This window comes from Lissotriton vulgaris, chromosome 5 (assembly GCF_964263255.1).
Source record: "Lissotriton vulgaris chromosome 5, aLisVul1.2, whole genome shotgun sequence".
NCBI lineage: Eukaryota > Metazoa > Chordata > Amphibia > Caudata > Salamandridae > Lissotriton > Lissotriton vulgaris.
The window spans coordinates 99,754,084-99,826,172 of NC_141693.1; positions in this window are offsets into that span (position 1 = coordinate 99,754,084).

Sequence of the window (72,089 nt, forward strand, 5' to 3'; positions counted from 1 at the left end):
ATGCTTTGCTCACCATACGTAATTGTTTGCCCACAAAATATACATACGATTTTGTAATGTCCAAACTTGGGTTGTATGTTTGGGACCCGATGGAGTGGGTTGCTTACTTTGGGAGGTGCTGGGTGAAGATTGGGGAGGGTTCCTGGCCATTTCTCGGACCTCTGCCCTAGCATAGTTGTTAGGGTGCCGACGTTGCATGTGGCGAATCATGGTGTTATTGCCAAAAGAGTATTTTTTGTTAGGGCTCCTCCTTGAAAGTTCAGGCGCATTTACTTTCTTCTGGTCCTTTGGGATTGAAAAAAACGCCCAGATAATGTGCTGCTTTGGCCTATATGGGGTGTTATCTTCTGGCAGCCACCTCCTGCTCTCCTCCTCCTCCTCCTCCTCCTCCTCCTCCTCCTCTTCTTCATCTACACCACTGTGGTGTTGTGGTGGTCTTCTTGGTGGTAGTGGTGGTGGTGGTGGCTGAGATGCTCCTGCTGCTGCTGCTACTGAAGCCATTTTTAAGTACAAATTAGTAGTAACAGATCTCCAAACAGGTCTTCCTCAGTCAAAGGACAAAGTGAGAATAAGGACATACTTATTTAAACAGGAACTCCTACAATCTCTCACTCTCACATATACTCACTTATATACATCAATACTCACATATACTAGAATAAAACATATTTAGTTACTGATAAAGACACTAGTGAGACAGTCATTCACTTACTAACACACACATATACACACTCATCCACCCTTACAATGCAACACATATGCTGTCTTCAAAACACATACAAACAGTGAGTCAGTCATTAATGCATCTATGTGCTAAGTAATACCCCCACCAAACCATACATACACTCATACTGATACTAAGAAAAACACCTATTAACCCATACACACACACATGTAGCTACTCACCAACCCATGCAGCCACTTATACACAAAGTGAAACACTGATACATATATTTAAATATTTAAACATTACTCGCTAATATATGTATTCACTAAGATACACTTAATAAGCCAGTTAACCAATCAATTTTTTTTTAAAACATCCATTTAGACACTTATTTAAAAATGTATTCTTCCATCGACCTTTACAAATACATATATAAAACATATTTATTTTACAGAAAGACACACATTTACTGGATGGTGTCATCAGTGATGTCATGAGTGATGTCACTGACCATGTCATGAGTGATGTAATATGTGACGTCATCAGCAGTGCATTGCAGGTGCGCAAGTTATAGTGAGTCCAACTAACTATAACGTGGGAATTTCAATGGTTTTATGTCAGTAAAATTTCCAGCTAACTATAACTGGTGTGAAACCTATGGTTTTTTCAGTGAATATATATATATATATATATATATACAAAATCCTATATGTACATACATGTAATAATAGTTAGATGGCCCGACATACATATGTATGTTGTGCATAAGCATACACACACTGTTAAATATATTTTAATATTTCTATATGTATGTGTATTTGCTTATAAATGAAAGCATAAACCCATATACATACACACATGTGTATAGACAACCTCATCAGCATAGCCACACATTTTTGTCATGTTTGAATATATATGCAATGATACATTTTTTCCCATTGTTTTTAATATCTAAATATATTGTTATACCCTTATGGAAAGGGCAAAACATATGTATAAGTACAGGTATCTACCCTAAAATCATATTTACATGCTGACAAATATGTATTATCATACAAAGAAGCATAAACCCATATACACACTCAGGTACTTATATGTTGTTTACACACTATGTATATATAATGCATAAACATACATTTATTGTCATTACATAACAGATTTTAATTACATTTTTGTGTCCTGCAATTACAATTCTTATATTCTTAACAATGCGTAATCTCAAATAAAAAGATACAACTACATGTACATTGCCATATTGACATGCCCAAATATGCCTATACATCTAGGAGATTATTTTTGAGAGCCCTGGTCGCTTTTGCACCCTGTAAAGTGGTACATGCATGACCCAGGGCTCTCAAATCGCTTTATGAAGCCACACAAGGCCATCCTGTGCGGCTTCGAGTGGCCTCATAAATCATGAGTAAGGCCATGCTGCTCCTTACTCGTTGCCTGGGAGGCATTCCATGGGTGTTGCAGTGGGTTTTTGTATGCAACACCCATGGAATTTGATACTCAGGCCTGCCAAGTATCACGCATCAGGCGTGACTCTAACGCATTTCAGTGTGGTGTTCCGCTTAACCGCACTAAAAAGCATTGTCACTCATTTTAAAATGCCACTCTCTCTCTGCTGTACCAGCGCGGAAGCAACTGGCTTGCCAGGCTGTTAGCACGCGCCGGCGCCTGTGACACCTCCGTGGCGCCCGCTCTGCTGCTCCCCGCAGACTTGCCGGCCCGGGCGCTGCCATCAGTGTGGATTCGGTTGCACCGGCCAGGCCGCACGGTGGCTCAGCTGCGTTCACTGGTTGAAGCATTTACATCGGCGGCTGCATTTACCTGAGATGGTGTCATGTGACAGAAACAATATACATTGTTTCAATTTGCCGACAGTAGAGACAGGAAGTAGTCACCCGTGAGGCGGGCCACGGCGCAAAAGAGCAGCAGTTATGTGTCTTTAGTTTGCGTGCGTGCACTGCTCACATTGCTGCCTGTGCCGCCCGTTGATTGGTGCCTCATCGTGCTGCAGCGACTGGACCGAAGAGCGGTCGCAGAGTCTTCATGACAGAGAGACTGCACAGACAATCTTCATTACAAAGAGACTGCTGGAGACCCGTCATGGCCCTGGCTCACTCAGGACTGTATTACTTTTGGAAAATATCCTTTAGATGTACAGCCTGACTGAGCCTGTACAAGCTCTGCTTACTGGCTGCTCACGTCGGGCTGGTGCCGCCCCGGGCCGAGCTCTGCCATTTAAATAGCACTGGACTTGAAAATATTATTTATTTTACAGCTTTGACTGAGCCTGTGTAGCTCGCTGTTCTCGGTCTCCTAAGGCTCGTAAGGTAATCTAAAATGTCATGATTTAAAGCTGAAAACCCAAATGTAAATTGCATTGATAATGGTTTTGCATCAGAGGGGGCACAGGGGAAGGAGTCACACTGGAGCCGACATGTTAAAGCCCTGGTATGATCATGTGAGGTGTATCCCGTGCTGCCTTGGTTCTGCCCCAGGTCTCTGTTGCTAGCACGGCTTTCTCACTTCTTCATGTAATTCATGCTCAGCTGTGTTTGGATTTGGGCCCCACGTCTTCTAGGACGTCCCATATGTCCTTAGATGCTAGTTGCTCAGCTCCTCATTCCAAGTGATGCAGTCTCTCAAAAGGTGTGTGGGCTGATTTTTTGGGCTGCCCTACCAATTTTCGTTATATTATACTGACAACCAGAATATGTGTTTTCATAATTTCATTATATTTCAGGATGCGGTGGTATTCAGTACCTGTGGCACAGTATTGATTAACAACAGATGTTTTGTCAGGCTAAGCATAGGCCCTCTGCGACCTTCCTCATGGTGTGTCTGAATTCTGAAGAATAATGGTGCTGTCAATGTGTTCTGCAGCAGACTCATCTTAGAAAGAGATTGTAGGTCAGTGGCCTTCCATTATGTAATGTCCAAACTTGGGTTGTATGTTTGGGACCCGATGGAGTGGGTTGCTTACTTTGGGAGGTGCTGGGTGAAGATTGGGGAGGGTTCCTGGCCATTTCTCGGACCTCTGCCCTAGCATAGTTGTTAGGGTGCCGACGTTGCATGTGGCGAATCATGGTGTTATTGCCAAAAGAGTATTTTTTGTTAGGGCTCCTCCTTGAAAGTTCAGGCGCATTTACTTTCTTCTGGTCCTTTGGGATTGAAAAAAACGCCCAGATAATGTGCTGCTTTGGCCTATATGGGGTGTTATCTTCTGGCAGCCACCTCCTGCTCTCCTCCTCCTCCTCCTCCTCCTCCTCCTCCTCCTCTTCTTCATCTACACCACTGTGGTGTTGTGGTGGTCTTCTTGGTGGTAGTGGTGGTGGTGGTGGCTGAGATGCTCCTGCTGCTGCTGCTACTGAAGCCATTTTTAAGTACAAATTAGTAGTAACAGATCTCCAAACAGGTCTTCCTCAGTCAAAGGACAAAGTGAGAATAAGGACATACTTATTTAAACAGGAACTCCTACAATCTCTCACTCTCACATATACTCACTTATATACATCAATACTCACATATACTAGAATAAAACATATTTAGTTACTGATAAAGACACTAGTGAGACAGTCATTCACTTACTAACACACACATATACACACTCATCCACCCTTACAATGCAACACATATGCTGTCTTCAAAACACATACAAACAGTGAGTCAGTCATTAATGCATCTATGTGCTAAGTAATACCCCCACCAAACCATACATACACTCATACTGATACTAAGAAAAACACCTATTAACCCATACACACACACATGTAGCTACTCACCAACCCATGCAGCCACTTATACACAAAGTGAAACACTGATACATATATTTAAATATTTAAACATTACTCGCTAATATATGTATTCACTAAGATACACTTAATAAGCCAGTTAACCAATCAATTTTTTTTTAAAACATCCATTTAGACACTTATTTAAAAATGTATTCTTCCATCGACCTTTACAAATACATATATAAAACATATTTATTTTACAGAAAGACACACATTTACTGGATGGTGTCATCAGTGATGTCATGAGTGATGTCACTGACCATGTCATGAGTGATGTAATATGTGACGTCATCAGCAGTGCATTGCAGGTGCGCAAGTTATAGTGAGTCCAACTAACTATAACGTGGGAATTTCAATGGTTTTATGTCAGTAAAATTTCCAGCTAACTATAACTGGTGTGAAACCTATGGTTTTTTCAGTGAATATATATATATATATATATATATACAAAATCCTATATGTACATACATGTAATAATAGTTAGATGGCCCGACATACATATGTATGTTGTGCATAAGCATACACACACTGTTAAATATATTTTAATATTTCTATATGTATGTGCATTTGCTTATAAATGAAAGCATAAACCCATATACATACACACATGTGTATAGACAACCTCATCAGCATAGCCACACATTTTTGTCATGTTTGAATATATATGCAATGATACATTTTTTCCCATTGTTTTTAATATCTAAATATATTGTTATACCCTTATGGAAAGGGCAAAACATATGTATAAGTACAGGTATCTACCCTAAAATCATATTTACATGCTGACAAATATGTATTATCATACAAAGAAGCATAAACCCATATACACACTCAGGTACTTATATGTTGTTTACACACTATGTATATATAATGCATAAACATACATTTATTGTCATTACATAACAGATTTTAATTACATTTTTGTGTCCTGCAATTACAATTCTTATATTCTTAACAATGCGTAATCTCAAATAAAAAGATACAACTACATGTACATTGCCATATTGACATGCCCAAATATGCCTATACATCTAGGAGATTATTTTTGAGAGCCCTGGTCGCTTTTGCACCCTGTAAAGTGGTACATGCATGACCCAGGGCTCTCAAATCGCTTTATGAAGCCACACAAGGCCATCCTGTGCGGCTTCGAGTGGCCTCATAAATCATGAGTAAGGCCATGCTGCTCCTTACTCGTTGCCTGGGAGGCATTCCATGGGTGTTGCAGTGGGTTTTTGTATGCAACACCCATGGAATTTGATACTCAGGCCTGCCAAGTATCACGCATCAGGCGTGACTCTAACGCATTTCAGTGTGGTGTTCCGCTTAACCGCACTAAAAAGCATTGTCACTCATTTTAAAATGCCACTCTCTCTCTGCTGTACCAGCGCGGAAGCAACTGGCTTGCCAGGCTGTTAGCACGCGCCGGCGCCTGTGACACCTCCGTGGCGCCCGCTCTGCTGCTCCCCGCAGACTTGCCGGCCCGGGCGCTGCCATCAGTGTGGATTCGGTTGCACCGGCCAGGCCGCACGGTGGCTCAGCTGCGTTCACTGGTTGAAGCATTTACATCGGCGGCTGCATTTACCTGAGATGGTGTCATGTGACAGAAACAATATACATTGTTTCAATTTGCCGACAGTAGAGACAGGAAGTAGTCACCCGTGAGGCGGGCCACGGCGCAAAAGAGCAGCAGTTATGTGTCTTTAGTTTGCGTGCGTGCACTGCTCACATTGCTGCCTGTGCCGCCCGTTGATTGGTGCCTCATCGTGCTGCAGCGACTGGACCGAAGAGCGGTCGCAGAGTCTTCATGACAGAGAGACTGCACAGACAATCTTCATTACAAAGAGACTGCTGGAGACCCGTCATGGCCCTGGCTCACTCAGGACTGTATTACTTTTGGAAAATATCCTTTAGATGTACAGCCTGACTGAGCCTGTACAAGCTCTGCTTACTGGCTGCTCACGTCGGGCTGGTGCCGCCCCGGGCCGAGCTCTGCCATTTAAATAGCACTGGACTTGAAAATATTATTTATTTTACAGCTTTGACTGAGCCTGTGTAGCTCGCTGTTCTCGGTCTCCTAAGGCTCGTAAGGTAATCTAAAATGTCATGATTTAAAGCTGAAAACCCAAATGTAAATTGCATTGATAATGGTTTTGCATCAGAGGGGGCACAGGGGAAGGAGTCACACTGGAGCCGACATGTTAAAGCCCTGGTATGATCATGTGAGGTGTATCCCGTGCTGCCTTGGTTCTGCCCCAGGTCTCTGTTGCTAGCACGGCTTTCTCACTTCTTCATGTAATTCATGCTCAGCTGTGTTTGGATTTGGGCCCCACGTCTTCTAGGACGTCCCATATGTCCTTAGATGCTAGTTGCTCAGCTCCTCATTCCAAGTGATGCAGTCTCTCAAAAGGTGTGTGGGCTGATTTTTTGGGCTGCCCTACCAATTTTCGTTATATTATACTGACAACCAGAATATGTGTTTTCATAATTTCATTATATTTCAGGATGCGGTGGTATTCAGTACCTGTGGCACAGTATTGATTAACAACAGATGTTTTGTCAGGCTAAGCATAGGCCCTCTGCGACCTTCCTCATGGTGTGTCTGAATTCTGAAGAATAATGGTGCTGTCAATGTGTTCTGCAGCAGACTCATCTTAGAAAGAGATTGTAGGTCAGTGGCCTTCCATTACAGGGGTATTGCTCTAGTTTCAAGAGATTTTAGAGCTTCCTATTGCTCAAAAGTTCGTAATTTCTGCTCTTTAGCTCCTTTCAAAACACTTCATTGCTCGGTTTTCCTCGTGAGAAAGTGTCTCTCTGAGTGCCATACAATTGGCACTTCTGACAGTTACTTATTGCTCAAATAGGTGTAATTTCTGATATTTATATGTTCTCTTTGGCTTCATTGCTTGACTTTACTTGTGAGAAAGTGTCACTCAGAGTCGTTGAATGTCACTCATAATTAGACTGAAATTATGAAAATGTCACACATAAGCAATCTGAACCCTTGGCAGCGATGGACACTGCCCCAGATTTACAAATTCATGTGAACCTAGAGAAGCATCAGATCCACAAGCCTCCCGAGGTTAGATATAACAAGGACAAATATGTTTACGTCCTCTCCTTTCAATCTGTGCTGTATTCTGCAGCACACACAGAAAGAGGGAAGCTCCTCAATGCATTGTTTTTATTCTGGAAGATGCCCCTCCTTTCACAAAATCAATCCTGCATGCAACGGAGGCCCCCGTGCACCGCGATGCAAGGGGCCTATGATGGTGCTAGGCTGACGAAAGAGCGGCAGTGCAGGAAGAAAGGACAGGAATGCACAGAATGGCTTAAATATGGTGCATTCCTGCCATTTCACTTTCATGTACGGTAGCAGAGCAAGGTGCCCTGCTGCGCTGCCCTATGCCAAAATCCCATAAATGAGTGCCCTAATGCATAAACAGGCATGCATTCTACTAATCATATATTTATTTTTTTATGTTTTACGTGTATATGTGTCATGTACATAGCAAAGTTAATGTATTGTATGTTTTTTTAAATGTATCGTGTTAATGTCTTGTTCATACTGTTGCTGTACATTGTTGTGTTGTGAGTATTGTGATGATGGAGGGAAGAACCCGCTCTTGACTAGTCTTCTGAAGCTGACCTGGTTCTCTGTGGATAACCACCATTAGTGTAACTTAGTTTTGGTAGGACAAGAGAGATTGTTGCTTGGACCTTGTGGGGGAGATCCAGGTGTGGAATGATGTGTTATTTGGACACTTGATCCACTTAGGCATTCATGGACCTTGGAGTCCATGGTAATTCGAATCATCAGGTAGTGATAAGAGTCTGCAAACAGAACTCCACCAGAATTCTACAAAGGACTGGGAGTCCACCAGTGCTACTGGTGGTGGGGAGGGGACGTCTGCAGATTTTCAGGGTTGCCCTAAGGTATTTTCTGCATACATTTTGGTAAACAGCCCGAGAAGCTTGCTGCAACTTGATCTACCTGCCTTGGCAAACTGTCCCGGCGGGGGGGGACTGCAACAATCCTTTTCCCGCACTCTGATAACCCACAAGCCAGGGGGACTACAGTTCCCAGCCTCCCTCAGCAGACGCCAACCACCACGACACAGCGGAAGCACCAGGCGACGCCATAAGAACACTCGTGGGGTCCCGCGGCGAAGCCTGGGCCAAGGGCGGGCCCGTCCTTGCCTGTCACTGCCCGGAGGTGGCTGGGCCGGGCCATTCCCTTTCGCCTCGCATCTACTGAAATAAGGTAATTACTCAAAATGCCCTCTGGAAATGTTCCTGTATGCACCCACGTGCATGTGCCATAAAACGGACTCACCCACAGCCAGACAGTCCCTCGCCTATTCTTCCCACAGCTATTGACTTAATGCTCCAGAAGGCGATTGGGGCAGTCACTTCGGAAATCGAACTGACTGAAAGACGTCTAACTATTACCCCTGATTTTCCTCCCTTGCCATCGTCAAGCCTACCGTGTAAACTCCCCGGAATCCCTAGCTCATTGAAAATGACCCCTTGCCGGATTCCCTCCTAATTTCTGTATCTAGTTCAAAAGCTAGAGTGGAGGGTTATCCTATTTTAACCAGGAAACCTAGAAAAAGAAAGCAGGGCAATTGCAGGGGTGCCAAGAGTAAAAAGGTAGAGGGGGAGAATGTGATAGGCGCGATAAAAAGATCCAGCACTGAAAATCATAAGGGCAATAATCAGCTTTCTTTACCAGCTCCTCCGTATCCATTATGGGCTCAAACCCTCCTATCAGATCTTATTGCTCAATGTAGAATTATTGTAAAGGAAGAGGTTGCTCCCATTCTCGATTACATTCAAAAGCTAGCAGCCACCGTGGGTAAAACACAGGTACTTCCCCAACAGAAGCCTAACTCTAGTATACCATCCTGCGTCCATCAAACAATGCTTGAGAATCCCCAGAATATACCTGAGATACGGTTGTCCCAGCTAAATACGGAAGCTACTCCGGCCTGAGATCAACCAAACTGTAGTGGGCAAGGAGCTATTGCCAAAACTCTAGAAAAGAATACTCCTACACTAGTTGGGCAAACCCAGTTAAGACCACAGGGGCAGATAGAACTTAATCCCCACCCAGGGAGAGAGGCACCAAAACAGAATTGGTGCACGAGGACAAATATAACTAGTAATGTTGTAATGGCTAGCATACCAACTGAAGGCAATGGCGGTGCTGATAGTTCAACAAGAGAAATCCAAACACCCCCCCTACCAAGTATCAACCTACCCCCAGCGGCAGTACCATATGTGATTATACTGGCTGGAGTCCCTGAACTCAAGTATGGTCAGAAGGAATCACAACTGGATCTCAGAAATAAGATCCTATTTTGGATGGCCACACACAAACAGTTTCCTTATAACAGGGCTGGTGAGATTCTGATAGTACGGAGGGTGGCGTGGGTGGGTCCCACAAAAAATCAATACCAGGGGACTGTGTTATTGTAAATTTTAAGAACCCAGAGGTTGTATATAGATTAGCATCAAAAAATCCTTATCCCTTGGAACAGCAAACAGCTATTAGAGTGTTAATGTTGAACTTTTTCTACCCCTCCGCCCGAAGTATGGGTGAAACTGCCTTGGATTTTGGTAGGTGGTGAATGCAATATGATAACACCCCTACTACCTATCCAGACCATGCATCCCTATTCAATATCCCAGTAGCAAATCGTTTTGGGCCGCTGGAGGATGTAAATTGACTGGGAGGGCCCGAAGCCCTGAAACATGACAAAGTTGGACCATGGGCCCCCGATGTACTACTCAATCCAAGACAGATTCGCCAACACTTTACACATGGCAACAGAATGAGCTTGGTTTCTCAGAACCGGGTCATTCTAAATTGTAATAAAATGGGGAGAGCATCGAAAACTGGTGGTCCCCTCTCAACGGTTGGCTATAGATCGACTGAGGCACACATTGAGATGAAAGCTACTAATGCATGTGGGGGAACTAGCATTGGTCTCCCTGCTTCAATTGTCCCGTTAATCCCTGGCCCTCGGAGGGGGGAGCCAACCTTGGCGAATAATCTCAAAGTCTTGTCATGGAATGTGGCAGGCCTATCAAAAAAATTAGCCTGCCCTGACTGGGGGGAATTTATAGATCAGTTTGATGTCTGTCTATTCCAGGAGACATTGGCAAGGGAAGAGATAGTAAGGCTGGGTATGCGTCCTATAATAATTTGGCGTCCATAGGAGACAGGGGTAGACCCTATGGGGGATTACTGTTATTGGTGGCCTCCCATTTTGAGCTGCATAGCGACGCAATTAAACACCCCAACTACAGACCTCCAATGTGTCACACTTAAGTTCCCGTCTAACTTAACGATTACTTTTATAAATGTTTATTCTCGGCCGATTAGGCTGGGGAGTGAATCCCCCACTCTGGCCCTGCTGGATTCTTTTATTTCTACTGTAACGGGAGAGACTAGATTGTTTATTGTGGGGAATATTAACTGCCAATATGAGCCTCTACCTGGCATTGGAAACTTACTCACCAGAGAAGTAGATGATCAATGGTCCATCCCGAGCTTCAGATTGCCCCCACCAGGGTTTGGTCTTCACTGGCTCTCCAAGTAAATTCTATAACGGTGGCCCATTCTTTGAGAGCCTGTAATGGCCGAGCACCTTCAGACCGGGACGGGAAACCCACATTCAATCCTGTTGGCCAGTCCTCCAGGATAGACTACATCATGGTAGAGTCAAGGTCATGGTCCTGGGTTATTGACTTTGAGGTTCTCTTACGCCATGATAGTGACCATAATGCCCTAGCCCTTACTCTAGGACTTCCCGTGGCAGGCATCGCCACAGAGGACAAAACGAGGAAGGAAAATGTCTTGACACTCACCAACGATAGAAGAAGGCTTAAATGGCCCATGATAAAACAATACCCAGATAAAATGTGTGTCCTATACTCAATTGTCCAAAATTATCTGGTGGAAATAAGTGTCTTTATTGAGCTTGGCCAGGAAAAGATGGTAGACATAATGTGTAGAATACATGTATAGAATACATGTGGAACTGGTGGCTGATCTAGCAGGCTTATTAAATCCAATAGTGACGAAGCACAGGATGCAACAGAAGTCCCAAACATGGTTTGACTGCAACTGTAAGAAGGCAAAGTCCTCATTAATTAAGGCAATCAAAGCGCACAACAGTACCCAAATAAAAACTAGGAGGCAGGAGTTTAAGCAAGCTATTGCAGAGGCCAAGCAAAAATGGGAAAACTGCAAATGGGATAGTATAAAAACTGCTCTGGGGAATAGGAATATGCGGGAATTTTGGGCAATAGTGAGAACTGGATGTGGACATGGCCAGGTAGCAGATGAGCCGAGTAACTGATCTAGCAGGCTTATTAAATCCAATAGTGACGAAGCAAAGGTTGCAACAGAAGTCCCAAACATGGTTTGACTGCAACTGTAAGAAGGCAAAGTCCTCATTAATTGAGGCAATCAAAGCGCACGACAGAACCCAAATAAAAACTAGGAGGCAGGAGTTTAAGCAAGCTATTGCAGAGGCCAATCAAAAATGGGAAAACTGCAAATGGTATAGTATAAAAACTGCTCTGGGAAATAGAAATATGCAGGAATTTTGGGCAATAGTGAGAAATGGATGTGGACATGGCCAGGTAGCAGATGAGCCGAGTATCGTGCCCGAGATGTGGATTGAACACTTCCGGCTGCTGTATTTGACCGGAACTGCTACTGCCATGGTACAGACTAACTCCTATGCAGAACACACCGGTCTCCTAAATCCCCCTGCGTATGCTCCCACACCGCTCAGAATGGAAACTGAGCTAGATAGAACGATAACCCTATTGGAGGTGGAGGGTGCGATCAAGAGACTCCCGGTGGGTAAGGCACCGGGCCTTGATAAAACCAGTAATATGGATTCCATACTTCTGTATGATGTTTAATGCCATACTCCAGGGCTCCCCCATACCAGAAAACGGGTTGGGGGCTGAGATTGTGCCAGTGTTTAAAAAGGGCTCTCCATTAATCCCCGCAAATTACCATCCGATTAGTTTGATTGACGTTAGTCAAAAACCTTTTGCACGGATCATCCTTGACCGACTCCAGGCATGGATGGCGGAGCATGAGATATTGAGCCCATATCAAGCCGGGTTCAGGGAAAAAACATCTACAGTAGACCAATTGCTCAGATTGCAACTTTTGTATTGGTAAAAACGGTCACAGTAGAGGGTGGCAGCCTGTACTTGATTTTCGTTGACCTGAAGACAGCATTCGATCTGGTCCCCCGGAACTCTTATGGGTGGTACTGGAGGATATGGGGATCCCTACTCACCTCCTTGATATTATCAAAAAACTGCACTTAAATAACTTTGCACAAGTCAGGAGTGGTAAAAGTAGTACCTTAACATCTAGGTTCTGGGTCAATAGAGGAGTCAGGCAAGGGTGCGTCCTGGCCCCCACCCTTTTCTGTCTTTTCATCAATGCCCTAATTGCCCATTTTAGGGGGGTAAAAGATATCGACGCCCCGAAATTAGGAGATGAACAGGTAGTGGCATTGATGTTTGCCGATGACACCCTTTTATTATCAAAATCCCCGATGGGAATTCAGGGTGCCTTAGACAGCTTTGCTAGTTTCTGTAAGAAAAGGGGGCTTGAAATTACCACAAAAAAGACAAAGTATATGGTCTGCAATCCATCTAAGACCACTCGCCCCAACCCCTGCCTAAATGGCACTATTTTGGAGAGGGTTACAATATTTGAATATTTGGGTGTCACCCTTACAGATAGTATGGACTGGGCCCCCCAGTTGCTAAGGCCAAACTTATACTGGCACAGATATCTGGGGGCGTCCTAAAATGACATAGGGACTCCACCTCCAATCCAGTTGCCTCCATCCTTGAAATGTATAACGCTCAAGCCAGAGGAGCTATAACCTATGGGGCCGAGCTGTGGGGGCATTCATCATCAGAATACATTCTCAAGGCAGAAAACTGTTTTTTAAGATCCCTACTGGCTCTGCCAGCCAGTACTCCCCTTATTCCCTTGAGAATGGATCTAGGAATTAGACCAATAGATGAAGAAATCGGTCTACGCCCATTAACACACTGGCGCAGACTGTGGGTTACCCCAGAAATGAACCATTTTAGAACAAAAGTTAAAGAACTCATGGGTTTGCCTGGCACAGAAAGACTACAGTGGTTTGCCTATATAAAAAACCAGAGCAAGAGGTTGGGCAAATTGGAGCTCTGGAGCAACCCTGAAGTAGCCTGCGCAGAGATGTTGCGTGCTGATTTGGTGGGACTCCATCGAAAACATCACATGATGAATACCCTTGGCAATTCTGTGCTGGGCTCTTTAACAATAAAGGGGGATATTATCAAGGGGGTTTATCTCCACTTTTTTGGCTTTAAAAGCCAAGAAAGCGGAGATAAAATTATCTCCCTATTACCAAGCTGTCGCTAACACCAGTTAGCGACAGCTAGTAGGAGATAGCAATCATCTTGGGGCCCGCTTTGCATGTCAGTGATATTTATCACTAATGACATGCAAAGTGGGCGTGCCAAGATGTTAGTGACTGGAAACAGTCGCTAACATCGCTATCTCCTATTACCGACTTTTGGAGATATTCGCGCTAAGCGCGAATATCTCCAAAAGCTAACACCTGCCCTGAGCAGTTCTTAGCCATGTTATCCAATGGGAGGTGGATAACATGGCTAAGAGCATTAGCTCGGTAATGCATGAATATCGCTGACTTTTCAGCGATATTCATGCATTGCGGCCGTTTTTTATCGCATTTACGATAAACCTTGGTAATACCAAGGTTTATTTGCGATAAAAATCGCCGCAGGTCAGCTGTAATGTTTTGTCTCTAACCAAGCAATAGCGATAATTATCGCTATTGCTTGTTAATATGCCCCAAAGTTCCTTAGTATTAAAGAGGAGTATAGAATGGAGCCCTTTTTGGATATGATTTTGCCCATTGCAGCGAGGAAACTCTATGTACAATTTAGGGACGGTATTTTACCACTAAGGGTTCTTGCTCATAAATGGTCCCAATCTAGGCTCCTTGAATGTCCAGCTTGTGGAGAACAGGAGGAAACGGAGCTCCATGTTTTCTTTTTCTGCCGGAATTACAAGCTCATTAGACAGCGTTGGCTTGTCCAGCTATGCAGAAACTTGGGGTTCAAACATTATCAACAGGCATTTAGAATTTTGAAATGTGAGACCTCTCCTCCTGTCGTATTTTCAGTTTCCTGTTTCCTGCTCGCCATTAGGCGCAGGCGCTGTTCAATTATTAATAATACCTCTCGATGAAATTGTTATCCTCAGCCCATTTTCAGGTGTGTTACATCTGCCATGCTTGCTTTGCACAGTCCATGTTGCTTTTCTTTTTTAATATTTTAAATATTTTTAACCTTTTGTATAATGCTTTTAACTATCGTCTAAGCTTTTATGATCTCTAGCCGAGTATTTTTTTTTTAATATTGATGCAGAATGTGCTAATGCTGTTTTTTATCGACTAAATGTTTGTCTCTTTTATGGTCTATGACCGAAATAAAATGTATTTGAACTGAACTGGTAAACAGTATTGCCCTGGCCTAGATGGAAGGTAGGAGGACTGCGTAGTCTGAGAAAGAATGTGGATAGAAATTTTTCAAATGAACCAAGAGAATTTCTGCAAAATTTTAAGAAACGTCGCAAACGTACCTCCTTACAATTTACAAATGAGCTGTGTACACTCCATGTGTTATTTATTGCCAATATATTATTGCCCGATGAAAGGACGCTTTTTAAGATGACCACTAGATGGCAATACATACCTGTTAATGCAAAGTTTTAAGCCTCCTGTCGACCTCTTATTTCGTATTTAGTATTAAATGTCACAAATGTGAAGAAAACGCCATTGTTTAATAAGGGCTGTGTTTGGACCCTGCTTCTAACTGTTCCAAAATTTTCTCTGAACTTCTCTACCAGCTTTAAAAAGAAACAACTCAATTGACCAGTTTTGACAGTACAAGTGCATGAATCACAGCTGTGAGGTCAGCCACGGGGAGTAGAGGTTTTAGTTTCCTTAAGACAGACTTAAGACAGACTTAAGACAGACTTAAGACAAACTTAAGACAGACTTAAGACAAAATCCTAACTTAAGTCTGTTTTAAGTCTGTCTTAAGTCTGTCTTAAGTTTGTCTTAAGACAAACTTAAGACAAAATCATAACTTCTGTGAATACCAAAAGTAGTACATTCATTCTGTGAATACCAAAAGTAGTAAGTGCATTCTGGGAATACCAAGTAGTAGTAAGTTTAGGATTGAGTCTTAAGTTCATTCTGTGAATCGGGCCCACTCCCCTGTGCTCTCTTCCTCCCCCAAAAAGGGTGGATAGGCCCGCATGTGACTCTCCATCCCCCAGATTTCGTATACTCCCAGGAAAGCACAAACCATGTCCTTCTGTGGCGGTGCTCGAACCCTCACTCCTACCCCCAAAGAACGCAGGGTGAGTGAGTGGCTCACTTTCGCAACTCTCCCTGCCACTGGGGAAGGAGTCAGCAAGAGGCTAACACCTGCCCCCGCCCCCTATCCCTATCCTATCCCTTACTCTGTCCTGGCCTGCTCCATTTCACGAAGCAACCCTGGGGGAGACTCTCCCTAGGTCCCCTCATTGAACAAGAATCCCCCTGGCTCTGGAATGAAGTGGGTGTCAGGGCTCAGGAGCTGGCTGTGCAACCAGGATACCCAGGTTCCAATGCTTGTTCCACATTGCCAAGTTCTGTGCTTCTGGGAAGATCGCGTTCCACAGTGCCTCAATCAATTCACTCTTCTAGACCAGCTTATTTACCAATACAAGGAAAAGAAAACTTTAGAAAAGAGAGAAAATAAACATAATAGTTGCTCTAGTAAATCTTTCATAACAAAAGTACAAACAAATCCTACCAAACTATTAAGCTTCTGTTTTATAATAAGTGTTTCTGGCGCTCCGAAGGCTTGCATCTCCAGCCAAGAATCTACCAGAGGCAAGTGTGAGATGCGGAAATCACTGACACTACATTTTAGATCCAAGAATTATCAATGTAACTCACTGATGCTGCATTTACCATCAAGCGCTATCAATGTAAATCTCTGACACTGCATTTTACATCTGAGCACTGTCAATGGAAATCACTGATGCTGCATTTTACATCTAAGCTCTATCAATGAAAATCACTGAATTTACATCCAAGCACTATCAAAGAAAATCACTGACGCTGCATTTTACATCCAAGCACTATCAAAGAAAATCACTGACGCTGCATTTTACATCCAAGGGCTATCAATGGAAATCACTGACGCTGCATTTTACATCCAAGCGCTATCAATGGAAATCACTGATGCTGCATTTTACATCCAAGCGCTATCAATGGAAATCACTGACACTGCTTTTTACATCCAAGCGCTATCAAGGGAAATCGCTGACGCTGCATTTTACATCGAAGCGCTAACAATGGAAATCACTGACGCTGCATTTTACATCCAAGCGCTATCAATGGCAAACACTGACGCTGCATTTTACATCCAAGCGCTATCAATGGAAATCACTGAAACTGCATTTTACATCAAAGTGCTCTCAATGGCAAACACTGACGCTGCATTTTACATCCAGGCGCTGTCAATGGAAATCACTGACGCTGCATTTGACATCCAAGCGCTATCAATGGAAATCACTGAAACTGCATTTTACATCCCAGCGCTATCAATGGCAAACACTGACGCTGCATTTTACATCCAAGCGCTATCAATGGAAATCACTGAAACTGCATTTTACATCCAAGCGCTATCAATGGAAATCACTGAAACTGCATTTTACATCAAAGTGCTCTCAATGGCAAACACTGACGCTGCATTTTACATCCAGGCGCTGTCAATGGAAATCACTGACGCTGCATTTGACATCCAAGCGCTATCAATGGAAATCACTGACGCTGCATTTTACATCCAAACACTATCAATGAAAATCACTGACGCTGCATTTTACATCCAAGCGCTAACAATGGCAAACACTGACGCTGCATTTTACATCCAAGCGCTATCAATGGCAAACACTGACGCTGCATTTTACATCCAGGTGCTGTCAATGGAAATCACTGACGCTGCATTTTACATCCAAGCGCTATCAATGGAAATCACTGACGCTGCATTTTACATCCAAGTGCTATCAATGGAAATCACTAACGCTGCATTTTACATCCAAGCGCTATCAATGGAAATTACTGACGCTGGCTGCATTTTACATCCAAGTGTTAACAATCCAAATCAATGATGCTGCGTTTTACATCCAAGCGCTATCAATGAAAATCACTGACGCTGCATTGTACATCCAAGCGCTATCAATGGAAATTACTAACGCTGGCTGCATTTTACATCCAAGTGCTATCAATGGAAATCACTGACGCTGCATTTTACATCCAAGCGCTATCAATAGAAATCACTGACGCTGCATTTTACATTCAAGTGCTATCAATGGAAATCACTGACGCTGCATTTTATATCCAAGCGCTATCAATGGAAATCGCTGACGCTGCATTTTACATCCAAGCACTATCAATGGAAATTACTGATGCTGCATTTTACATTCAAGCGCTATCAATGGAAATCACTGACGCTGAATTTTACATCCAAGTGCTATCAATGGAAATCACTGAAGCTGCATTTTACATCCAAGCGCTATCAATGGAAAACACTGACAGTGAATTTTACATTCAAGCGCTATCAATGGAAATCACTGACGCTGCATTTTACATCCAAGTGCTATCAATGGAAATCACTGAAGCTGCATTTTACATCCATTCCAAGCGCTATCAATGGAAATCACTGACAGTGAATTTTACATTCAAGCGCTGTCAATGGAAATCACTGACGCTGCATTTTATGTCCAAGCGCTATCAATGGAAATCACTGACGCTGCATTTTACATCCAAGCACTATCAATGGAAATCACTGACGCTGCATTTTACATTCAAACGCTATCAATGGAAATCACTGACGTTGCATTTTACATCCAAGTACTATCAATGGAAATCACTGAAGCTGCATTTTACATCCAAGCGCTATCAATGGAAATCACTGACGCTGCGTTGTACATCCAAGCGGTATCAATTGAAATCACTGACAGTAAATTTTACATCCAAGCGCTATCAATGGAAATCACTGACAGTGAATTTTACCTCCAAGCGCTGTCAATGGAAATCGCTGACGATGCATTGTACATCAATGCGCTATCAATGGAAATCGCTGACAGTGAATTTTACATCCAAGCGCTATCAATGGAAATCACTGACAGTGAATTTTACATCCAAGCGCTATCAATGGAAATCGCTGACGATGCATTTTACATCATTGCGCTATCAATGGAAATCGCTGATGCTGCATTTTACATCCAAACACTATCAATGAAAATCACTGACGCTGCATTGTACATCCAAGCAGTATCAATGGAAATCACTGACAGTGAATTTTACATCAATGCGCTATCAATGGAAATCACTGACGATGCATTTTACATCAATGCGCTATCAATGGAAATCGCTGATGCTGCATTTTACATCCAAACACTATCAATGAAAATCACTGACGCTGCATTGTACATCCAAGCAGTATCAATGGAAATCACTGACAGTGAATTTTACATCAATGCGCTATCAATGGAAATCACTGACGATGCATTTTACATCAATGCGCTATCAATGGAAATCACTGACGATGCATTTTACATCAATGCCCTATCAATGGAAATCACTAACGCTGCATTTTACATCCAAGCGCCATCAATGGAAATCACTGACGCTGCATTTTAATACCAAGCTCTATCAATGAAAATCACTGACACTGCTATTTCATCCAGGCACTATCAATGGAAATCACTGATGCTGCATTTTGCATTCATGCACTATCAATAGAAATCACTGACACTGAATTCTTCATCCAATCGCTAAAAATGGAAATCACTGATGCTGCATTTTACATCCAAAAACAACTATTGATGGGAAAAATGCAAAACAATGTCATACATTCACCCTAGTACAGAGTTCTGGGCCTAAATCCATCATTTGTTTGCTCACCATGCCATTCCAGTTTGGACCCAGTCATATGCAAATTAGTCTTGACCCTACGCCCAATGGGAACAGTCGAGCCCGAACTGCCAAGGCCATGTCGTCCCTGGACTGGAAACAAGCATCCTAGGACCAGTTTCAGGCTTTCAGCCCTCATCAGCCAATGATAGCTTGACTCCAGTGGCATACGGCTGGGTCTAAACTGGGTTGGTGAGCAAAAGAATAATAGATTTAACCCAGATCGCTTGACTGGGGTTGAATGTATGATTTATTCAGCATTCTGTCCATCATTTCTTTGCGTAGCACTTTTCACCCCAAGTGGGATCGGTATGCCCAGACGTGGGTCCCTTGCTCACTGTGCCACTGGATTCAAACTAGCATGACTGATGAAGGATAATACCCAGAAAGCAGTCTCAGGATGCTTGTTTCAGGTCCAGGGAGGACCTGGCTTGGCAGTTCGGGCTGGACTGTTTCCATGAGGCACAGGGTCAAGACTGATTTGCATATGGCTGGTTCTAAACTGGGGTGGGCAAAAGAACAATGGATTTAAAACAGAGCTCTTGACGGGGGGTGAATGTATGATTTATTCAGCATTTCGTCCATCATTTGTTTGTGTAGCATTTTACATCCAAGCGCTATAAATGTAAATCACTAATACTGCTGAAATCAAGACGCTGCATTTTACATCCAAGCGCTATCAATGAAAGTTCATGATGCAGCATTTTACATTCATGCACTAGCAATAGAAATCTATGGCGCTGCATTTTGTATCCATGCGCTATCAATGGAAATTACTCATGCTGTATTTTATATCCAAGATAAGCATTATCAAAGGAAATCACTGATGCTGCCTTTTAAATTCCTTCAATTAAACCAGTTGGACTAATGCAACTGATTCCGTAGCTAGGAATGAGGTGGTGATCTTAGCCCAGGAGTCTCAGAAGTCTTAAATTTTTTTTGAGAAGCCGCAAAATACGTGAAATTCTTTGTTATTATTATTATTATTTTTTTGCTGCACAAATGTCTTCAATTCTCCCCACAATCTTTACAAAGCACATTTCCCAGAAATTCTTAGTCCTTGAATTTGGATGAAAAGTAGTAATCATCAAAGATTAAGGGCCAGTGTAGGGTTTGATGGCCAGCCCGCCCTCATATTTGGAGATCAGAGCCAGCCTAGTGGTGTTCTCTGTCCCTTCAGAAGATCCATCATCATGACGGGTTGCAGTCACTGCGAGTTTGGTGCACGGCCATCATCTTTCAGGGGGCCACATGCCAAACTTTTTTTTTTTAATTCCAAAGCAGGTGTTAGTTATTGAAAAAACAAGAATAACCGCGACTCCACACGAGTTTCCTTTCAAGGTGTGGGGTAGACTTTCCTTTTTTTCTGTCAAGCACTGCCAGGTTTTTTGGGAAGGACATAAAAAAATCCCATAGACCAACTGCTCCCAACAGAGTGAAACTCCAAGGGGCCAAGTCCACCAATAGATGATAAATGACAGTTTCCCCCAATTTATAATAGAGTGGTCGGACTGAGGATTTGACGAACAGTGTCCCTGTCCCCCAGGAGTACCCAGTTTGTCAAACACTAAATCATCCCTAGGGCTGTAAAGGTTGATTCTCATAAAGTTTTGTGCACATACAGCCACACGCAACAAGCTAAAAAACGGTCTCAAACGGGCAGATTCTCAGAATCTGCCCCTATGCGACCGGTATTTTTGCATTTGGGATGCACCATCCCAAATGCAAAAATCGCAATATAAGGAATCTCTAAATTGAAATTCCTTAAATTGCGATTGCATTTAAGGAATCCCAAATTGAGATACCTTAAATGCAATGCATCAAAGTAAGAAAATTCATGATTTCGCTAATAGGAGTAGCAAATTACCATGACGTTGAACTTCATAGTAATTTGCAAAAACTTTGAAAAATGCACTTTTGTGCATTTTCCAAAGTTTCATTTTGCTCAAGGGCATGTGTGTGTGCGCAACATATGTGCACATATCAATTTCAGGGGTGCAACAGGGTGTCCTTTTGACACCCTGGCACTGTTGAAATTGCATTCTCAATTTGCGATTCTCTAATTGAGAATCTCAAAATGAGAATGTCTTCCCATTCATTCCTATGGGCCTCTAGGCCCATAGGAATGAATGGGGAGGTATTCCTTAATTGAGATTCACAATTTGCGGGTCGCAATTAAGGAATGTTTAGAAATCGCTATTTTTTAAGCGATTTCTACATGCATAGGCTTTTGCGATTCCTTAATTGGGATTCCTTAAAAATCCCAATTAAGGAATCGCAAAAGCCAACATTGATGCTTGTGCCTGATAGAATGTTATTCGGAGAATCAGGATTTGCATATTTTGACAGTTGCTCTTACTTTTGCCACTATCCACCAGATTGGCAGATTTTCTTTACTCATAAGGGTGTGGGTGTGCATGGAAAAAATAAAATGAGTTTGACTGCGGGAGTGTAAAGCGAGCTGATACTGCCACAAAGAACACCCATGTGGGGCCGATTCACAAAGAATTTTTGTTAGCTGTTTTCACTTTCGATAGATTAACTGGAATTTCCAGGCATAAGTCACTTCATCTCATGTGTAAAAAAAGCTTGTAAATAGCTTCCATTTGGGTCAGATTGTCCGACGGCATTTCACAAAATTTTCATATCGAAAGTGGGTTTATGGGGCTCAATAAGTGTATGAAAGTTTCCCAAACACGCCCGATATTTTAAGGAACTCAGGAAAAACGGTTTCCTCACCCAGAAAAAGGTTTTCAGGACAAAACAAGTATGCAAACAATCTGCAGCCTAAATATTTCATGGGTTTCCGTACATAGGGGGACCGATAAAACGCGTAGCATTCCTGCTGCATTATTCTTACTTTTGAGAATTAAAAAAAATTAAAAAATCAGTTGTCACACCACAAGCAAGATCGCCCTCCCTGTTTGTCCTAACTCCCCTCTTGGTGTAGCCCTCATTCGTGAAGGCTTTCATTGTTTTGATTCAGAATTCCTTGTTTGCAATTGATTGAAACAAGAACCGAAATAAACTAAACACAGCTTTCATTGAAGAGCACGAGCATGGTTATTTGTTTTGCACGTGTCAAGAGCGTCCTTTGAGAATGTGCCCTGGAAACTCGAGATTCACAGTTAAACGCACAGCAGAGATGTCACTATTTTTACACAATTCGGGAGTTTAACACTTCAGCCACTCTACACACCATGACACCATGGTATAACCAGGTAGCCCACACGCATGGCACTGCCCCCAATCGCCCATCTTTCTCACTCTTTTCACTGTGTCGCTCCGGCACGACTCTTATTTCTACACGTTCGTCATTTGTGAACACATTGTAATTGACAACTCATCCCGTGATAAGTGAGATTTGTACGATCCAATGGACACCACTGAGAGCATTGTTTTTACCAACTGACCATGTTTTCCTTCACCGTTTCTTGTTCACATAATTGTTCTTTTCACACAAATTCAGAAAAGTGTATTTGCATTCACAGCAGTTCTTCCTGTACCCATTTGAATGTTTCAATTTCAGTTTTCAGAAAAAAAAATCACCTGAAGAAGGGTTGAGCCCGAAATGCATTGGGTAGAAATGACAACAAAATCATCTAAGAAATGTATATTATGAAATCAATAGTACCAACATGAAATAAATCAAAATCATTGATACCCTCACAAACAGTCTACACGGAAATTTATGAAATGTCTTTCTGTTTTGCAACTTTTCACGAGAGATAGCGCTTGTTCTTTTGATTTGTTCACCCTCATACTCAGGAGCAGCCGCGGTCGGTAGTGGGAGTAGCTGCCTAACTTCGAGTAGCTGCCTAATTTTGTTGCATGCACTGCATCCCCAAATGCGATGCAGTGCATGTAACGAAATTTGTTTTATTTATTTATATGTTTACTTACCTGTAATCCTCCGTAATCCATAGTTTACTACCCCCCCACCCTGCCCCTCCCCCTCCTCATGTCACCGCCCTGCAGCTACTCCCACTGCCGACCGCGGCTGCTCAGGAGGTTTCACCAACTAGCACCCACAAACTTTTTTGAACCTTGGATTAACAAGTGTAAACAGGAGTGCGATTGTCCTTCCAATTGGATTTCACACCCTGGAAACGATGCCCATCAAAGACAGGCCCTAAGACTGAAGTTGTCCTACCATCTGCTGCGGTGGGGGTCAGCCCATCCCCTGTGGTGGTCTCTGGGGCAGGGGCGCTGATGGTGCGCTGGAGACGCCGGGCTCTGCATGTGTCCACCTGTGGATGCGGAGTGACTATGAGGTGAGTCTGCAAGGCAAGGACCACGAGATAACAAGAAGTTAGGCAGCTTTTTTCACTCAGTTACAAGCATCAACATTCTCTTCTTTCAAGTCATGCAGATTAAAACTCAAGATACCCTAGATGTCAGGATTCTTCGCTCTGGTCTCAGAGCACTCATCAATGACTGAGGGCCCGATTCACAGAACTAACTTAAGACAAAATCCTAAACTTACTACTTTTGGTATTCACAGAAGTTAAGATTTTGTGTTAAATTTGTCTTAAGACAGACTTAAGTTAGGATTTTGTCTTATGTCTGTCTTAAGACAAACTTAAGACAAAATCCTAACTTCTGTGAATACCAAACGTAGTAAATTTAGGTATTTGTCTAAAGTTAGTTCTGTGAATCGGGCCCTGAATGACTATTGTATCAGTTAAATAGTTGCACAAGGTGCACCATAATTACTGCAACATTATCTACTTTCTGAGCTCCTTTTTTTGTATCTCTATATGATTACATTGTCAGTGACCCAAATGTGGCATAATGATTATATGCAAAGCAATCAAAGGAATACATAAACACAAACTATCAGGGCGTGGCCTGTGGGTGTGCAGTGGAGTCCTTTTCACCACGTGCACATCACTGCTTGGTTAATGTCAGTTCACAAACCACAGGTTCGACTGGGTATTTATTTTGAACAGAAGTCTCAGCACTAACTCCAGGGTGCATTACTTGATGTTTTCAAAAATTCAACTTGTATATTCCCAAATTGGTGAAACCTGGGGGCAGATTTATCAATATTTCATGCAATGCAACACAGCTAGACAATTTGCTCCACTGTTTTGGGTGGAAGGGAGAGCAGAAACAATTCATATCTACTACGATAGGACACATTCCTGCTCCCTCACAGCACTGGCGCACTCAGTGCTGCCTAGTGCTATTGCAGGCTCCCTTGCTACACTTAGAATTGTTTTTGTGCAGGAAGGGACACCTTTCTGTACTTAAACAATCCTTAAGGGGAACTTTCTCTTTCCATGTGTGCTGCAGAATTCCGCCAACGAAAAGAGAGGAAATAGCAAGGAGCAATAAAGATATTTCTCCTTGTTTTGCCTCTATTGGGAGGGTATACCGTTTTGACACATTCCGAAGTTTAATAACGTTAGTAAATCTAAAATTGTGTCAAAATCCATGGGTGTATGCATGGGAATGCCCATGTTCCACTCATGTAACACCTTCCCAATGCAGAGTACCACAAGGCAGCGATTTGCGCTACTGTGTGCCACTCTGGATTTATCAAGCCATGCAGAGACATGCACGGTGGTTTTGCTTGGCTTAGAAAATCCCACTAAAAGGCTTGCGTTGCCTTGAGTCACCTTGCGTATCGCAAGGGTCATGCACACCCCTTTGTAATCTGCACCCTAGCAATAAAACAATGCAGCCACCATATCAACTCCCACATCCAGAAGTAAAAGAAAGACAAAAAAACACAAAAACCTTCAACAAATTTTAAGTATAGAAATGGTAACTTTGTGTCCAAAAAATAAATGAGACAAAAGAAAAAAAGACTGTCAAATAGGAAAAGTTGGGATTGCATTTGGCGGATTTCTATTGCCAAAATAACTCAACACTGAAAGTTGAATTGTTAATGGAGAGTAAAGAGAGAATAGAGCACGACAAAATATAAGAAGTAAAGCAGAATGAGGAAGATGGAAGAGTTAACAAAATAGAATGGCATCCGAAAAAAGAAGTTATTCTATTAATAAAGCACAGAGAAGCAGGCATTACAGGAGTAGGGTTGAGCAAGTGGGAAACATTATATGGAAGTGTGTAACAAATAACTGGAAAAACCAGACAAGTGAAGGTGGGTATGCAGTGTAGTGAATAGGGAGAGTATGATGGGTAGTAACATATGCAACCTCGGAAAGAGACAGCAGAGGAAACAGAGGATGGAAATGAGAGACAAAGGTGAAATAGGAAACAAAACTGGAAGACAGAATGCAAGTGAAATAGTGAAGCATCAAACAGCAGTGTGGGGACACGGGGTAAGGACAAGATAACAAAACTAAAACAAGCATTGGCATAGCCAATAGGTCTCGGCTATGGAACCTTATAAGTGTTTAACCGTAGCTATTGGCTTTGCCAATGTCTTTAAGCTATGTTGTAGAGCATTGTGGCTGCTGTGCAGCATGTTGAAAAGCTATATTAAAATGTGTTTTAAGCATTTTTGTTACCTTCTATATAACCAAGAAAACAATGGGAGAATGGAGGTTGGGAAAATAGTACCTGAATTACAAGATGAGCAGCAGGAGGACAGTAGGGGAGAATCAACAGATTCTGAGGGCAGAATAAGGTGGTGCTCAGTAATGCTGAGGTGGTGCTGATGTGGTGGTGTGTTGGTGTGGAGGTGATGCTTAGGTGATGCTGAATGATACTTAGGTGGTGCTGAATGACGCTGAGGTGGTGGCGTGCTTTTGCAGAGGAGATGCTGAGTGATACTGCTGTGATGTTGAGTGATTCTGAGGTGGTCCTGAGTGAGGATATGGTACTGAGCCATGCTGAGGTGGTGGCGCTGCACTGGTCGTCCGGTGGTGCTGTGCTGGTAATCAGGTGATACTGTGCTGATGCAGAGGTGGTGCTGCACTGATGCTGAAGTGGCTGCGTTGGTGCTAAATTGCTGCTGAGGTGGGGATGCACTGTTGCTGAAGTGGGGCTGTGCTGGTGGTGGTGCACTGATGCGGAGGTGGGGTTATGCTGTTGCTGAGGTGGGGCTGTGCTGGTGTGCTGATGCAGAGGTGGGGCTGCGTTGATCTTGAGATGGTGCTGTACTGGTTTTGAGTTGGTGGTTCTGCGCTGGTGTTGAGGTGATACTGCCCTGGTGCTGCAGTGGTGCTGCACTTGTGCTGTGATGCTGCTGCGTTGTTGCTGAGTTGGTGCTGGTGGTGGTGCACTGATGAGGAGGTGGTGCTGTGATGATGCTGAGGTGGTGCTGTGGTGGTGCTCAGGTGATGCTGAGTGATTCTGAGGTGGTGCTGAGTGATGTTGAGGTGGTGCTGAATGATGTTGAGATGGTGCTGAGTGATAGTAAGGTGGTGCTGAGTCATGCTGAGGGTGTGCTGAGTCATGCTGAGGTGGTTGTGTTGTACTGGTGCTTAGGTGGTACTGAGCTGGTGCTGTGCTGATGCTGATATGGTGCTGGGCTAATGCTGAAGTGATGCTGCATTGATGCTGAATTGCTGCTGAGGTGGGGTTGTGCTAGTGCTGAGGTAGTGCTGCTCCGATGGTGGTGCACTGATGGTGAAGTGGTGATGTGCTGATACTGAGATGGTATTGTGCTGATGTTGAGGTGGTGCTGCGTTGGTGCTGAAGTGGTGCTGCACTGGTGCTGAGGTGGTGCTGCACTGATGCTGCATTGGTTGTGCACTGATGACAAGGTGGTGGTTTGCTGATGTTGAGATGGTGCTGTGCTGATGCATAGATGGTGCTGTGGAGGTGCCTGGAGCACAGTAAAGTCTCCCAGCAGGCAGCCTATTTATTTATTTATTTTTGAAGCTTATAAAGCGCACGGCTACCTCCGGCGGAGGTGTCCCGGCGCTGAGATTACCCGAATGCCACCCAGAGAAGGTACCAGAAGTAAATCCTACAGAAAGGGAATAAAAGAAACAGACATTATTATGAACAATTAGTAAACAGCCAAGTTTTGAGTTTTCGTCGAAAGACCGTCTCAGATTCAATGAACCTGAGTTCCACGGGTAGTCTGTTCCAGAGTTTGGCAGCAGTGACGGTGAAAGTTCTGCCGCCACATCTGGAAAGTCTGAATCTTGGAACGATCAGTAAACGAAGGCTGTTAGATCTGAGGTGCCTAACAGAAGATGAAATTTTAAGGCGTTTACTCAGGTAAGACGGGCCTGTTCCATGAGTAGCACGAAATGCCAAGGTCAAGATCTTAAACTCAATACGCCGAGCTATGGGGAGCCAGTGGAGCTCATCTCTGTACGCTCTGACTGAGGTACGAGCAGGAATATTGCCAATAAGCCGAGCCGCGGCGTTTTGGACTATCTGCAGGCGATCAATCAAATACTGGGGGGCACCCGCATACAGGCTGTTAGCATAGTCCAAATGTGTGGTGATAAGTGCCTGGACCACCGTTTTGCGAGAAGATTGAGGAAGATACGGGAATATCTTCCTAATCATGCGCAATTTCGCAAAGCAAGCCCCCGCAACCTTGTTGACTTGGGATTTACCAGACAAGGTGTTATCGAATGTAAAGCCTAGGTTGCGGGCAGTCTGAGCTGGCTTAGGAGGGGGATCCAGGACAGTGGGCCACCACAAGCTAGCCGGGGGAGGAGATTTCTGACCGAAGAAAAGAACCTCAGTTTTTGCGGCGTTGAGCGCCAGGTGGTTAGCAGACATCCACGTGCAGATATTGCCAAGGCAGTTTCTAAAATCATAGAAATGGGAGTCAGAGTGGCCTCTGAATGAAAAAATGAGCTGAGTATCATCAGCATAGGAGACCACCCTGACACCCCAAGATTCAACTACCTTAGCAAGAGGAGCAACGTAGATGTTGAATAATAGAGGGCTGAGGGCAGAGCCCTGGGGCACTCCGCACAGAAGAGGTTTATCCTCTGATTCAAATGGGTGCAACGTGACCCTCTGAAACCTGTTCGACAAAAAGGAATTAATCCAGGCCAGTACTGTGCCACTGATCCCGAGCTGATGTAAACGAGTTGCTAGTATATCATGGGATACAGTGTCAAATGCAGCGGATAGGTCGAGGAGGACCAACATGGCCTCCTCGCCCCTAACACCGTGAAAGTGGTTCAGGGCTGAGCAGGTGCCCCGGCCTCTTGCTGCCTCACTCGATGCACACGGAAAGGGAAGAGGTGGGTGAGGGGGGAGGGAAACGCTGTGTTTGTTTTCAAAGGGTGGCGGAGAACGCCTAACACAAAAGAGGAGGGGGAAAAGCAATAAAAAACAAGAATGGTTGAAAGATCAAACAAGTAGATAAAGGGCGGTGCTCCTGAAATGGACTCAGGGCTGAGTGAAAATATGTTAAAGACTCTTAAAACTGAATAAAAATGAGGTGAGAAAGAGAACAGAAGAAAAGTCTGGCCACCATACTTGAAGATAAAGCACCATGTGAGGCACAAGGAAGGAGAGTGAGGAGAAGAAGAGTAGCTTGAGGCACAAATAAGGAGAGTAAGGAGAAGAACAGCATGAAGCACAAGGACAGACAGTGAGGAGAACAGCAGCATGAGGTACAAGAAAGGAGAGTGAGGAGGAGAAGAGCAACGGGAGGCACAAGGACGAAGATTGAGGAGAAGAGCAGCATGAGGCACAAGGATGGACAGTGAGGAGAAGAGCAGCATGAGGCTCAAGAAAGGATAGTGAGGAGGAGAAAAGCAATGGGAGGCACAAGGACGAAGATTGAGGAGAAGGCCAACGTGAGGCACAAGGACAGAGAGTGAGGAGGAAAAGAGCAGCGTGATGCACAAGGACAGAGAGTGAGGGAGAGAAGAGCAGCATGAGGCACAAGGAAGGAGAGTGAGGAGAAGACCAACAAAAGGCACAAAGATGGAGAATGAGGTGAAGAGCATCATGAGGCACAAGGAAAGAGAGTGAGGAGAAGGGAAGCATGAGGCATAAGACTGGAAAGTGAGGAAAAGAGTAGTGTGATGCATAAGAACAGAGAGTGAGGAGAATAGTAGAATGAGGCACAAGGAAGGAAAGTGAGGGGGAGAAGATCAGCGTGAGTCAAAATGACAGAGATTAGTGGAGGAGAAGAACAGTGTGAGTCACAATGAAGGAGAGTGGGGAGAAGAGCAGCATGAGGCACAAGGATGGAGAGTGAGGAGAAAAGCAGCATGAGACACAAGGAAGAAGGCTGACGCTGTCATCGCACCCCACCTGCGAGACATCATCAACACCTCCTTCGACACCGCCACCTTCCCTGAGAGCTGGAAGCACGCCGAACTCAGCGCTCTACTCAAGAAAACCACAGCGGACCCCACCGAACTCAAGAATTACCGCCCCATCTCGCTCCTCCCATTTCCAGCCAAAGTCATCGAGAAGACCGTCAACAAGCAGCTGGCCGCCTTCCTTGAGACGAATGGATACCTCGACCCCTCACAGTCTGGCTTCCGAGCCAACCACAGCACCGAGACCGCCCTCATCGCTGCCACCGATGACATCCGAGCCCTGATGGACAACGGAGAAACAGCGGCCCTCATCCTCCTAGACCTCTCCGCGGCATTCGACACTGTCTGCCACCACACCCTAGTACAGCGCCTCAGCAACGTCAGAATCCAGGAGAAGGCTCTGGAATGGATCATCTCCTTCCTCGACGGAAGAACACAAAGAGTCCGCCTACCACCGTACAAGTCAGAGGCCACCAAAGTCATCTGCGGTGTCCCTCAAGGATCCTCGCTGAGCCCCACCCTCTTCAACGTCTACATGAGCCCCCTCGCGGCCATCGCACGCCAACACAACCTCAACATAATCTCCTACGCCAACGACACCCAGCTGATCCTCTCCCTGACCAACGACCCCGCCGCCGCCAGAGCCAATCTGCACGAAGGGATGAAAGAGGTAGCCGAGTGGATGACGACCAGCCGCCTGAAACTGAACTCAGACAAGACGGAGGTCCTCATCCTAGGCTCCTCGCCCTCCGCCTGGGACGACTCCTGGTGGCCTCCCGCCCTGGGCACCGCACCCAAACCGACAGACCACGCACGCAACCTGGGCTTCATCCTGGACTCCTCCCTCTCCATGACCAGGCAAGTCAACACCGTCTCCTCGGCGTGCTTCAACATCCTACGCATGCTAAGGAAGATCTTCTGGTGGATCCCCACCGAGACCAGGAAGACCGTCACCCAGGCCCTCGTCACAAGTCGACAGGACTACGGCAACGCCCTCTACGCCGGCACCACCGCCAAGCTCCAGAAGAGACTCCAGCGGATCCAGAACGCCTCAGCCAGACTCATCCTCGACATCCCACGAACCAGCCACATCTCCGGACATCTCAGAGACCTGCATTGGCTCCCCGTCAACAAAAGAATCACCTTCCGCCTCCTCACCCACGCACACAAAGCCCTACACGACCAAGGCCCGAGCTACCTCAACAACCGAATCAACTTCTACGCTCCCAAACGCCACCTCCAATCAGCCAACCACGCCCTCGCCGCCGTCCCCCGCATTCGAAGAGCGACAACAGGAGGAAGGTCCTTCTCCTACCTGGCCGCCAAGACCTGGAACTCCCTCCCGACCGACCTGCGCCTGACCCAAGACCACCTCTCCTTCAGGAAGAAGCTGAAGACCTGGCTGTTCGAGCAGTAACGGCACCCCCCCTCCCCCCAGCGCCTTGAGACCCTACGGGTAAGTAGTGCGCTCTTTGATTGATTGATTGATTGAGTAAAAGCAGGCTGAGGCACAATCGAAGAAAGTGAGAAGAAAAGAGCAGTGTGAGCCACAAGGAAAGAGAGTGAGGAGAAGAGCAGCATGGGGCACAAGGATGAAGAGTGAGGAAAAGAGCTGTGTGAGGCATAAGGACCAAGAATGAGGATAAGATCAGAATGAGGCACCAGTACAGAGTGAGGAGGAGAAAAGCTGAGTGAGACACCATGGATGAAGCATGATGAGAGGAGCAGCATGAGGCACAAGGGCAGACAGTAAGGAGGAGAAGAACAGTGTGAGTCACAATGAAGGAGAGTGAGGAGGTGAAGAGCAGCGTAAGACACAAGGAAGGAAAGTGAGAAGAGCATCGTGAGGCACAACGAAGTAAAGTGAGGAGGAGGAGAGCAGCTTGAACCACAATGCAGGAGAGTCAGTAGAAGAGCAGCATGAGGCACAAGGAAGGAGAGTGAGAAGCACAGCATGAGGCACAAGGAAGGAGAGAAAGGAGGAGAGGAGCAGTGTAAGGCACAAGGGCAGAGAGTGAATAGAAGAGCAGCTTGAGGCACAAGGCAGGAGGTTGAGGAGGAGAAGAGCAGCGTGAGGAACAAGGACGGAGAGTGAGAAGTAGAGCAGCATGAGGCACAAGGACAGAGAGTGAGGAGAAGAGCATTGTGAGGCACAAGGAAGGAGAGTGAGGAGGAGTAGAGCAGCATGAGGCACAAGGACAGACAGAGAGGAGGAGAATAGCAGCATGAGGCACAAGGAAGGACAGTGAGGAGGAGAAGAGCAGTTTGGGGCACAAGGAAGGAGAGTGAGGAGGAAATCAGCATGAGGCACAAAGAAGGAGAGTGAGGAGAAAAGGAGCATGAGGCACAAGGATAGACAGTGAGGAGAAGAGCAGCAGGATCTACAAGGAAGGAGAGCGATGAGAGAAATCCGGCATTATGCACAAAGCAGATTAGTAAGAGAGCAGTATTAACTCAAGAAAACACAGTGAACAGCCAAAGATGAACAGACCACAAACTCGAGAATGGGATGAAAGGAGTAACCACTGAAGCACGGTGTGGGGGTGGTGGTAATGGTACTAGATAAGAACGAGAACAGCTCACTAATTATGCAGCAGCACACTGGACGAGTGAGCAAGGAAAGAGGACAATGGCACACAAGAAATAGGCTAGGCTGGGGCTTAGAAGGAGATGCTAACTGAGGGAAGGGATTATCAAAGAGAGAGTAGAAGTTAGAACAGAGGACTGGGGGCAATTAGGGAAAAGCACAAAGCCGGAGTGGAGCAGCCTGGCAATGGAAGATATACTGCACTAGGCATAGTTGAGTAGCAGAAGAGTGCAAGTAAAGATTGCATTATTTTCCCTGGAGCGGAAGGAACAGGGTATCGGTAATGGCGCAGCACAATAGTGAGGCTCCAAAGCTGTGCTACGTTGGAACATGAGCCCATCTCCATCAGGTTCATGTTCGTGAAACGTGAGCTCATGAGATTCCGATAAAACTTCCAGGCAGATCCCTGTGGCTCACAAGATCACGTAGCCAGCAATCTTTTGCCTGCTATATGCAATAATGAGCTCTCGCCTTGGCCAACTTATAGTAGTGGTTGTCCCCACAGGCATTCATAAGCAAAGGTGAAACCAGGCCCAGCCTCTTAGGTCACATGGATATTGGAGCATCACAAAGAAACATAAACACAACAGGCAGGCTGGGGACTCTGACTCACATCGACCAGGTGCTTTCTGTTGTTTTCAGGGCCTGTAGTTGTTGATTAGCCCAGGCCGGCAGCTAATTGTTTTTCCTCCTGCTGCACACACCAAAACAGCCCCTCAACACTCCTAGTGTTTGCTGACTGTGTGGCTGTCGACTGCACCAGTAGGTATAAGATGTTTTTACCGCTGGGGAATTGGGTGCCCCTCTAGATTACTAACACCCAGCCCACCGGACACTTTGAGAGATGCGGAGTCATTATTGACCTGATAGAGACCCAAATCTATGAGGGTAGGAGGCCCCATTTGGTTCAGCAGATGTCATGGCTACACGCTGAAAAGAGCAGGCAGGCTCATGCTCCCTGGACTCCTCTGTCCACCACCCTGTCAGAGCTGCTCCCAGGGCCGGCCTTAGGCATGTGCAAGTTGTGCACCTGCACAGGGCCACCAAACCCCAGGGGCCGCCACGCCAATATATATCCTTAATATAATAATCCTCTGGGGATGGATACATATTTGCGTGGCGGCCCCTGGCAGGGATTTGGCAGCCTCCGGCTCTGTTCCACTTCCAAAAACCCTAACCCCCCCCCTCTTCACTGGCCTCTGTGCTCCGCCCCGCCCGGACCCCCTCTCAAGGGGCCCCCTACGTACGCTCCCTGCCCAGGGCCGCCATGAGCCTAGAGCCGCCCCTGGTGCTCCACGCTCAGCTGAAGCACAGAGACACACAACCTACAGAGCAGCAGAGCGGTGTACTAACTTGGAGCACAGAACAATCACCCCAGCTGGCTGCCGAGCAGCGTGAATGTGCTCTGGGGCTGAGCAGGTGCCCGAGCCTCTTGTTGCCTCATTCGATGAACACGGAAAGCGAGGGGTTGGGGGAAGGGAAACATGGTGTTTGTGCTCGGATGGTGGGAGAAGGCTCCAAATGTGAATCAGGAGGGGGGAGCAATAAAAAACAAGGATGGTTCAAAGATCAAACAAGTAGATAAAGTGTGGCGCTCCTGAAAGAGGCGCAGTGCTGAGAGAAAGTATAGTAAAGTCAATTCAAAATGAATAAAAATAGAGGTGAGTTAACCAGGCCATGCAGAACAAAAGAAAGCCCTGGCAGCCATACTTAAAGAAAGTGCAGTGTGCCACGCTGATCAGATGACAGCGAAAGTTTCAACCACAGCTAAATAAATAAAAAAAGAGTGCACCAAAACTGAACATGCAGCCAATAGTGAAAGGATCCATGTAGCAGGGGCAGTCTCCAGAGCAGGAACAAAACAGCTAAAAGGTGGGACAAATGTAATGATTTACCAACAACAGCACAGGAAATTCGAAAGCCAGAGGAAACAACCAATGAGAACCACTGGGTCTGTTCAAAGTCATGGACTAAAAACTGCATGTCTCGAAGACCGCGCATGCGCGCTGCCTAGGCTCAACCTAAAAATAAGCTGCTCAGTGTGATCCGATTCAAAATCACTTGAAGAAATGTTTTGAATCTAGAGTTATTTCCCAGGTTAGTTTCATCAACATGGCAAATGTAATTTATTTTGAAAAAATAAAGAATTATGTCTCTTTGCATTTAGTTCGTCATTCAAAATATGTATATACAAATTGATTTTTTGAAAGAACAAAAAGACGCTTTAAGGGCTGGGTTGCCGTCTTGCACCTAGTCATCACAGTACTGTATTTCAAGTTGTGTGATTTTATTTGACAATTTTTTCGTGAGTCCACGCTCAGTATGCTTCCAAGGATCAATTAAAAATGGACATCTGATAAGCTGTTAGCAATGCAACTGAAATGCCTACTGCCGAGAAATGGCATTCCGATACCAGATGACAAACCTACTCCTCGGATTTGAAACACTGACCCCCTAAATGGATGTGCAATAAAGAGAAACAATCCAAATAAAGAGAAAACTTTTCCATATGAAAAGGATCAATCTCAAATCTATCCAATAACCCATGCCAATAGAAACATATAATAGGTGGGAATGTAAAAAAATATCTATTTCTGTTTAATTTGTTAATATCACAAGAAGCAAATGGGTGAATAAAGGTTTAGAGAAAGCCATGCGGATGAAACAGTGGCAATTTATACAAATTTTTGAAAGTTAGAGTACCCCCGCTCAGTGCTTAATTTGTGGGAAAAAAATTGTGCCAAGGTCCAAGATATTTCTCAGAAGGCCACAGCAGCCTACACCATCCACTGCCCTTGGCATCACCGCAAAATGCTAGTACTGAAGCTACCTGAAAACCATCACACTCCTACATATGTGACAACTTGGACTATTCCACGTCACCCAAAAATTTAAGAATAGCCTGGGTGCACTGGTATTATTTTTTTTATTTACATTGAATTTCTAAAGCCACTTTTATGGGCTGTGTTTAAAGTTAGGACAGCACCACCATCTGGTGCAATGTCATAAAAATGTGTCGGTGTTAAGAAATGTGTGCCGGTGCTGAGCCCTGGCAAACACCAGTAAAAATCAAGCACTGCCTCGCTGTCTTGCAGCGGTTACTTCATCCTCCACCCCAAGTATGGATTCTCAGTCTGTGAAGATGAACCCATGGCATGCTGCTGACAGCATCTGCAGTGCCCTCCTGAAAAATGCTTTGGAAGCAAGACTAGTTCCTCTAGGTAAAAGTCATCAATAGTTAGCCAGGTGTTCTCATTTTGCTAAAGCTATATTTTGGTGCATAATTAGCTGTGAGAATATTCTGCACTTATCTTGTCTGAAGTTCCATTGCAACATTCAAGATTTAAAAAAACAGTGTTTATCTTGCGAAAGAGAGGGGAATACTGTGTTTGTGTGCTGGCAGGACCTCTTCTTCTTGATGGACACTTCCTATTAGTTAAAAAAGTGCTTGCCTGGTTCACTCAGTGGTAGTCGTCCTAATGTTCCGCATCAAAGTCCTTACATTTCAAGTTTAAATCTCTGACTCAGGGGCGCTCCTCCATTGGAGCAGAAGAGAGTCATCCCACCAAAATAATCCCAAAGCCTCATAGACGAAAAATAAAATGGGAATTCATTAACATTTTATTTTTCATACCCCGTCCCACACAGAGCATCAGGATGGGGCGGGCTTGCTCAGTGACCGCAGGAGGTAGAGGGTGGGCTGTTTGTGCACTGTTTAAAGTGCGCATGTCTTTTTGGCTAGCCGTCTAGCGACGGCTAACCACACATGCGCACTTTCAACATCTATAACCCAGCTGTCTTAAGACAGCTGGGTTAGAGCAAGTGCAGACCTCCACAGCGCTGTGGAACACCGAATGAGGCTGCTCCATCCAATCAGGGTGTTGCTCTCATGCTGCATGAGAGCAGCGCCAGGATTGGTCAATGGAGTTTCCTGGTGGCCAGGCTGCAGTTGAAGAAAGAAGAGACCCGATGCGGAGGGCTCAGTAAGTGTTTCATTTTCTTTATTTTTTTATATTTTATTTGTGTGTGTGCCTGCCCCCCTTCTTCCCGTAGATGCCAACCTCCACTGTCTTACACAAGTTTCCAGCAAGCAGTAGTAGTAAATCAAAAAAGCAAAACCACAAAATCCCCATCTGAGCACCCACCTCCCGAGAGAGGGCCTGAGGAGAGTGGGACTGTGAGGTTGAGGAGCAGGACTCATTCACCCTCTCCCACTCTTCCTTTCATTGTCTTTCTGTTTGAGGCTTTAACATGACGAAAAGTGGGTGCTCAGCAAACATACATTCAGCTAAGACTAACAAACATGTCACCTACGTTTTAGTGACGTATAGACCAGTACATCAGGCGCCAAATTTCAAACAGTGCCCAGGGATGCTATGCCATGAGGGACTCTTTTCTGCACTCTCCACACCTTTGGGTATTTTAGTATATTTTCAAAGGGGCTACAGACACTTGTGTAGGACTTTCTTAATTACAATTAGAGCCTTCGCACATATAGCAACAGTGCTATCGTTAACACATATTCCCTAATTTGCATGGGAATGGGAACCCATGCAAATGAGGGAAACAAATTCTCTTTGCATCCACTCTGTATAATGGAAGTGTTGTGTCATGTTATGTTATATTAATTAATAAAGCGCACTCCTACTCGGCAGAGGGTCCCTGCATTAGGCATGGGGGAGGGGTGGGAATCGGACTGGCGGTGGAGTTAGCTGTTAAAGAGGTAGGTTTTGAGCTTCCTCTTGAACATATTGAGGCCTGTGCCAGCCGAAGATCTGGTGGGAGTCTATTCCAGGAAAGAAGTCCTAGATAGGAAAAGGATCTCCCACCCATTCTGAGGCTGCCAATGCGAGGCACCATTGCCAAGAACGCTGAAGACGAGCGGAAGATGCGAGCGGGGGTGTACGTACTGATTCTCTTCTTGCGATATGATGCCCTATCCCATGCAAGGCCTTATGCATGGGGAAAAAGGCAAAGTGAACCTCGGTGGTCACACTAACAGCATGCTACAAAGAGGTGGAAAAGGGGGACAAAGGGGACCCCATGTACTCCCTCACTGTCAACTGCCCTTGCAGCCATCACTGCACCCGCCTGCAGACATATCTCTGTACCCCTTTGATGTGTGGACCTGGTGTCACCTGCACTGTGAAAAACAGAGCGACTGCTCCAAATAGCAGCTCCGCATTTAATTGATGCGCTACCCCTAATGCAGCCAGACACAATTTTGCAGCTTCCCTAGTGAAGCAAAATATTTGCAGTAGAGTGCAATGTTCTTGTTTGCGCACAGATCCTATGACCCAGTGGAGTGATGAATCAGAAGGTGTGAAAGCCCCACTGAGCACCACAACTCCAAAGGAAGCCACAGAAGCATCCAGAAGATGATGCAAAGGAAAGGTGTGTATGGGACCCTAAGCAGCTGTTTTCAGATATATGACATGAACACCCCTTTAAACTCTGCCCAGAAGGCAGAAATCCTCCTGGTCAATCATTCCCAGACAGCTATGATAAGGGAGCCCCCAAAAAGGTTAAGTTAACCCCTCCCCTGCTGGTGACGGAACCACTCCGTCATCAGCCGCGGTCGAGCTGTGCTGATGACGGAGCGGTTCCGTCACAGCCCGCTCGGAACGCCTGTGCGGCGGGGATTCCGCGCCAGCGCTGAACGTTCTATTGAGCGGGCGGGGCCGTGACGGAATTGCTCCGTCATGAGCACAGCGCAACCGCGGCTGGTGACGGAGCGGTTCCGTCACCAGCATGCGCCCGCCGAGTGGCCGCCGCACCCCCTTAGCACTGCGGCGGAATAGCCGCCGCAGTGAAGGGGTTAAAGAAATAGGCAAACCAAACCAGCCATTGTTGGTAGAACGTGAAGACTTACCACCTACAGGGTAAAAGGAAACAAAAGTTGCAGAATGCCTTCATTCGACCCAAAATACATTAGTACTGATCGCCCTACATCACGCGAGCTGAACAACAGTTCAATAAAAAGACCCCGCCCCTCAAATCCTCCTGTTTTCGTTTTTTTGCCAGACTACGCAATACCTTGCCAGCTGTGTGCAGTACTGCAGATGTTTCTTGACTGTTCGTGTGGATGTTGGACTTACGTGCGGGTCGGGCACTGCGGTGCCGGCCCGATGCGATCCGCTGGTTTGCCATGATGCGCTGTTGCTGGGGCACTTATCGGCACATCCCAAGTCGAATTAGTTAAGGAGATATTCAAATCATTAATGTACAAAATAAAAAGCAGGGGTGCCAACATGTACCCCTGTCACACTCCACTGGCTTGTAGAAAGGCATCCGAAACGTCACCTGCCTGGCTGTATCGGACCCTGGTGCCCAAAGTTACATGAAGAACATGCAAAAAGTTGACTAAAGCAATACCAACCCCTAATTTAATCAACAGCAACCATAATGTATTTCTCCTTACACAGTCAAAGGCGGTTGACAAGTCCATGAAGGCCAGGAACAGTGGGCAGCGCCCGGCGGTGGTGTATTTACTCACTATCAGATGTAAATTCAAACACTGATCCACTGCACCTAGCCCAGGACGGAAACCATACTGATAAGAAGATAGAGGCTGATTACGATGGCGATGAACCCACCACCGGCAGGCTGTAAGTGGCGGGTTCACCGCCATCGTAAGGCCATTTAGTGCCCGCCATATTATTATGGCGGGTGGTACCATGGCAGTCAGAAACTCCGCCCACCACGCATCTGATGTGCTCCTTGAGCCCGCCGGTGCGGCAAAGGGCCTCCCTATCCCTGAAATGGCAGCGGCACCTACCAGGCACTGCCGTAGGGATTATAATGGTTCATCCCCGCCAGCCTTTCCATAGTGGTTCACCCGCAATGGAAAGGCTGGCGGGGATGGACTTTGGGGACAAGTACCGAGCCCTCTTTTCCCCAGGAACACTTTGGTTTTGGGGGCCATTTCCCTGCACCATGTGACAGGCACGCCATGGTGCTTGCCACGTAGTGCAGGGAAATGTGATATGTGCAGTTTTTCCATTGCGGCGGGTGTGCTGCCAGCAGCACCCACCGCAATGAAAAATATGGCTAGCGCGGCCGCATTGTATTCAGCCTTGTGAGACCGCAGCCTTGTAGACGGGCGGCCCCACTTCGGGATATGATGGCGGACGGACCCAGAGTATTTTGTTATCAGTAGCCCATAACTGTAAATAACTAAAAAATAACCCTCCCAATATCTTAAGGGAGCTGTCTAAAAGAGAAATTGGCCTATAGCATTTATGTGCCACCCTGTTACATTTCTGACAACAGCAGTGCATGCTGCCTTCACACAAAGACTAGTTGCATGAGTGACAGAAGCAGTACATGCTGCCTTTATGCAAAGACTAATAACACTACTAGCAGCAGCAGTGCATGCTGCCTTCACACAAATACTAGTCACATCAGTGACAGCAGCAGTGCATTGTATCTTAACATAAAGACTAGTTACATCAGTGAAAGCAGCAGTGAATGCTTCCTTCACACAAAGACTAGTTATGTCACTGACAGCAGCAGTGCATGCTGCCATCACGCAAGGACGAGGTACATTAGTGACAGCAGCAGTGCATGCTGGCTTCACGCAAACACTAGTTTCCTCACTGACAGCAGCAGGGCATGCTGTCTTCACTCAAGGAGCAGTTACATCAGTGAGAGCAGCAGTGCATGTTGCCTTCACACAAGGACCAGTTACATCAGTGACAGCAGCAGGGCATGCTGCCTTCACACAAGGACCAGTTACATTAGTGACAGCAGCAGGGCATGCTGTCTTCACACAAGGAGCAGTTACATCAGTGAGAGCAGCAGTGCATGTTGCCTTCACACAAGGACCAGTTACATCAGTGACAGCAGCAGGGCATGCTGCCTTCACACAAGGACTAGTTGCATTACTGACAGCAGCAGTGCATGCTGCCTTCACACAAGGACTAGTTGCATTACTGACAGCAGCAGTGCATGCTGTCTTCACACAAGGACTAGTTACATTTTTGACAGAAGCAGTGCAAGCTGTTGTCACGCAAACACTAGTTTCATCACTGACAGCAGCATTGCATGCTGGCTTCACACAAAGACTATTTACATCAGTGACAGCACCAGTGCATGCTGCCTTCATGCAAGTCCTAGTTACATCAGTGACAGCAGCAGTGCATGGTATCTTAACATAAAGACCAGTTACATTAGTGACAGCAGCAGGGCATGCTGTCTTCACTCAAGGAGCAGTTACATCAGTGAGAGCAGCAGTGCATGTTGCCTTCACACAAGGACCAGTTACATCAGTGACAGCAGCAGGGCATGCTGCCTTCACACAAGGACCAGTTACATCAGTGACAGCAGCAGGGCATGCTGCCTTCACACAAGGACCAGTTACATCACTGACAGCATCAGTGCATGCTGCCTTCACACAAGGACCAGTTACATTAGTGACAGCAGCAGGGCATGCTGTCTTCACACAAGGAGCAGTTACATCAGTGAGAGCAGCAGTGCATGCTGCCTTCAAACAAGTACTAGTTACATCAGTGACAGCAGCAGGGCATGCTGCCTTCACACAAGGAGCAGTTACATCAGTGACAGCATCAGTGCATGCTGCCTTCACACAAGGACCAGTTACATTAGTGACAGCAGCAGGGCATGCTGTCTTCACACAAGGAGCAGTTACATCAGTGACAGCATCAGTGCATGCTGCCTTCACACAAGGACCAGTTACATTAGTGACAGCAGCAGGGCATGCTGTCTTCACACAAGGAGCAGTTACATCAGTGAGAGCAGCAGTGCATGCTGCCTTCACACAAGGACCAGTTACATCAGTGACAGCAGCAGGGCATGCTGCCTTCACACAAGGACCAGTTACATCACTGACAGCATCAGTGCATGCTGCCTTCACACAAGGAGCAGTTACATCAGTGAGAGCAGCAGTGCATGCTGCCTTCACACAAGGAGCAGTTACATCAGTGAGAGCAGCAGTGCATGCTGGCTTCACACAAGGACCAGTTACATCAGTGAGAGCAGCAGTGCATGTTGCCTTCACACAAGGACCAGTTACATCAGTGACAGCAGCAGGGCATGCTGCCTTCACACAAGGACCAGTTACATTAGTGACAGCAGCAGGGCATGCTGTCTTCACACAAGGAGCAGTTACATCAGTGAGAGCAGCAGTGCATGTTGCCTTCACACAAGGACCAGTTACATCAGTGACAGCAGCAGGGCATGCTGCCTTCACACAAGGACCAGTTACATCAGTGACAGCAGCAGGGCATGCTGCCTTCACACAAGGACCAGTTACATCACTGACAGCATCAGTGCATGCTGCCTTCACACAAGGAGCAGTTACATCAGTGAGAGCAGCAGTGCATGCTGGCTTCGCACAAAAAGACTATTTACATTAGTGACAGCAGCAGGGCATTGTATCTTAACATAATGACTAATGGCATCAGTGACAGCAGCAGTGCATACCGCCTTCACACAAGTACTAGTTACATTACTGACAGCTGCAGTGCATGCTGCCTTCACACAGGACTAGGTACATCAGTGACAGCAGCAGTGCATGCTGGCTTCACACAAAGACTATTTACATCAGTGACAGCAGCAGTGCATTGTATCTTAACATAAAAACTAGTTACATCACTGACAGCAGCAGTGCATGCTGCCTTCACACAAACACTAGTTACGTTACTGACAGCAACAATGTATGCTGCATTCACAAAAGTACAAGGTTTTAGTGTTTTTCTGTAAAGTGCTTTAATACGTCATGGTGATAGAGCACTATATACATCTTCAAAATGAAAGAAATAAGTAGTGACGTGGGCTGCCTCACTTTATTGTCATGTTCCTGTCTACGAGGAACTCCCTCCCTGCTTCTGTTTGTTGATGATCGCTTGAACAACTTAGATGCACATTTCATTGAACAGTTATCTCCGCTGCAGACCATGGCCGGAGCTGTGTACATCATGAGCCATTATATCTGATAAAACCCTTCTACGCTGTCAGCCAATGAGGGAGTACTAACTAAACTCCAGGTGGTGCAAAACACGGCTGCTAGGCTGGTGTTAAACGCCCCACCTAAATCACCATCTAAACCCCTCCTGGAAAAATTACATTGGCTGTCAGTTCGAAACAGGGTTAAGTTCAAAATTTGCTGCCTAATTCATAAGAGCCTAAATGGACATCACCACCCCTTGTTGTAAATAAATGGACTAGGGCCATCTTACTGGACAGACAAATTTATCCCATATAACCCTGTCCGGTCTCTTAGGTCAAGCAGCCAGCTTTTACTGAGAGTGCCAGCGACGAGGAAGGCCAGACAGGGCCGCAAGGACTTGTCCGTGGTCGGGCCCACTCTATGGAACAAGCTCCCTCTCGCGCTCAGGCAATGCTCAGAACATATGAGCTTTAGAAAACAACTTAAAGCGTTTCTGTTCCAGACCTAATTTATTGAATCTTTCTCTCTGATTGCTTACAACCATGCTTCTGGTCGGCTTTGTCTGTTTTTTTTGTGCACAGAGATACTCCTGACGGAGTCGATTCAAGCTCGTTACAAACCCGCAAATAAATAATTACGCCAAAGAAGCATGAAGCAAATGTTCCGGGTTCATGGCAGTGTTCATATTGAAAAAGGTGTCCTTTATTCTAGTTGGGTTCAGAGTTCACACTGGGCATCCTGTCCAATCACAAGTGGTTGATACAGAATTTCAAGAGTTGCCCCTTTACTCGCCCAACTTCAATCCGGCTATACCACCCCGGAATCTGGAAGGACCAGGCCTTTAGGTACTTTACAGAGACACTGTCTGGGCCTTATGTCAATGTACTCACAATATGGGCCCCGTCCCATTTGAAGATAAAAAAAAGCAGCGGAGCAGATAGTAATTATAACCCTAAATTCCGATTCTTATGTTAATTATTGTTCTCTCTCTCTCGCTCCTTTCTCTCTGTCTGTCTCGCTTGACCTCTCCTCTGTTTCTATCTTTCTCTCTCTAACTGACTGACTGATTTTTTATTAAACGCACTAGTGCCGAGGCGTCTTGGCGCTTAGATGTGTGCGGATCGTGCAGCATTAACAGATCTAGGTCTTTGCAATAAGCCAGGTTTTCAAAGTTTTTCTGAATGGAATCCTGCTGGGTTGTTGTCGCTTCTGTATAGGGAGGGAGTTCCAGAGCTTGGCCGATTGAAATGAAAAGCCCTCTCCTCCCCATCTTACTCTTCTTGTCTTGGAGAGACACATCAACCCCATATTTGCAGACCTGAGACAACATGGTGGCACGTCCCGAGGAAAAAGGAGCTTGAGATCCGCCACTCCCCCTAGATTTGGTAGGTCCAACAATATCCGAGCGGCCGCGTTCTGTAGTGACTGAAGTTTGGAGAACTGCCTTGTGCCAGCTCCTAAGTATAAAGTATTACAATAAAACACAATAGTATTACAATAATCTACTCTCGACAGAACTAATCCTCCTACCACCGTTTTCCTTAATGAGAAAGGAATGAAAGGAAGAATTTTGCGTAAGACCTTCTTCGTAGAAAAGGAAGCCAGAGTGACTTGGTTAATTTGTGGGGCAAGCATTAAGGCCCACATGCATCAAGCATTTTTGGAGTCGCAAACGGTGCGATTCCTTAGAATCGGCCGTTTGCGATTCCAAAAGTGCTGTTTGGGATGCATCATGCTATTTTAGAAATCGCAACTTTTTTGCGATTTCTAAAATTGCGATAGCAAATAAGAAATCGCAATTTTGCGATTTCTTAAATGCTATGCATCATTTCCAAAAAATGTGCGATTTTTCAAATTGGAAGTGCAAATTACCACGAAGTTCAACCTCGTGGTAATTTGCGAAATTGTTTAAAAATGCACAAAAATGCATTTTTTAAACTAAGTTACAGACACACATGTCCTTAGGACATGTGTGTATGTAACTTCTACTGAAAAGTACATTTCATGGGTGCAGGGGGGGGTCATTTTAGACCCCCCCTCTCCACCCTTGAAATGGATTGATGAATTGCGATTTCAAATTGCGAATTCGCAATTCCCATTCATTCCTAAGGGCATTTTGGCCCATAGGAATGAATGGGAATTGCGAATTCGCAATTTGAAAATCGCATTTTTTATGCAATTCGATAAAAATAGCGATTTTTACCGAATTGCATAAAAAATGAAAAAATAATCGTGCATAGGCTTTTGCGATTTCTAAATTGCGAACCGCTATTTTTCGCAATTTAGAAATCGCAAAAGCCGATATTGATGCATGTGGGCCTAAGTCTTTATCGATCAGGAATCCTAAGTTCCTGGCCTTGGACACAGGGACAGGACATGTGCCAGCTTCGGGGGCCACCTTAGTTGGCTCCATACTGAGGGTTTCTGACCAAACTCAACAACTTCCGTGTTGTGCTTCAGAAAATTAGAATTCATCCATGTCATCAGCGCCGTGAGGCACTTACGGAAACGTTATGTCCACACTTTGTGTGACTGACACCACTAGATGGGTGTCATCCGCGTACAACGCTGAGGTCAGATCATGATCTTTTATTAGTCTAGCTAGTGGTGCGATGTACAGAATAAACATTGTAGGGGATAAGGCTGATCCTTGAGGAACTCCACATGGGAGGTAGAACTCTCCTGACTGAAGACCATCCCAGTGAATTAGTTGCTCCCTAGAGGTCAGGAAGGATGTAAGTAAAGTTAGAGCCTTATCCTTAATGCCCACTGCTTTCATCCGCCGCAATAGTACCGCATGGTTTATGGTGTCAAATGCTGCGGTTAAATCTAGCAGGGTGAGAACAGCCCTACCCCCTCCATCCATCACCTTGCGGATCTCTTCTGTTGCCATAATCAAGGCTGACTCCATAGAGTGCCGAGATCTGAAGCCATGCTGGGTGGAGTCAAGGATGTTGTTATTTTCCAAGTACTCCATCAATCCCAAATTCATGGCTTTCTCCAAAATTTTGGAGGGCAACGGAAGGCAATATATAGGGTGATAATGTTTGGCCTCCTGGGGATCTAGCGTGTCTTTCCTTAGGATAGGTCTAATACAGGCCTTTTTCCAAAGCTGCACTCGTGATCTCATTTAGTAGGGGGTCAGGGACGCACTGACCTCCTCCGGAGCCAGATGTAAGATGCAAGGGGGGCAAGGGTCTAGGGGGGAACTGGACTATGGGCCTCATTAGGATGGAGGATTTTCCGCATCCTCCGGGCCGGCGGAAGCCACCGCCGGCCTGGAGGATGTGGAAAATCCTCTGCGGACCTACCAAAGACCCACCGCCACATTAGGATGGCTTGTGGGTCCTGGTTTCCGTCCGCAGCTTTTCCCCCGCGGTTGGCTTACAACCTCGGCGGAAAAGCACTAATATGGTGACGGTGTCTCTCAGACACCGTCAGCCAGATTAAAATGGGCTCTGAAAAATGCTTTTCCACGGTGGCTTTTCCGCCGTGGAAAAGCATGTGTAATTTCACTGCGGGGACCCGTTGCAGGAAGCGGCAGGCACCGCGCGGTGCCTGCCACTTTCTACATACAAATGCAATGCGTGCATTTTTAACATTGCTGCGGGTGCAGCTTGAAGCCGCACCCTCCGCAATGTTAAAAATAGAGGATGTGACCGCCAGGGTGGCGGTCACATCCTAATTGCACAGAACGGAACTCCGCAGCCCATGCGGTAGTTCCTTCCTACTCTATGGTGGCGGACGGACTCAGGTCCGTCCGCCATCATAATGTGCCCCTTAGTTTGTAACAACAGGTCAGCAACCTGTTTTTCCCCTAGCACAGAGAACCGTGATAGGCTAGACTGAGTTGGAGTGTCCTCCAACAACTCTTCACAGTTCTCATCAGTGATATCTGCTGTGTTCAAATGTTCATTGTAGACTATCTCTATCTTTTCTCTCTCATTTTCTGTCTCCTCAGCTCTCTGCATGTCTCTCTGACTGGATTTGTCTATATAACTACCTTTGCGTCTCTGCCTTTTTCTACCCCTCTGCCTCGCCCGCTCTGTCTTTCGGTGTCTCTGGTGCTCTGTTTCTCTCGCTCTCACTGTTGCTGTCGCTCTCACTCTCTGTGGCTCTCTGCCTCTCTTTATCTCCCTCTCTCTCTTTCTATGGCCTCTCTCTGTTGTACTCTCTCTCTCTTTGGTTCCATCTCTTGCTCCCTGTCGCTCTGTCTCTCGCTCCCTGTTGCTCTGTCCCTCTGTTGGATTTTCTCTCTCTCAATCTCTCTCACTATCATTTGCGCCTCCATCTTTTTCTCTCATCTCATCTCTCTTTCTGTCCATCTGCTCTCTCTTCATGGGTGTCTCTGTGTCTCTATCTGAATGAATATATCTGTTTCGCTGTCTTTTGCCTCTCTCTCTCCTTCGCTGTCACTTCCCTTACTATCTCTTTCTGTCTTTCTCCATGTATCTTTCTATCTCCCTCCCTGTCCCTCTGTTGCATTATCTCTATCTCATTCTCTCGAAATATCTGCAGCTCTCTCTCGCTCTAACTCTATCTAACCCTCTCTCTGTTGCTCTCTATCTAGCCCCTCTCTCTGTTGCTCTCTCTCTTTCACTCCCACTCTCTTTCTCTCTCTTTTGTTCGTCTATCCACTAACCAGTGGGAAAGACCCCAGGGGGTCTAGAATAAACAGTGTTAAAAAATGTCCATCAATTATTGACATTTGTTTCATGAACTTTTTCAAAGTGATCCAGTTTTCAAGAATCCACAGAGACTTAATATTTACATCTCTATTGCAAACTGTATTAAATACTCAATGGGGGGTTGACATGGGTTATTAGGATTCTTAATTGCACCTTTAACGACAAGTAATATCCTCATTAGCACTGGCAGATGGTAATAGCTCACCATCACATACAGTGGGCATTTTCCCCGGGTAATTGTAAACATGTAGACTTTCTTCACTTATACATTTACTTCTGTACTTATGTGTAAATCTACAGATTTTGCTATTCACTATTTCCAGTTCCATTAGAATTACCCCAGTTCCTTTAGAATCCAAAAAGGTAGACTCAGAAAAGGAAACCCTACAGCTCCCGGTGATCTTTTGGAATGTGGCAGGCCTCCGAAATAAAATAGAGGATGGTTCGGCCGCCCGTTTCTTGGAGGATGCTAAAATCATATGCTTACAGGAGACCTGGGCCACGACGCCCTTACATCTTGTAGGATACAAGACATATTCATCCCCCGCCATTCCAAGTAGCTCAGGCAGACCTAGAGGGGGGCTGGTAACCTACATAGCGAACACAATACCTGACATGAAGGTATCAAAGGTAGATCTATTTCCAAACTTCCAGTTGCTCACTCTCATAACTGGGAAAAAACTCTTCATCACGATAATCAATTTATACAACAACCTAGATGATGATAAGTTTATAAACACCCTTTCCCTAATTCTAGAAAAAATCACCCAACATCGGCACCCCTATGAGAGAATGGGTAATGCTCATATAATCTGGGGAGGGGACTTCAACTTACACCCCTGCCCGAACAATCAGACCTGTGGATTGGTGGACGAACACGAGAACCCACTCGTCCATTTTATCCACTCAAGAACGGGGCTAGCTATGAACAAGACACTCTCAGACCTGGAACTTCAAATAATAAACCCTACTCTACCACCAGACAACAAATTAGAACCTACCTATCGAGGAAGGGGGCACGAGACAACAGTTGACTATGTAATTATTACAGGTCTAAAAGAGCAAACCAGTAACTTTACAATCCTGGAAAATACCCTTAGCGACCACTCAGCTTTAAGCCTGAATCTACAAATGAACCAACCAAGATCACTTATGGCGACAATAGCAAACACCCTATCACAAAACAGGCTCGAACTGGGTAAAAACAACGGATATACTATAAAATGGGAAAAAGTGGATCCCAACAATCTCACTAACACTTTAGTAAAGTCCGTTCATAGCAACATCTTGATTTGCCTGGACCCACATGCAGAACCAAAGCAAATCCTGGAAAACTTCAGGACGATATTAGAACAAGTTAAATTACTGTTGACCAAATCACCCAAACAAAATAAATCAAGCACTACAGGTTGGTTTAACCACGACTGTAACAAGGCACAGACCAACCTGAGAAAAGCACTTGGAAATCCTAATAGAGATCAGACAAAGATTCAATATCTCCGGCGGGAGTACAACAATGTCAGAAAGGCAAGGAAAAAGGAGCTGAAACTGTCCTTGTGGAACGCCCTGCACAAAAGTGCACTCTTGAAAGATAGTCAGGCATTCTGGAAAATTGTTAAGTCGCCCCTGTTATCGGACTCCAACATCCCACAGATTGACGTGGCCATCGATGAGGAAACCTGGGTGAATCACTTCTCAAAAATTTTTGAACTAACATCAACAATAGAAGAACGTCATTTTAACCCTCCACCTGTAGCATTTCCAATACCAATAGATTTCGAACTACAGGATGTTGAAATGGCACTATCAATGAGCAAGAGTGGTAAAGCACCTGGCCCTGACGGGGTCCCACTGGATCTATTTAAACATCTTCCTGATCTCTGGGCACCAATACTCACAAGAGTATGCACAGCAGCAGCGAAACTTGGCTTGCTGGAGTCGTGGTCAGGCTCCATCATGGTCCCTATCTTCAAGAAGGGGGACCGTCAAGACACGAAGTGTTATCGACCAATATCGCTGCTTGACTCCCTAGGCAAAGTAGTGGGCAGAGTGGTTCTAGAAAAACTACAGCAATGGGCAAAAGACAAAAATATCCTCTCGGATCTGCAGTTTGGATTTAGGGAGGGCTTCGGAACAGTCGAACAGGCCCTAAATCTAAGCTTGCTAGTGTCGAAATACATCCATGCTAAACCAGGGTCCATCTATATGGTCTACGTGGCTTTATCCTCCGCGTTTGACTGCGTGTCACACGCAAAGCTCTGGTCACTGCTGAGTACATTAGGGGTTGACCCTCCTCTCCTGCACTTCCTGAGGGAGTTATACGGTGAAGCCTCTGCAAGAGTGAGATATGGGACAAAAGGAGAGCTGACTGCACCATTTAGGGTAGAGCGGGGAGTAAGGCAAGGGTGCGTCCTGGCCCCCTTCCTCTTCTCTCTGTATACCAACGGTCTAGAGGAGACCATGTTGAGGGGGGGGCAGGATTTGCCCAGAGTGAAACATCGCCTGATCCCCGCTCTGCTTTATGCGGATGACGCAGTTATTTTAGCACGTACCCCTATCGAGCTTCAGAAATCTCTATCTAAATACGCGGACTTTATGGGTGCTTTGGAATTGCATATCAACGTAAAAAAAACATTTGTCATGGTAGCGGGTGGACAACGAAAAGCCACTAAGTCCATCTTCTTAAAAAATCAAAAAATCGCAATACCCATATTTAGGCATCATGATCGATGACAGCTTAAATTGGAAAGCAGCGGTGGAGGCTAGGAGACATCTTTTCAAACGAGCAATTCAAGCGTTGATGAACTTCTCCAATAAACTTGGAAAAAGACCATCAGTAGAACTATTACAGATTTACGCTGCAAAATGCCAAGCCATCGCACTATACGGGGCAGGGATTTGGGGACACACAGCCACTGGTTCACTCCAAAAAGAAGAAAACATCTTCAGGAGATTCCTCTTGTCAACGCCAAAAGGCACTTCCATCTATGCCTCACATATGGAATTGGGAATCCCATATATTGAAGACTTTATAAAGATCCAACCACTCTTACTTTGGAGGCGCGTCTGGCTGTCGGAAAATAATAGGCTGACTAAAAATATCTTACAGGATACCATGGAACTGGACCATGTACAGAAAATAGCATGGCTCTCCTATGTCAGACATTTCTTTTCCGACCTAGGATTACAAAAGTATTATCATACCCCAGAAAAACTAAAAGAAATATCCAAGAACTAAAACAAACCGCGCTGAGCAACCTAGAGTCCTTGAGACTGACTTTGCTGACAACCAAAAAATCTGTGATTCATGCGAATATGATACAGCAGTCCCCGAAAATCCAGTTATATCTGACCCTGGAGCTTACAGCATATGACAAGATGCTCCTAACAAGGTTCAGACTGAATCTCTTTTATAGACTAGTGACATTTCCTGAAAAAAACAATTGGAATACTAACATGGACCCCTGCCCATGTGATGATTTGTCCCAACAGTCTACCATTCACACAATTTTGTTTTGCAAGTTCTTCCACACCCATCGTAAAATCTGGATAATCCCTTTATTAAAAAGATGGGGTCACAGACAATGTCGCCCAGCCATGCTAGCACTACAGACGTTGGACTCCGAATGTACCTGCTACCACGTACTCAATTTTCTAAAGTGTATCATGAGGCATAGAAATAACCTGTGAAATAGAAGCAAAAATTAGAAGGTTACTACTGCCCCATTACCAATTTAATTTGCACAGTACCTGGTCGTATGCTTTTAAAAACCTTTGTATAACAACTGCTTTTTTAAAAATTCTGTGTATTTTGTATGTTATGATAACTTTTATGGTTTTGCACTGCTAAAAAACCGAATGAAGATTATTATTATTATTATTATTTCCAAGTGTAGATTTCCACCAAAGGGGCCGCTCAGCAAAAGCATTTTGTCGTATGTAAAGTAGAACTACTCATGTACTATGAAAATGCTATTTTAAAAACCTACATACGATTAACTAGGCTTAACCTCTCCTTTCTTTTCTGTACAAAGATTTCTGCCAACCTGATAGAGATTTCTCCACACTTATGAATACATGTTCTTATAAAATATGGGTGGGGGCTGTGGGAGAGGCTAGAAAAGGATGAATACTTGCTACTAAAAGACAGGAGTTTAGGAACTTTTAAGAGGGGCTTAGAGAGAGGCAAATAACGTGTAGGGAGGCACATGCTAAATCAAATATCCACCAACAAAAAGTAAGAACATTACTATTCACAAACTACACTCCTAAAGTTACTACAACCCTAAAGGTCACAGCAAAAAAGGACCCAAAACTGTAGTAAATGTACACCAGAAAAGCCTTGGTGTAAGTCTAGCACCATATATGGCCACTCACAGGTACTGCAACACACATCCACAGAAAATATTGGAGGGAGGGACTTAACATAAAACGCCAACTGTAGGAGAGGAAGAGGTCAAGGTCTCTGACACTTTATGTGTGAATAGCACTTTTTAGTATGTTAGTACTACTGTAGTATTAAATATTACAAAATGCAATTTGTTACTTAGCCCCATAGAGTTCAAACATAAGCAACAATGAAATGATACATCTTAATGGCGTGCATTTAAAAATTAAGAGTATGGTGATACGTTTTCAGGTTCCTAATTTCCTGTGAGATTGAAATTAGGACTTTAATAGACTTCTGATATGTAACAAATTAAGACTTCGAGTGCAGCCTCGTACACACACATGCATGCACAGACACAAACCGGTAACAAACACACATACACACAACACAGACACATGTGTACAGAAAATATTACTACTTCTAATACTACTACTATGATTAAAGCTGGCCGTTCCTCTCTTTGCTCTCTGCCTATATTGTTTCTGCTTAGTCTCCCCCTCTCTTTGCTCTCTTTCTCCTCTTTTCTCACCCTCCATGTCTCTTTTCATGTTATTTCTCTGCTGATCAATGAAGACACGCTTTAAGGGACAGAATACATTCCAAGCACTCAAAATGCCTTAACAACCTTTCACACCATTCTCCAAGAAACATTCCCTTCCATGAGTGCCTTTGTTTCCATCACAACTTGCGCATTGCTAAAAGAAAGGAACTTAAGGTACCTACATTATTTGTAGGCCTCAGAAATGCAAGACTGAGTCAATCAGGATTATAATTTTGTAACTTCAGCAACGATACAGATTACTTAAAATGCAAAATGCCACATAGAATCAAAAGGCCTTCAAAGATAAGCATAACCATTCAAAATATTTCTATTAACACAGTCATGAGCACACCGTGCCCGTGGCTCATGACGGCGTGGCTCCATCATGCGCACGCAAGGGGCTAAGGTAGTAATTGACCTTGTAATGAGACTATGTGGTGTGGTCACAAGCCTGGTGGGAATGACGAGTGCGGCTTCATATCAGGCCGAGGAACACATATGAGCATCCAGCATCAGTTGCACGTAATGAGTGAGCTTGGGGATCAGATGTGGAGGTGGCACTGGTGTCTTTAGATATAGAGAAAGCTTGTGACACTTTGGGATGGAATTATCTATGGGTGGTGTTGCAGCGAATGGGCATAGGGCCGGGGTTCATGTCCAGGGTACAACTACTATGCAAGTCACTATTGACAAGCGTATGGATGGGGTACGTAGTGTCCGAGGCATTTTCAGTTGAACAAGGGACTGTCCCTGCTCCTTTTCGCGTTGGCCCTATGCCTGAGTCAGGATCTAAGAGAATGGGGGGGAGACAGCTGTTGATAACACCCATATCATCTCAATATACACTGACAGCACACAGATATACCTAGAGCGCCAGAGTGTTAATTGCCGGTATTGCTTGGGATAATGGACAATTTTGAGTGTGCGTCTGGCCTACATGTCAATAGACATGAGACAGTTGTATTCTCCTGACGGCCTAGGCAACTCCCTGGAAGACAGAACTCCTTGATGTGGGGCTGCGTGGGAGATGGTAAAGTTCCCGGATTTTGGTATTAAGTTGGCACATAACCCATGACAGCAATATGACCTTAACATGGGCTGGTTGGTGGACAGTCTGGGCACCTCCATATGGTTTTGGAACACTCTGTCGCTGTCTGTACTGGGCAGGGTTGCCAGGAGCAAAATGGTAACTCTGCCTCGATGTAAAAGCAATGGCCAACACACATTACCTACATGTACATATTGACATATGCACAACATATAGGTGTATTGAGATGTAAATAAGCAGTACTTACCTGTCTCGATACGACAATTGTCCAACAATATCAGGATTCCGCTTCCAAGACACTGCCAGCTCAAATGGAACATCTAAATTGTCTTGGCGCGATACGACTGGCCTGACGGCGCCAGAGTACTGCTAGCCAGCAGAGAAGACCGCCGCCACAGCGGTCTCCTGTCTATTGCTGCAACATGTAAATACGGCAGATTTGCTGCCGTCAACTCGATGGAGTAGGTGGGACCGCCGCCGCAGTGGGACAGTAGTAGGACAGCCAAGTTCTAAACCTGGCCCTAAGAGTAAAATTTGCTGTAATAGCCCAAAGTAATAAGGTTACTCAAAGGTAACATTTCAAGTGTACCTTAATCACAAGTGTAAGTTACCTTTGTGACTGTGCCCATCTGAGAGTAAATCTTCTCAAAAGTGTAGACTTACTTGTCTCCACCACCTGAAACAGGGGTGGAGCCAAAGTTACCAGTGTTCCTCCCTAAACCATTTCCTACCTCTTCCTCCACCCCCCTTTACTCGTGCCTTAACGCTTCCCATTTTCTAGTAAGTATTCTGTAATTTTCCAGCCACTACCCTCTGTCCCACCCACATTTACTACTAAGGGGTCGATTACAATCCCATTCGGAAGGGGTCCAAATCAGATTCGTGTTTGCTGAATCCGATTCGGAACCCTTGTTGTCGATCGAACTGTACGAAAGATTACGATGCCTGTAAACTGGTAGGGCAGTCCAAATCGGTTCTGAGAAGCATTCGGATAGGTTTGGTCTTTCAGAGCCGAATTGTACAGCTCTATGGACTCGTTTTCTGAGCGAGTGAGTACGATGACCGATTTGGACAGCCATTCCGAATCGGTTTCTCTGCAACGAATCGGCTGCCGGAATCTGTCTTTGGGGGCCCGTAGCCAGCCCCCCTTCACCCGGGGCCCTCAGAATCTAGCCCATGGGGGTACTCAAGGAACCCCCCTTTCCAACCATGCACAGTGTGGCAGGCACCATGGGGTGGCTGTCACAGAGTGCAAGGTTTTCCCCAGCCACCCCTTACTTTAATGGGAGCCTGTGTTCTCCTTCAGAACACATGCTCCCATTAAAGTCAATGGTAGTCCCACCGAATTGTATCTGGAAGCATCAGGATATATCCAAATCGCTTGTTCGGACTCACTCCATCCGAGTCATCGAGAAAGCATTCTGGGACCGATTAAAAAGGAATGCTTTCTGGACGAGATCGATACTTATGTCTGCAAAGACTTTGCAGGCGGGGAAGAGATCTCCACACAGGAAAAACATGAGAGGTGAAACCTCCACACTTAGGCTTATGAATAGCATTTTGTAGTACGACAGTAGTACTATTGTAGTACCACTAAACATACTACAAAATGCAGCTTGTGAATAGACCTTAAAGTCTATTCAATGTAATAACCTGAATTTAGGGCTGGCTTTAATGCTGGTGCTGCACTGTGCAACAATCTTTTTTTGGTGTCTCCCAATGACTTCTTTCTCTATTGACTACCTCAGTACCATCCTCCAACACTGCCCCTCATCTCTCCATAGCCCCTCTCACATGCATTTCATTTCAATGAACCACACATGCACAAATAAGTCTATAATAAATGTTACATAAGACAATGAGGATTGCAAGGCATAGGAATCAGACGCCATCCATACCAGTAGGCAGTATATTTTAGGAGTGCTTGGTCTGGGGAAGCACATACTAAGGCTTTACAACGTACCAGTGGTTGGGGTTGGCCTTACTAATAATAATGTATTTCTTCTGAAACAAACCCTTTTTTAGCAACATTAGGATAATGAAAGGCTGGTGAAAAATATTACTTTCTAACCTACGCCATGCAACTTGCATGCAGCTTTTTAACCCCTTGGGCGCGGGCGCGATTCTGCTCCTGTGCGGCGCTTTTAATAAGTGGGCGGGTTCATGACGGCCCCCAGCGGTCATCAGCACACCCCCACCGCAGCGCATGACCGACGGGGGCCATCATCAGCATAGAAGGGGTTAATACCAGTTCAGATGTCATTGTGCTATATTTGGAATCTAACTTATGAATTACACATAATAAAAGGATCTCAGGGACAAAAGCAGTAACCCACTGAGCTATCCACATAAAATACTTTTCTGTGAACTGCATGGTACACGTGCTTTGCAGCAGGCATACTAACCTTCTGCGCTACCTTATGATGAATGAAAACTCCTACTAGACACAACTCTAATCTCACTCAAGCAGATACATTTCTGGGGATTGATCTTGACATTTTTATTGTTGCCTGGAAACTTCTGGACACTCAAAGCAATTTTCAGCAGGTGCCTTCAAACGCTTAAGTTATTTCTAAACACAGCGCCCCCTGAGCTCAGTCCCGGTGACTGCACTGGTCGCACCGCCCTAAAGCTGGTTCTTCCTGAAAGATGGCATGTGCCCTTCCTCAGAGACCAATTTTGCAGACCCCTGATCAAGATAATTGATAATCAATATTCCATCTCCTTTGAGGTACAGTGACCAGCTGGAGGAAAGTCTGCGATGACGTCTGAGGGTGAACAATGATGAAGCATCATGAAACTCAAAATAAGGTCCTATATTTAAGTACTGATAAGACGCTGTGGGGCATATTACCAAGCAATAGCGATAATTATCGCTCTTGCTTGGTTAGAGACAAAATTTTACCGCTGAGCTGTGGCGATTTTTATCACAAATAAACCTTGGTATTACCAAGGTTTATCGCAAATGCGATAAAAATCTGCCGCAATGATTGAATATCGCTGAAAAGTCCGCGATATTCATGCATTATCGAACTAATGCTCTTAGCCATGTTATCCACCTACCATTGGATAACATGGCTAAGAACTGCTCAGGGCAGGTGTTAGCTTTTGGAGATATTCGCAAAAGTTGGTAATAGGAGATGGCGATGTTAGCGACTGTTTCCAGTCGCTAATATCTTGGCACGCCCACTTTGCATGTCATTAGTGATAAATATCACTGACATGCAAAGCGGGGCCCAAGATGGTCGCTATCTCCTACTAGCTGTCGCTAACTGGTGTTAGCGACAGCTAGGTAATAGGGAGATAATTTTATCTCCGCTTTCTTGGCTTTTAAAGCCAAAAAAGCGGAGATAAACCCCCTTAATAATATGCCCCTAAATTATTAACAATAACCCCTGCTGTAGTAGGCGCTTACATTACACCGAAGGCGACAGAAAAAAATGCAAACAACAAGAAAGAGGAAAAATAAACTGGAAGACAAAACATCAGGAAGGAGTAGATCATTGTTTACTTATGTACTAAGATATTTAGCACCACAGACCTAGCCATAAGGGCAACAGCCTACTTCACAAACAGAAGGAATAAGTACAGTAACAATTGTCAAATGTGTGAGCTAATGCAAATTGTCTACTATATACAAGGTAGAACAAGCATTGACAAACCCAATCGGTCTGGCATTGGCTACCTGCCATTCGGTATATCAGTAGATGTTTTGTTTTGATATGGTTTTAATAAAACATTGTTGTGGGAGCTGCCGGGCGCCGCACCACTACTGAAAAAAAACATTGAAAAAAAGCAAATATATTTTTGGGGGCTCAAAAAGGACTAAATGCCATAGTAGTCACTGGCACTGAAATAAACGTATGTGTGTGTATATGCCCCTTGTGAAAAGCTGAATGCTGTCTCTAACAGAGAGGTTTGCCAACCCGTCAACCCATCACCCCATGTTGTAAGGTGTAATGGGTGTTAGAAAAATGTGAAGAACACAATAAAAGACCAATCAAGGAAGAGGGGTGGCTGAATGTATATTCTGCATTTTACTAAATCGAAATGTCTTGATGAACACCAGATCTAACAAGCATTGGCAAAGCCAATAGGCCTCGCCTTTGGGACCGACTGGCTTTGCCAATGGTTTTAGCCGTGCTGCACAGCATTTCAGATGCTGAACAGCATGGATAAAGAACAAAAGAAAACATGTGTATGTCTACAAAATGACACAGGTCCTTTTTTTCTGTCTAGTGTAACGGATCTGAGTTGAATTAGTAACTAAAAAGAAAAACAAAATTCAAAAGCATTTTTTTTAAAAGCACACGGAGTAGGTTAGAACATTTGTATTGTATATAACATAAAAAAATTGGTTAACAGGAATGTATAAATAAAAAAAATACCCATTCCCTTGCCTGTTTCTGTAGGTCACCTCTATTTAGTTACACCCTGTAGGGGTATACACTCATACTAACCCAATTTTATTTTTTATTTTATATACAATAAAAATCCTTTAACCTACTCATTGAAGAATCCCTGCGCATTCTTATTGTGCATTCAGAGTATTTTTTTTAATCATATCCTCAGCGTAGGGACCCTTGTTCCTTATAACTTTTAGAAAGTTGTCATTTTCTTCTCCTAACAATGTGTTACCTGTAGCCTGTATCCTGGGTCACATGACTAGGTGTGCCAGGCAGGTGGCCTTTATTTATTGCTCCCAGACAGTGACACAAAGGGGGAATAGATGTTGGAACGAGGAGAATGAGCTGTTGCCTACCACACTGGAGCATCACTAAGGCTCTGCCTGAGGATACTCACAAAGGGGTTTGATACTAGTCTTTTGTGTCCCCAGGCAAGCTGAGGTCCAGGGCCCAGAAGCAGGAAATAATGTGCTACATTTTCCTCTATTTTTCTAAAGTAGTGTGGGATTATTTTGTGTTCTGTTACTGTTAGAAGTAGTGTATAAATACTTTAAACTATAAATAAACATGCGTTGGTCAAGGATTTGAATTTTTAGCAAAAGTTTACACAGCCATGGGTCTTAAAGGTACGAGAGAATACATTAAACGTTTTTCTCAAATTCAAAGTAACACGTTCAACCAAAGATGCAGATGTTTTGGTTTTGTATTTGAAGCATTAGGTTCAAGAGACAGATCACTCAAACAAACAGGTTCTCCAAGTGACAGTGCAGTGTGAAGTGGAGATCAGTGAGCCATGACAAATACATGAATAATAACATAGATAAAAAAGCATTTACAATATGTGCAAATGGCCGATACCCATGGATTTCAAGATTGAAACAATTACAAACACAATGTTGCAAACATTTGAGTTTGAGTACCCAGCAATGAATGATCTGGGTAGGCCCATGAGAAGTTGACATTTCGACACCGAATTAGACAAATCGACCCGGATCTTCATCAGTACAGACATATGGTTGTCACCTATAGGGTAAGGTATACAATAGGTCAGACTCTTCTCAGCAGAATAATTGACTAAGACAGAACATAGGACAGAGAAAGTTGTCTTGCCTAGCCCAATTAAACAAGGGCAAGTTCAAATCAAAAATTTTCTCTTCCATAGGAATAGAGGAAAACCCATGCAATTAGTCATGGGGGAAATGAATCCCCTGTTTAAAGTCTCAAACGAGGTGTATAAGGAGGTGTATTGAACTCATTCCACCACAGGAATCATGTACAGATGTGATAGTGTACATAAGGACATGCTGTGCATAGTCACTTGACATGGGCTAACATGATAGTGAAAAGTATGCGTTTCAATGTTATTTGAAAAGACGTTATTTGAAAAAAAACTGAGTACTTGAGTCCACGTCTGGGGATGCATTAACATGATTGGCATGCCGATATCATACATAAATTGCACACGAAAAACCTGTGGTGAAAGAGAATATGACAGGCGTTCGATGCATGTGGAAGATACATGTGAAGTCTTACAAAGCAACAATTCTATACTCATCCACATATGGCTGAAAAATCACTCCATACTGAAAGAAAAAATCTTGTTTGTCATCCGGTGTCACAATATCTATGAAGGATTAGAGGAGGATCCATCATGTCCGCAAAGACAATGAATTCAAAGTGGAAAAGCCCACCTATGCCCGCTGGAACCAATGAGTCAAAGAGCACAAACCAGGAATTCAGGAGAGAACATTCTCCCCAATGTGGAGAACGCGTTCTGTCTATGATGACGCATGAGTCAAGACTGGGCTACATGATCCAAACGAAGGACAGAGTGAAAGCTCTTATATCAGAGTGTATACAAACTGGGTAAAGAGGACAGCTGATATCCACAGTGAGAAAGGCAAAACAGCTCATGAGGCCAAACCAGGGCTGCCTTAGGCAAACAAATGTGTCTGAATGTCTTAAATCCAGGAATCTGAATGAAGCACAGAGTGGACACACCTCTGGTGTAAGGTGATAATTGAAAAACCCAATGGGAGGAAACATACAACAAGCCAAAGCCCACTGTACCAACTACAATGAAAAGCATTAATAATAATCAATCAGAGTTGGAGAGGGATACATTCAGGTTGTATCTGACTCATAGAGTTTGCACTATACATTGCATATATATATATTATATAGATGCCAAGGTCCTGCAGAAGTGCTGAGGGGTGTTCGTGTCAAAGTACCACAGACAGTACAATGCGGCCCTCGTGGAGACCGCGTGTGTCTCTCGGTTCTGGTCTGGTAAATCAGTGTAAGTCATGCAATAAGCCAAGAAGCCCAAAACGGTGACATTCTTACCTCATACGAACATCAGTGGCATCCTCACTTGACAGATATGTCAGGGTGGCGTGAGGCGTACAACCACGAGACAGTTGACCCCTGTGTTGTATGTGGCGGTGGAATGAATACCGTGCATGCGCACTCGTGATGCGCAAGGGGTTATGCACTTGTGGCAGGCAGGCATGGAGCATATATGCATTAGAAATAAAGAGGCTTCATGCAAGCGTAGCAGAACCAAATGTTTAGGTTGTGTTCTGCAATGGTGTGCCTTATTGGTGGTGATCATATTCATGCCAGAAAGGTGCATAGTGCCTAGATGGATGTGAGGAGATACATTATGCTCTACATCGTCAATAATATTGATCAAGGGAATACATCAATTGTACTCTGCATTATCAATCACATAAATCTAGGGGTTGTCCATGTGGTTTGCGGGCATTTGTTACAGACTGACCCCATTCGTCCTGGCTATTGAGGCCCTCCTCCATTGACTTGACTGTCTGCATCCACCGACATTACAGTTCAAGTAGTTTTCTGCTTTGATCTCCTCTCCTGGGATCTGGTTTCAAAGTTTTGCTCACTTGCCAGCTGATTTGATTTGCAGGACGTCTAAGTTCTAACTACTTTAGGCATTGCTTCTAAGTTAAGCCTGACTGCTTTGAGCCAAGCTACCAGAGGGTTAAGGACAGGTTAGTTTGGGGTTTGCTTGTGTTTCACCCTGACAAGAATTGTGTTTGCTGCTTGAGTTGCACCTCCCTCAATCAGTAATCCTTTTCCTACAATTGCTTAGAAGTAGTATTGACAACAATGTTATACCATGATATTGTGGAGAAAATATGAACATGCAAACATATCACATCCACAGTGTCAACTACCCTTCTGCCATTAAGGTAAGTGTATGAGGAGTTAAGAACAGTACATTTTTGCTTACCTTTGTGTACTTACTTTGACAAGATAAGCATAGCCAATATCGTTGATACAATACATTTGCAGGTCGATATATTGACCTCAATATAGTGATATACAACCTTAACAATTCATCTCTTATTATTTTCCCCTAATCCCTCATAATGTGGCGGGGTTGAATCCTCTGCTCTTTATGGCAACAGCCAAGACGGGCAAATGGTCCAAGATGATTTTACCACTTACTTGGCAATGGCATGCATTGTGATTAGTTTATTGAGTCAACTGGAAAAGCATAGTTTTATCTAGCATGATCAGCCGGCAACCATCTATTGACTTGGAATTCATGAGATAGGGTTAGGGATGGCCGTAATGTGGTGGTAATTCCTCTATTGACTGGATTGATTTGACAATGCAACAAATTGGTGAAGGAGGGTCCGAGGGAAAGTTTAACGACCTAACAGGTAAATACCCCCAGTGTAACAACCTAAAGAACAAAGGTACCTGTCAGTCGGGTAACGCTGAGGTGCTCAGAAAGCGCGCTAGGATAAGCAAATACACCCAAGAACCAGATAGATCAAACACATTGACTATCAACAATTGCTGGTTTAAGTCCTGTCAGACCACCCAACTGGCGGAACCTCATCATGTAGGACACTCAGGCCATGGTTAGTCTGCAAACGCCCAGGTGTATATTGGCAATGCATGACTGAGTCATGGTCTGGATACCGCAAATGTTAATGCAAGGTGGTACTGATAGGTGCAGTGCAAAAAAATTCAAATAGTGCAGTGGCTAAAATGGCTGTCAAGGCAAACGAAGACCTTTATTAGTGCTTGCCTGGACGTCAGATTAAAAATAGTGTAATGACAGTGTAAAATAATCACTGTCCAGTTTGCTTGGTAGAAAACAAAGATAATCAGGCCAACATGTTTCTGCCGTACTGTGTAAATTCACTGGCATTCATCAGGGCCAAGCTTTCAAAAATGCTACTGCAGATTACACTACCAAATGTGTAGGAATGAAAAAGTAAGAGATTAAATCAAAAGACCATATTATAGGTAAACTAAGAGTGGTCGAACACGACCATCCTACCGCATCTTCTCGAATTGCTCAGTAGATGCGATTGGTCTTCCCTGTGAAAGAAGTCAAAAGAAAACCAAATACCAATTGAATAACCACGTGGTGCCTGATAAAACATAGTCAATCTAAATTATTTGAACATGCCTAAGGTACCGCGTGTTAATACTTTGCATACCCGTCAAGCATTCCAGCAACCTCAGCCAGATCAATCACTCACGTCTGATGATCCTTTCAGTGGTGCGCGAAATAGCGTCACCACACAGTACTACTGTAGTAAAATTTCAAAAACAACAAAGATATATGAATTTGACACTTACCCATCAATATGTGGGAAGTAAGCCTCACCTCACCCGGCAAATGCTCGGAAAGATAAGGCCCCGCTCTAGACGTGTAAATGAAGACAGTACCTTGATCAGATCACTGTCAAATCTACAATACACTGTATTGTCTACAAACCCCAATCAGTTTTCTAAATTGCCCACAACAAATCTCCCCACGAAAGACCAGATGACCGCATAGGGCGAATCAATTATAATGTAACCTCAATGCATATTGTCAAATACTAATTGCAAACAAGTTGCTTAGTTGTATACCTATACTGAACAATTGTGCAGCATCTGTATCTACTTTCAAACAATTTACTTTAATTCTATACATATACTGCACAGTAGCGCAGCATCTGTATCTACTTTTCACCATTTCTCTTTAATCAACTTAAAAAGGGAAGAGATGGGTAGGAGGCACAGAGTCAAACTCTCATCTCAAACCTTGTCTAGCGTCAAGTAGACAAAACGCCTAACCCAGACTAGAGGTCCATGCTAGACCACTATCCCATCTAACCCACACAAGCCCCAACTCACCTGTCCGTCGGTACCTCACGGCGGGTTCACGAGCCGAAGGGGAGGCACCGACGGACCGGTTTGGGCCAGTTAAATACTGGCGCTAGTGGGTTGATGAATCCCAGCTGGTGCGAGTCCCATTGTCACAGCGCACATGCGCTGTTGAGACACTACCCGGCACATGCGCCTAGACGGCACAGGTGATAGCGCGCATGTGTGGCTGAATGTCACTACCCATGATGCAAACCCTACCCGCATCGCGCGTCTGCATGAGGACGCATGCGCATAGCGGGTGCGCTCGTCTGCATCTCTCGCGGCACCCGTGTTCGGGCTGCTCTAAACCGCATCTCATATCTGGTGTTCGCGAGCACCTCCCGGGAACACCAGGACAACGCTGACAAGCTTCTCAGGCGCCGCCTCGTACTGTCAAATGTGATAGGAAAATATTAGAAAAAATTAGCAACAACAACACGTGTGCAATCACTGCTGCCTAAGCTAATAGTCAAACCGACTAAGCAAGTGAAAGGGGTATCGGTCAGCGCGAGGAAACTCACACATATGAACCCCATGCACCCCAGGACGGACGCCTGTAATTAGGGGGGGCGCCGCTATGTACATGCGCTAGTTGTGTACGCCCCTATCGCTACAACTAGGTGTGTTAATCCGTGTAAAACATCTATAGTAATGCAGATAAAGACGCCCCTAGGGATAGGTGTTACCATGACCTTTACAAGGCCAATCAATGGATGGAGCCCTCCCCAGAGAGTCAAGAATAAACGTCCTTAAGGCTGGAGACTGCTCGCAAGAAGCCTGCCAGGGCAAATGTGAATGCCCACCCCATTCAGACAGCCCAATAGTAATATTGGAGTCTAATGAGACCTAGAGTGTGAGAGTAGTTAAAAAATCCCAGGCGCACTCCCAGCCTATATTGGTGCACCCTGCTAGTGGAGAAAGCTGCATATGGCAGCTGCCACTTGAAGGGTCTGAGTGGTCACTTATATCACAGTACCTGGAGGTGCGCACTAAGTCCCCAACATAGGGACGAAGGAGCATCACCATGGCAAAAAGTGCACAGGCAGGTTGAAGAGCCCGGAAAGGGTGTTCAAATAGAGAGCCACGGAATGTTGTCATTCAGTCCAAACACATCAGTTTTTAATTTGAAAATCCATCGCTGCTCTTTAACAAATAAAAAGTGCGAAACATCAGCGATGTGTGGTGGGATGTATGGCTGTTCGAGAACCACCCAAGTCAGATCCTCTGCTCTATGTTTTGCCTCAAGAAAATGATTTGTGAGGCCCGTAGATTGTTTCTTGCAGCGGATCGTACTCTTGTGTTCACTGATTCGAGCCTTGATGGCTCTCGTTGTATGCCCCACATATTGTTTCTTGCATGGGCACGTAATAGAGTAGATGAGTTTGTCTGAGTTACAGTTCGTGTGTTTTGTGAGCCTCCATGGTCTAGTGGTCCCGATATCGACCATTAGAGTCTTGCGTGTCTGTGGGCAGGCCGCACAGCTGCCACAAGGATAGTGGCCTTGTACTGGGATGGTATTCCAGAGGGTGTTGGTGCTCTGTTTCAAATCTCTCCGTGGTCTAGTATGGACCAGACTGTCCCGGATCGATGGTCCCCTCTTAAATGCAAATAAAGGTCGAGGTATGGTGCCCGCCCGTGAGTTCAAAATCCTCCAGTGTCTGAGTATCGTCTTCTTCACCGCATTGGAGGAAGTGGTAAAAGTCTGTACCATAGTCATTCGGTCTCTGGTACTGTCAGACCTCTTATGTTGTAGAAGGGCCTCACGGTTGTTGTTGAAAGCCCTCTTGTGAGCTCTGCGTACAAGCTGATTCGGGTAGTGCCGATCTCTCAGATTAGATGCTAACTCCGCGGCATGGTGCTCGTATAAATCGTTCGAAGAGCAATTCCTTCTGACCCTGAGGAATTGGCCGACAGGCAAATTCTCACGCAATGATTGCGGATGGAAACTCTGGAAAGATAATAAAGAGTTTCGTGCCATGGGTTTCTTGAAGAGTTCACTTCGTAGGCCTCCCTCTGCTGGAAAAATGTGAAGGTCAAGGTAAGCTAGTCTGTCTTTGCTGCTCTCCATGGTGAACTTGAGGAACTGATTCCTTGTGTTCAGCCACGCGTGGAAAGATGACACCTCAGCGGTCGTCCCTCTCCAGATCACGAGGATATCGTCAATGTAACGTTTCCACAGTACCACCTGGTGGAAAAAGGGGTTACTGTGGTTCAGCACGTGATCTTGCTCGAATTGGTGCATATACAGATTGGCCAGGCTGGGTGCATAGACACTCCCCATTGAGGTCCCTGAAACCTGGAGATAGAGCTCATTCTGGTACTGGAAGAAGTTCTCCATCATGGCGATCCTGGCGCATTCCATTATGAAGGATACTGGTGTTATTGTGTCTAGTTCTTTGGCCTCCAAAATGGTTCTGATACAGTCAAGTGTTTCCTGTTGAGGAATCGACGTATACAGGGACTCGACGTCAAAGCTGACCAACAGGTCAGTCTCCACGTCGAACTCTGCAGCAGCAAGCAATCTCAGCACATCCCCGGTGTCCTGTAGGTATGTCGGTGTCTCTCTCACTATTGGCTTAAGAAAGAAATCTACGAAGGTAGATACAGGCTCGAGTAATGAGCCTATCCCCGAGATAATAGGTCGTCCAGGCGGTGGTCTCTGGGCCTTATGTATCTTGGGAAGACAGTAGAAGTAAGGAGTTACCGGATGTGCTATTACTAGATATCTCGCCTCTTGGGGAGTAATCCAACCCTCTGATAATCCTTCTTCTACAAGACTCTTGATGTCATTCGAGACTCTCTGAGTGGGATCTGTTTGAAGACGCCGATAAGCCCTGGTGTCGTTCAGTTGTCTTTCGCATTCTGCCTGATAGATGTTGGTGTCTTGCAGGACGATAGCGCCTCCCTTGTCCGCAGGCTTAACGGTCAGGGAACTGTCATTTGCTAACGTGGACAGTGCTTGTTTCTCCAAGGAAGACAGATTAACAAAGTTCTTCCGTTGTTGTGTATTGTTCATAACATCATGTGTCACTGCTTGCTCGAATGCTAGGACATTAGCTGGCACTTGCTGGTTCAGGGGTGTGAAGGTCGACTTTGGTTTGAGACCAGTGTTCAGTTCACCAGGACCAGATGGGTCGGCCACTTCTGTAGTCAAATCAGACTTTCTGAAGAAAAAGTGCAACCGGATTTTTCTAAAGAAACATTCCAGTTCACACCTCATGTTGAACCGGTCACCATCATAAGTGGGGACGAAACTCAGCCCTTTGTTCAATACCGCATACTCGGTAGGTGTAACGGCCCTAGAACTCAGGTTCACTACGAGGTCGCAGTTCCTGACGTTGGTCCGGTCACGTTGCTGGTCTGCGGCGCCCAATTGACAGTTTGCTGGCCTCTTCTTTTGCCGCGATTCCTGCCCCGGCCCTGCCATAAAAAAGACTGGTCATAATAAAATGACGGATTAGGAGGGTACATGGGCATGGGATGACCCATTGGTGGAGGACCCATAGGTACTTGATGGTAATTCCATGGGCCTGGAGGCCACCATTGTCCTGGATTCGGATACTGTTGAGCTCCTCGGCCTCTGTTAGCTCTGCGCTGGAAACCTCTGCCACGGGTGCTGGAATTCGGGCCTGTATTGGATTTCCTTGATCGCTAGAGCCTGAATCTGAGCCCGAGGACGAGTAGTTGGACCTGTATCTTCTCCCTTTGGAGTTATTAGATGGAGCTACATAAGTGTCACTCAAATAAGGGTAGGCTGATTCCATGGAAAAACGCGCCAGATCTTTTTTAAACTTCTCTATTTTGTTAAGTAGGATGTTATCACGGTATTCCTTATTGGTCTTGTTGGCCTCATCCACGTTCTTTTTATAGATCACAGGTCTAATAGCTGCGTTGATTTGGCCCTCCAAAACCTGGATCTCTATCAGGAGTGCATCGGCTGTTTTTTTGGCTGTTTTTATTATTAGTATCAACCAGTCGCGGGTGCACCGCCAAGCAATTAAAGCCCAATTCCTCACGAACTCTTTATCAGTAAGGAATAGTCGTGGTGCCGTGGTAACAATCAGACCCGACGGTGCACACTTGCCATGCAGATACTCGTTCATAATCACCCCGTGTAGAGAGATACGTGAGTGATTTTTCTTGAGATTCAACAGTTTAACCCAGTCATCTTCTGTCGTGGGGGTAGAGGTAGAGGGTAGATCGTCTAATATGCTAGGGTTATCATTAAGGATAGTGTTTAAATCCTCTTCATCGAATGCTAGACCACCAAACTCCTCCATGGTGAGAGAAACTAGTGAGCAAAAAACTAAATAAATTAATTGGGTGAGCTATAAAACACCACTACACTTGCTGTGTGATGATAAGATATGGAAACAAGGACCCGCAGCCACAGCTGCTCAGTACAATACAACAAATTGGTGAAGGAGGGTCCGAGGGAAAGTTTAACGACCTAACAGGTAAATACCCCCAGTGTAACAACCTAAAGAACAAAGGTACCTGTCAGTCGGGTAACGCTGAGGTGCTCAGAAAGCGCGCTAGGATAAGCAAATACACCCAAGAACCAGATAGATCAAACACATTGACTATCAACAATTGCTGGTTTAAGTCCTGTCAGACCACCCAACTGGCGGAACCTCATCATGTAGGACACTCAGGCCATGGTTAGTCTGCAAACGCCCAGGTGTATATTGGCAATGCATGACTGAGTCATGGTCTGGATACCGCAAATGTTAATGCAAGGTGGTACTGATAGGTGCAGTGCAAAAAAATTCAAATAGTGCAGTGGCTAAGCCAATAGTGAGAGAGACACCGACATACCTACAGGACACCGGGGATGTGCTGAGATTGCTTGCTGCTGCAGAGTTCGACGTGGAGACTGACCTGTTGGTCAGCTTTGACGTCGAGTCCCTGTATACGTCGATTCCTCAACAGGAAACACTGGACTGTATCAGAACCATTTTGGAGGCCAAAGAACTAGACACAATAACACCAGTATCCTTCATAATGGAATGCGCCAGGATCGCCATGATGGAGAACTTCTTCCAGTACCAGAATGAGCTCTATCTCCAGGTTTCAGGGACCTCAATGGGGAGTGTCTATGCACCCAGCCTGGCCAATCTGTATATGCACCAATTCGAGCAAGATCACGTGCTGAACAACAGTAACCCCTTTTTCCACCAGGTGGTACTGTGGAAATGTTACATTGACGATATCCTCGTGATCTGGAGAGGGACGACCGCTGAGGTGTCATCTTTCCACGCGTGGCTGAACACAAGGAATCAGTTCCTCAAGTTCACCATGGAGAGCAGCAAAGACAGACTAGCTTACCTTGATCTTCACATTTTTCCAGCAGAGGGAGGCCTACGAAGTGAACTCTTCAAGAAACCCATGGCACGAAACTCTTTATTATCTTTCCAGAGTTTCCATCCGCAATCATTGCGTGAGAATTTGCCTGTCGGCCAATTCCTCAGGGTCAGAAGGAATTGCTCTTCGAACGATTTATACGAGCACCATGCCGCGGAGTTAGCATCTAATCTGAGAGATCGGCACTACCCGAATCAGCTTGTACGCAGAGCTCACAAGAGGGCTTTCAACAACAACCGTGAGGCCCTTCTACAACATAAGAGGTCTGACAGTACCAGAGATCGAATGACTATGGTACAGACTTTTACCACTTCCTCCAATGCGGTGAAGAAGACGATACTCAGACACTGGAGGATTTTGAACTCAGGGGCGGGCACCATACCTCGACCTTTATTTGCATTTAAGAGGGGACCATCGATCCGGGACAGTCTGGTCCATACTAGACCACGGAGAGATTTGAAACAGAGCACCAACACCCTCTGGAATACCATCCCAGGTCAAGGCCACTATCCTTGTGGCAGCTGTGCGGCCTGCCCACAGACACGCAAGACTCTAATGGTCGATATCGGGACCACTAGACCATGGAGGCTCACAAAACACACGAACTGTAACTCAGACAAACTCATCTACTTGATTACGTGCCCATGCAAGAAACAATATGTGGGGCATACAACGAGAGCCATCAAGGCTCGAATCAGTGAACACAAGAGTACGATCCGCTGCAAGAAACAATCTACGGGCCTCACAAATCATTTTCTTGAGGCAAAACATAGAGCAGAGGATCTGACTTGGGTGGTTCTCGAACAGCCATACATCCCACCACACATCGCTGATGTTTCGCACTTTTTATTTGTTAAAGAGCAGCGATGGATTTTCAAATTAAAAACTGATGTGTTTGGACTGAATGACAACATTCCGTGGCTCTCTATTTGAACACCCTTTCCGGGCTCTTCAACCTGCCTGTGCACTACTTGCCATGGTGATGCTCCTTCGTCCCTATGTTGGGGACTTAGTGCGCACCTCCAGGTACTGTGATATAAGTGACCACTCAGACCCTTCAAGTGGCAGCTGCCATATGCAGCTTTCTCCACTAGCAGGGTGCACCAATATAGGCTGGGAGTGCGCCTGGGATTTTTTAACTACTCTCACACTCTAGGTCTCATTAGACTCCAATATTACTATTGGGCTGTCTGAATGGGGTGGGCATTCACATTTGCCCTGGCAGGCTTCTTGCGAGCAGTCTCCAGCCTTAAGGACGTTTATTCTTGACTCTCTGGGGAGGGCTCCATCCATTGATTGGCCTTGTAAAGGTCATGGTAACACCTATCCCTAGGGGCGTCTTTATCTGCATTACTATAGATGTTTTACACGGATTAACACACCTAGTTGTAGCGATAGGGGCGTACACAACTAGCGCATGTACATAGCGGCGCCCCCCCTAATTACAGGCGTCCGTCCTGGGGTGCATGGGGTTCATATGTGTGAGTTTCCTCGCGCTGACCGATACCCCTTTCACTTGCTTAGTCGGTTTGACTATTAGCTTAGGCAGCAGTGATTGCACACGTGTTGTTGTTGCTAATTTTTTCTAATATTTTCCTATCACATTTGACAGTACGAGGCGGCGCCTGAGAAGCTTGTCAGCGTTGTCCTGGTGTTCCCGGGAGGTGCTCGCGAACACCAGATATGAGATGCGGTTTAGAGCAGCCCGAACACGGGTGCCGCGAGAGATGCAGACGAGCGCACCCGCTATGCGCATGCGTCCTCATGCAGACGCGCGATGTGGGTAGGGTTTGCATCATGGGTAGTGACATTCAGCCACACATGCGCGCTATCACCTGTGCCGTCTAGGCGCATGTGCCGGGTAGTGTCTCAACAGCGCATGTGCGCTGTGACAATGGGACTCGCACCAGCTGGGATTCATCAACCCACTAGCGCCAGTATTTAACTGGCCCAAACCGGTCCGTCGGTGCCTCCCCTTCGGCTCGTGAACCCGCCGTGAGGTACCGACGGACAGGTGAGTTGGGGCTTGTGTGGGTTAGATGGGATAGTGGTCTAGCATGGACCTCTAGTCTGGGTTAGGCGTTTTGTCTACTTGACGCTAGACAAGGTTTGAGATGAGAGTTTGACTCTGTGCCTCCTACCCATCTCTTCCCTTTTTAAGTTGATTAAAGAGAAATGGTGAAAAGTAGATACAGATGCTGCGCTACTGTGCAGTATATGTATAGAATTAAAGTAAATTGTTTGAAAGTAGATACAGATGCTGCACAATTGTTCAGTATAGGTATACAACTAAGCAACTTGTTTGCAATTAGTATTTGACAATATGCATTGAGGTTACATTATAATTGATTCGCCCTATGCAGTCATCTGGTCTTTCGTGGGGAGATTTGTTGTGGGCAATTTAGAAAACTGATTGGGGTTTGTAGACAATACAGTGTATTGTAGATTTGACAGTGATCTGATCAAGGTACTGTCTTCATTTACACGTCTAGAGCGGGGCCTTATCTTTCCGAGCATTTGCCGGGTGAGGGGAGGCTTACTTCCCACATATTGATGGGTAAGTGTCAAATTCATATATCTTTGTTGTTTTTGAAATTTTACTACAGTAGTACTGTGTGGTGACGCTATTTCGCGCACCACTGAAAGGATCATCAGACGTGAGTGATTGATCTGGCTGAGGTTGCTGGAATGCTTGACGGGTATGCAAAGTATTAACACGCGGTACCTTAGGCATGTTCAAATAATTTAGATTGACTATGTTTTATCAGGCACCACGTGGTTATTCAATTGGTATTTGGTTTTCTTTTGACTTCTTTCACAGGGAAGACCAATCGCATCTACTGAGCAATTCGAGAAGATGCGGTAGGATGGTCGTGTTCGACCACTCTTAGTTTACCTATAATATGGTCTTTTGATTTAATCTCTTACTTTTTCATTCCTACACATTTGGTAGTGTAATCTGCAGTAGCATTTTTGAAAGCTTGGCCCTGATGAATGCCAGTGAATTTACACAGTACGGCAGAAACATGTTGGCCTGATTATCTTTGTTTTCTACCAAGCAAACTGGACAGTGATTATTTTACACTGTCATTACACTATTTTTAATCTGACGTCCAGGCAAGCACTAATAAAGGTCTTCGTTTGCCTTGACAGCCATTTTAGCCACTGCACTATTTGAATTTTTTTGCACTGCACCTATCAGTACCACCTTGCATTAACATTTGCGGTATCCAGACCATGACTCAGTCATGCATTGCCAATATACACCTGGGCGTTTGCAGACTAACCATGGCCTGAGTGTCCTACATGATGAGGTTCCGCCAGTTGGGTGGTCTGACAGGACTTAAACCAGCAATTGTTGATAGTCAATGTGTTTGATCTATCTGGTTCTTGGGTGTATTTGCTTATCCTAGCGCGCTTTCTGAGCACCTCAGCGTTACCCGACTGACAGGTACCTTTGTTCTTTAGGTTGATTTGACAATGTACATTGCTCTATATCCTCTGTATGAATTTGGATTGTTAACAATGTAGGGCTATCTTTTGATCACATTAAATATTTCAACATACATTTTATGTGATGAAAAGATACACCTCCATCAATAATATTTCACAATTTCAAATGTACTTTGTCAGCGATTAAGGTGAAGCCAATGTCTGCCATCATGACTCAACTTGTCAAAGAGTTTGGTAAATCCGAGCTTCTCTTCCAGAATGTACTTTAGAAGGTCACTATTGTTTTCTAGCTTCTTCCTTACACTAGATCTTGCATCCATAAGTCAGTAGTGGTCCTGCTTTTTCTTTGGCAGCTTTATTCGTGAGACCAATGGAATTTTGCCGCCATTGATCAAACATTATTCACTTAAGTCATCAGCCACACCCTTAATTCTGTGTCAAAATATCACCTTCAGAAACATGCTTTCAAAATATTGTGGTAAAATATCAAGGCCAGGACTAAAATATCAAGGAAGTAAATTAATATAGGTAAATCTAGATTATCTATTCTTAACTCCACAATATCGCAAATATTTTGCCCATAATATTTTTGTACCACGATGTTTCGGCACTTAATATGAACAACTTTCCTGCGAAGGATGAGCCGTTCAAGTCCACTGCAATGTCTTCTCACTTTGGTGGATGTCAACGGTTCGTCCACCACAGTGCTTCTGAAAATCCATCTGGCGTTTACATCAAAAGATTATTATATTTTTTAATCTAAACCGATATGCGTGGGTAA